This window comes from Lissotriton vulgaris, chromosome 12 (genome assembly GCF_964263255.1).
Source record: "Lissotriton vulgaris chromosome 12, aLisVul1.2, whole genome shotgun sequence".
Taxonomy (NCBI): domain Eukaryota; kingdom Metazoa; phylum Chordata; class Amphibia; order Caudata; family Salamandridae; genus Lissotriton; species Lissotriton vulgaris.
The window spans coordinates 339,505,843-339,577,931 of record NC_141700.1 but is presented as its reverse complement, the minus strand read 5'-3'; positions in this window follow the sequence as shown (position 1 = coordinate 339,577,931).

Here is a 72,089-nt window from a genome sequence, read left to right as displayed (position 1 = left end):
TGGCGCGAGCGATGGCGTGAAGAATAGAGGAAATGCGAGGCGCCACCCCCCTTAAGGGCGTGGCGCCGTTAGTGGCAGCCAAAGGGCCGACCATCAAGGAGTCGCTTCTGGGGCATCCGACCCGGAAGTGGAAGAAAGGGGGGACCAAAGGAAGCGTGTCATAGTAACGCCCCGGAAGCAGCCATAGGGCGCGAGGCTTAAAAGCCCGCGACCATCTTGGGGACCCCCTCTTTGTCTGCTGACCGGCCAGAAATCGGACGTAGCTGGAAGAAGTCACCGTAGAACCGTCGCGTGGATCGTGGTTTAGCGAGGGTCAATCCGACTCGTGAATAAGGTTAGCGGGCCTTGCAGTGTGATGCGTTGTTATTAGTAGTGTTAAGCATGCGATATGGCGTGCGAGTGGTTTTCCTGTAGTGCAAGCATGTGGGGCTAGGGTGTTTCGGTGATAGAGCATCAATATCCCTGTTTAGGCCGGGAATACCCAGTTCACTATGTTATTGGAGGCCTCGGGCACAGCGGTAATTACAGAGCGCACAGGAGCAGTGAGCTCCCGGGATCGAATTTTAGCATAAGGGATGGGAGGATACTCCGAATGCATGGAGCAATTAAGCGGTACTAACGCCTTTTTTCTTTAAGTGCAGAATGCCGCCGAAAAGGGCACAGAAGGGCAAAGAGCCCCCAGGCAAGAGAGATGATTACCTCGCTCTTATAGAACTTCTGGAGTTCACAAAAGAGAGAGGCGTGGATTGGCGCTAAAGACTATGCGAGAAGGAGCTAGAGCTGACGTGAACCCACAAGAGGAAAGAGGGAGAGGCAAGAGAACGCGGCGTGTGCCGGAAAAGCTTAAAGAGGCGGCCAAGGACAAACGGCCCAGGGTGGCCGAGCCACAACCGGCATCACCAGGTGAGGAGGAGATGCTAGAGACAATTGACTTGAGCTCGGTTACAGATAAGGACAAGGTCGCCCTTGAAGGACAGAATGTTACTGCTAAGACAGCACAAATAGGGGGGCTCTCGGCGCTAATGCGGAGGCGCCCTGCTCCCAGATTACTTTACCGCCAGTAGTAGCGCAACCGGGTAGGGGAGTATCGCAAGTCTGGGTACAATCCGGAGGAGTGGCGCAATTACCGGGGATGCAGTTATATGGTTCACATGGTCAGGCAATCGGTAATGGTCCAGTAAACACGATGATCCCCACCACGACATACCCGGCAAGTGGGGGGCCTGTAATGTTGAGCGCCTACCCGAGTTTAGGGTGTCCACCACAGGCACCAACAGCTAACACCGCCATTGACTGGTCTGTTTCACCTAATATCCAGACACAAGGGGCGGCTGGGGTGCAGTCGGCATGTCACCCAGTGTTAGCGTATAGCCCGTTAATGTTCGGTTCAACCTTAATGACATTGTCGCCATCTACGGGGATCACCTGGCATGTACCCGCGGATATAAAAGAAAAGATACTTAGGGGTGAATACTTGGATGTGTTCGATCTCATCAATGCGGGGGTGGCCTCAGGGAAAGCCAGGGGTGGGAAAGAAGGCGAATACAATCAGAAAAAGGCGTGGGTTGATTGGTCCATGAAGAATTGGATCACGGGATTTGCCATTTATGCTGCAGTCATGCTGGAAAAATACCCCGGGCTGGGCCCTCAAACGATGAGTTACATATCCTTGATACATGGGGCGGCAGCTGAGTTCCCAGGTCAGGGATGGTTGAAATACGATAACAAGTTCAGACAAATGAAGGCAGTCCACCCAGGGATAGCATGGGATCAACGAGAAATCAATCTATGGCACGCAGTCTTTTATTCTTCCCCTTCAACGTCTAAGACTAGTCCCCCTGCTCAGAGTCAGTCCTTTCGGAGCGACAGAGGGGTCGGTGATAAGAAACAGGCCTGCTGGCAGTTTAACAAAAATGAGTGTACCAGGGGGATCTCGTGTAGGTTCAAGCACTGCTGTTCGTATTGTGGGGGAACTTCTCACACAGAAGTCAGATGTTTCAAGAAAACAGGAAACACTAATGAACAGACTGCCCATACCACTGCAAAAGGGAAGCCACCTAAAACATCTGACAAGGCTCCCAACTCCCATTAAACGTCATGTCTTGACACACCTTCTTAGTAAGTATGATAAACTAGAGGAGGATCAGTTCCTGCTTAATGGCTTTACATTTGGTTTCCGCATCCCGTCCACAGCTTCCCCTACTAAGGTCCCGCCTCGTAATCAAAGTTCAGTGCTCAAGAATATGGAGGCAGGGCAAAACAAGATCATGAAAGAAGTCGCTTTGGGGCGGGTCGCGGGTCCTTTTAAAAATCTCCCTAATCCTGATCTGGTCTGCTCACCCCTGGGTTTAGTTCCAAAAAAAGAGGAGGGTAAATTCCGACTTATACATAATCTATCAAGCCCCCCAGGGTTATCGGTCAATGATAAGCTAGATCCAGAACTGTGCACGGTGCGCTATACAACCTTCGATTCACCAATTGGAAAACTACAGGCCTTGGGTGAAGGAGCCTTGATGGCCAAGGCCGATATTGAATCAGCGTTTAGGCTACTTCCAGTACACTCAGATGACACAAAGTTCTTGGGTTTCACTTTCAATGACAATTATTTCATAGACCTGTGCATGCCCATGGGATGCTCTAATTCTTGTGCAGTTTTTGAGACTTTTGCCAGGTTCCTAGAATGGGCGGTGGACCAATTTCTGACCTCAGACAGATCCCACGTTGTGGCGCACTACTTAGACGACTTTCTATTCATGGGCCCTAAGCGTTCTCTGTCATGCAGGAAGGCCCTACTGGGCTTCCAGCACCTGGCCGCAGTGCTGGGGGTACCATTGGCACTGGAAAAAACAGAAGGTCCCACTACATGTCTGACATTTTTGGGCATTGAAATCGATACCAAAGCAGTTGTGTGCAGGTCGCCAGGAACGAAAGTAGAGTCCTTCAAGGCCGCAATTGATAGCTGCTTAGAAGCAAAGAAGGTTACTTTACATCAGCTACAAGTCCTGTTAGGGCAACTGAATTTCGCTTTGAGGGTCATACCGATGGGCAGGGCTTTCTCCAGGGGTATAGCAAGGGCTATGTCTGGGCTTCGTGCAAAGCACCACAGAGTCAGACTCTCAGCTGACGTGAGGAAGGACGTTGATTTGGAAGTGTTTCTTGCAGGAATTCAATGGCACGGTTTTGTGGCGGGCAGCCAGCACCTCAAATACCGACCTCGAGCTGTTCACTGATGCAGCAGGGAGTATTGGTTTTGGAGCAATTCTGGGGCCTAAGTGGTGCATGCAGCATTGGCCAGAAGAATGGATACAACGAGGTTTGACCCGTAACGTCACTTTCCTAGAACTGTTCCCTATAGTAGTGGCGTTGCATTTGTGGGGGGATATGCTCGCAAACAGACACATTGTTTTCTGGTCAGATAGCATGTCGGTAGTTATGGTGATCAATAACCAGAGAGCAACCTGCACATGGGTGCTCCGTCTTCTAAAGGAGCTAATATTGCAATGTTTAAGTTACAATGTACATTTCACTGCGAGGCATGTCCCTGGGGTTGAGAACCAGGCGGCTGATGCGTTATCTCGTTTTAAGTTGACAGAGTTCCGTGCGCACTGGCCGCAAGCAGAGAAGACAATGACAACTTTCCCAGCGGAGCTATGGAAGTTTGGTGCCCCACAGCCTCCGAGTTGATAGCGGCATCCTTGGCCCCCAAGACTAAGTGTATGTATCAGAAGTCTTGGGAATGTTATAAGATATACTTAAGGGGTGCGGGCCTAGTAGATGTTTTTATACCTCAGAGTGTGTTAGGATTTATAGTACAGCAGAAGCAGTCAGGGAAATCACTGGCCTTTATGAAGAGACAACTATCAGCATTGGCATTTTATGCAGGGTTAAAAGGTGTTACAGACCCAACGAAAGACCAGAGAGTGAGAAGAGTCGTTAAGGGTTGGGAGCGTTTAACGCCAGGTGCGAAGGACTCCAGGAGGCCCATAGACGTAGGGAAGTTGGTAAAGATCTTAGAGACGTTACCGCTCGTTTGTTTTTCCCCGTACGAGACTCAATTATTTAGGGTGGCATACGTGTTAGCCTTTTGTGGAGCGCTACGGATCTCAGAGTTACTCCCGGCCTCTAAGAGAGATAGGGAGGGAGGTTTAAGGCTCACAGACATTATAGAGTCTGCCGATGTCCTGAGACTCAGAGTTCGAAAGTCGAAAACGGACCCTTTAGGAAAAGGGACTTGGCTACAACTTGGAAGAGTGAAGGGAGAGTCTTACTGCCCAGTTAGGCTGATGAGAGAGTACATGCAAGCCAGGCCTCGAATGGCCGACGATAGGGTGTTGGTTCACAAGAATGGTTTGCCCCTCACCGGGTTCCAGTTTACAAGGGTAGTAAAAATGACTTTAGCAAAGATCGGTGTTGACCCAACCGACTTCAATTCCCATTCTTTTCGTATCAGTGCAGCGACCACAGCCGCTGGCCTGGGGCTGCCTGAACAGACTATTAAGAGATTAGGACATTGGAAATCGACATGCTATGAACGTTATGTACGCCCACAATTAGTCTAACAGTTACTAATTTCCCCCCCTGCTTATGTGAAAAGACCGTGCTTACCGTTTCTTTCAACATTTACCCTAGGAACTACTCCACAGAGAACGCAAATATGTTGGTGCGGCCACTCCTTCATTCGCAGGGCGGGTGTGTTCTTCAAGGAGACACTCGAGAAAAGGGGGCACATGGCACAAGGATGGGATAATCACTGGGTGGGGATAGGCGGGCAGCGCTTAGCTGACGTCCCGAAGGATTTGAGGATGGCCTTGGCAAGAGGCATGCCTTACCCCGATGTACTCGTGTTGTACTGCGGAGGCAACGATATGATCCCGGCTGGGAGGAGAGGAGTGAAAGAGTCCTTGTTTACCACCCTAGCAGCGGTTAAGAATATTCTGCCTAAAGCTATATTAATATGGTCTGAAGTCATCCAGAGACAGGTATGGTCGCGGGCGCACCCTCGAAGGCAGTAAATAGATCGGTAAAAAGGCTAAACCAGTCAGTGGCAGAAATCCTGCAGAAATCTAGCATTAAAACTGTTCGCCACAAGCTACTACAAATGTCCAGGCCTGAGCTATATGCGAAGGATGGAGTGCACCTATCAGAGGCGGGCACCGAGATATTTATACAAACGGTTCTAGGAGCCATTTCTGAAGCTCTGGAGTGCGGGGGGGAGGACGAGTCCGCCAGTAAGCGCCTCGCCCTGTGGCGGGGTCCCGTACAAGAATATCACGGGAACTTCTTTGGGCAGTGCCAGTTTTACCTCTGAACAGGTTTCTAAATCATCATGGGCTCCGGGCTGGCGGGAGAGTTTGGGCTGACCTGCTGGTGGCCCTGGCTTCTCTAGCCATTCCCGGAAGCCGCTGGTTGCCACAAGTGGTGGCAGATTATTCACCTGCGGCTCTGTTGACCGGAAGGGGGTTGACTTAAGGAGAGCAGGCTATCTGGGTTGTGGCCTGCTGGCGCAACCCGAACTTAAAACAAATGCCCATTGGAGAATGGGCGGTAAAAGAGTATATGTATATAAGTGTGAGTTTCTTAATACTGTCATGTGTAAAATAATTTGACTTTCAGAATAAAGAACTGGAGGCAATGAAGTAATTGACCTAAGAACTTTTAATAAATATGCACACTGCGAAAAATCATACAAGCCTCCCGAGTTTAATTGTTGAAGGGGGCCTGTTAATGCATTGGGGTGAGAGTGCACTTTGTCTGACATATATGCGTTTCATCTTTTTCAAAAATACGTCATCTCAGATATCGAGTTCTGTTTTGATATCAGCTTACATAGGGTTGTCTATATAGGTTCATTTGGATTGACAATTGCGCTTAGTGGTGGTGCACTGACATATGTAGCCTTCCTGTATTCATTCATACAAGCCTTTTCCATTCTTTTCTTTTAAATATGCATGTCAATTCACGTAGGATTAATGTATACTCTATGTTTTTATTACCTCAGTGTGTCCAAAGTCAAGCTTCCCACATGTTCACACATCTCGCTGGATATCAAGGGTTTCACATTTGAGCAGAAGAAGGGCCATGTGCTGTTTGGTGGTTTCTCGTCCAATAAATAATTCTCTTCAGTTTCAGAGCTCTGCTGTTAGACTTTATTTGCCAACAGCCATAATCATTTGTTGCCTTAAAATAATTTATCATGGACTCTCCATTTTTGGGAAAACCCCGGTCTTCTTAAATGAGTTGATTTTGTTTCCTTGGAAATTTTCCCTTCAAAACCTCTAGAGAATTTGATGAGTCTCATTACATTATCACATCAAGTTGTCAGTAGATATACATCTGTTTTTTGGGGTAAGCTTTGGAACTCAATTGACTTGTACAGGAAGTGAAGGGCATACAACCTGGAGAGGAACAGTGTATCAACGCAGCCCTGTTTTTTCCCATTCTCTTGGAATGGTGTCAAGTTACTCCTAGACGCATTTGACCTAACATCTGTTTAGATAATGGTTTTGCATGTTATCATTAATTCCAAATAGGCTCTGACTTCACTAACAATCTACAACCTGGATCACAGCCTAGCTTTCCTGAAATAGCTCTGAAACATGTCTGCCAGGTTTCCCACGTCCATTTACCTTTCTAAAGGATAGTGAATAGTTCCATAAACCTGCCTGTTTTACGCCAGCTTTATCTCTGCCTAATGCTGAACATGCTCGACGCTATGCTTTCAGAATTCTTTTGGAGTATGTGTTGGGTACGTAAGCCCCTTTAGGCTGTTGATGGGCCGTTCTGATTCATATATATTTCTGGGCATATTTATGACATTTGTGGCACTGGACAGAGCAGGAAGTCACCTTGCTGCACTTCCCTGCGCCACATGGAGAGGGCAGAAATGTGCCGTATTTATCCAGAGCAGTGCATTGCTGTCCTTTTCGCTTGTGCCGCTTTGGCAGCCTACCACCAACGCAGGCACACATGTACCATGGTGCAAGGGTGCCTGTGTTGTAGTCAGGATTGTTTATATAAAAAATCCTCAGAGGCGTTTTCCTTTTCTTCTGCAGCACACATAGAAAGAGGAAAAAAACAGGAGACATAAAGATATTACCCTTCATAATGCCTCTCCTGGAAAGGTAAGAGTTTTTTGCACTCCCAGGTCTACGAGTCCTTGTAAAACTGGGAATATGTCAAAATATCCATGGCAGTGCGTGGAAACACCCACCGCAAGACCCATGAAATGCGTACCCAGGGCAGAAAAAGAGCAACACAGCAATTCCAGCTGCATTGCAGTACTCCAGACTTATGAGGCCGCTCAGAGCCACACAGAAAGAGGGTTTGCATGGCTTCATATATCAGAATTAAAGGTTTGCGTTGCACATGAACCACATTGCGTGTTACAAACGTGACGCAAGTCTACGATTAATGTGCCCCTTCATATCTCCTCTAGCAGACTCATTGTATGCAGGAATCTTGGACCTTTCTGCTATAATGCAAGGCTGCCTCTGCTCGGTTTTGGATTTAAATTTTGTACTTGCAATGGTTTTTTAAATCACGCAATAAAGTTATTCATTACTGATTCAAATTTTAGCCGAGAACAATATTCCCCACTGACATCCTGAAGGGAACATAATATTTTTTGCATCAGTTCCGTGCTTATTTTACTATTAAAACAGTGCAGCATAATGGAGGCTCTTGTACTTTTAAAGCAGTTTCTTTCAAGTATGATCATTATACTATTTCACTGTTAAGTTTCTATGTTTCATTGCAGCTTTTGATACATCGATGATAAATGGCAGATTGAAAGTGACCAATATATATATATCGGTGATGAATGTGACAGTTTGTCAAAATAATTTTTTACCTCATCAGAACAAGTACACATAAATTATTACATACCTGGAATTACCTTTGTTCTAGAGGATGACTTACAAGTTTTCTATTCGCATCACCTTTGTTAGCCATCTTACTAGGAAGAATTTCTAACATATACTAGGATCGGCGTGATGTATCTGTATTTACAGAAGGCACATGTATATACCGTTTTGAACAGACGCTCAACATGCAGTAAAAAAAGAGAAAACCCGCCATGACAGCAAATAAGTGGCTTATTTATGGCATTTCAACATTGTCTTGGGTAAAAACAAGAATTGTTAATTGGCGCGAGCGATGGCGTGAAGAATAGAGGAAATGTAACAGGTGTACTCATTTCCGGTTTTATTGATTGAGCATTACAGCCGCGCTGCTCCATTAATTAATTGTAATCATTAAAAAGATTGATTGAATAAATACGCCTATGAATCCAGATTTCGTATCATCGTTGCTGCTGATATCAGTTGCTATGCACTGGGAGAAATCTACAAACCCGAGGAATGTGGATATGAATGTGGAAAGAACACCTTAGCTTCAAGTTTAAAGTTTGCTCGCGCATGAAGTTGATTTGAAAAGAAAGTGCAATTCCAAGTGTGGTTTTTTGTTGCTCACCTTAAAGGTTGACATTACGAGTTGTTAGGCCCACGCAGGAAATGCTACGGGCCATTCTGAGAAGTTTCTGGGTTTAGGATTACCTGTTCGGAAAAAAACCAAACTCAGTAATCCGAGGCTCTCCGTTGCTATGGGGCTGATATGGGGCTGGCACCCACCCCTCTCCTGCTGCACAACCAAGGAAGAAGCAAACGCTTCACTTGGCTCTCCCATTTGCCTACTGCACTTTTGCTACAAGTTTGCTGAACAATGCTGAGAAAAGTGATTTGCCATTGAAATAGTCTGTAGATGAATTTGGTTTGTAAAGCAGAATTTCTGTGCATACGTAAGGAAAACTGGACCAACACCACCTCGGGACCGGACATCGCCATCGCCATCCCCCAAGGATACAAGATCTCCAGGAAGGACCGCCCCATCCACCCAAGAGGAGGAATCGCCATCATCCACAAATCCAGCCTCCGCCTGAGCACACTCCCTGACGAGTCCACAGAACTGATGGAACACCTTCACTTCAAGATACTGGCCAGCCCCACCGCCGCCCTCCGAGGAACCCTCATCTACCGACCCCCTGGACCCTGCGGACCCTTCGCCAACTCCATCACGGACATTATCTCCCCGCAGGCCATCGCATCCACCAACTACACCCTGCTGGAAGACCTCAACTTCCACCTCGACAATCAACTGGACCCCAACACCACATCCCTCCTGGACAACCTCCACAACATTGGACTCAGCCAGATCATGACCGAGCCCACGCACTCAGCAGGACACACCCTCGACCCCCTCTTCACTACAGGAAACTCCATCACCTTCAGCCACACCACCAAACTCCCATGGACCGACCATCGTTGCGTCCACTTCACCTTCAGAACACCCACCATCCACAGACACCAGCACCTGCTTCCACAAAGAAACTGGACCAAAATCACCGATGACCAGCTCACCTCCTCACTCAACAACTCCACCCCAACCATCGTGGAAAACGACGACCCCAACACCGCAGCCCGAACCCTGCATAGATGGATCTCGGACAGCACCAACACCATAGCCCCCCTCAAGAAAAACAATACCCGTGCCAAGAAAGCCAGATGGTTTACCACCGAACTTCGAGAGTCAAGGCGCACATGCCACCGCCTTGAAAAGGCCTGGAGAAACACCAAATCCACAGAAGCCCACAACAACTTCTGAGCCGCCACCAACGCCCACCATCAACTCATCAGAGAAACGAGGAAAAAAGCAATTGAAGACAGAATCTCCACCCACGCACACAACAGCAAGGAACTCTTCAGCATCATCAAGGAGTTCGCCCAACCCACCAGCGAGTCTACCGACATCCCTCCCTCACAAGACCTCTGCGACAAACTCAGCATCTTTTTCCACCACAAAATCAAGAGCATCTACGTCAACTTCGACGAAGACAACCAACACACTGAACCCTCACCAACCACCCGACACCCGGAAACCAGTGATTGATGACTGGACAGCCCTCACCACCGAAGACACACTGAAGACAATGAAGTCAATCCACTCAGGGGCCCCCACGGACCCCTGCCCCCACCACATCTTCAACAGAGCCGCCAACACCATCGCACCCATGCTCCGCCAAACCATCAACCGCTCCCTGGCGACCGCCTCGTTCCCCAACGACTGGAAACACGCCGAGGTCAACCCCCTCCTAAAAAAACCCTCAGCGGACCCCACCGACCTCAAAAACTACAGACCCATCTCCCTGCTCCCGTTCCCAGCGAAAGTCATCGAGAAAGCCATCAACAGCCAACTCGCCACATTCATTGAAGAACACAACATCCTCGACTCCTTCCAATCCGGCTTCAGAAAAAAACACAGTACGGAAACCGCCCTCCTCACCGCAACAGACGACATCTGCACCTTACTGGACAAAGGAGAAACAGTAGCCCTCATCCTCCTCGACCTATCAGCGGCGTTCGACACAGTCTCCCACCGCACCCTAATACGCAGACTCTACGATGCAGGAATCCAGGACAAGGCCCTCGACTGGATCTGCTCCTTCCTCTCCGGCAGGACGCAGCGGGTCAGACTCCCCCCTTTCCTCTCGGACCCCACACCGATCACCTGCGGAGTCCCCCAGGGCTCCTCCCTCAGCCCGACGCTCTTCAACGTCTACATGGCTCCACTTGCCCCCATCGTCAGAACCTACGGACTCAACATCGTGTCATATGCAGACGACACCCAGCTCATCCTCTCCCTATCCAACGAGCCCAACACCGCCAGACGCAACTTTCGAGAAGGCATGGAAGCCGTCGCCAAATGGATGAAAAACAGCTGCCTTCAACTAAACACCAACAAAACAGAAGTACTCATCATGGGCCCAAACCCCGACGCCTGGAGCGACACCTGGTGGCCCACCGCCCTCGGAAACCCGCTAAACCCCACAGACCATGCACGCAACCTGGGAATCATCCTGGACTCCGAGCTCAAAATGGACCGCCAGATCAACTCTGTCTCATCTTCCTGCTTCCACACCCTCCGCCTCCTTCGTAAGACCTTCAAATGGATCCCCCTCGAACACCGAAAGACAGTCACTCACGCCCTGGTCACCAGCAGACTCGACTATGGCAACGCACTCTACGCCGGAATAAACAAAAACCTCATCCGCAAGCTACAGAACATCCAGAACGCCGCCGCAAGACTGGTCCTCAACCTGCCAAAACACTGCCACATCTCCCAGCACCTGCGTACACTCCACTGGCTCCCCGTCGAGGCGAGAATCACCTTTAAGATGCTCACCCACGCACACAAGGCCCTCCACGGCACCGGACCAGCATACCTGAACAGCCGACTCAAATTCCGCGCACCCCAAAGGACCCTACGATCAGCCCAGCTTTCCTACGCCGTGGTCCCCTGCACCAGAAAGACCAGATCGGGAGGCCGCTCTTTCTCCTTCCTCAAGGCCAAAGCATGGAACGCCCTTCCGCTCCACCTCAGACAGACAACATCGCTCCCCATCTTCACAAGAAACCTCAAAACCTGGCTCTTCGACAGACCCCCTCCTTGATGGAATGGAACCTGCACCCCCCCCACCCCCCCCCACCCCCACCCCTAACGCCTTGAGACCCTTACGGGTGAGTAGTCGCGCTTTAACAAACTCCTGATTGATTGATTGATTGAATAACAATAAACCTTATTTTATGTTGCTCAGCACAAAGGCCCTGGTTATGAATGGCTCAGAGCGATAGCCTGAAGGAAAAACCACTTTGGAGAAATTCAGAGAAATCAGTTATTTCAGGGTTCAGGATTACAAGACCTGAAAATACCAGACGCAGTAATTCTCGGCTGGGAGATATTGCACCCTAGCTTCATGCATGGCTATGGGTCTTGCGGGCAGGTGATGTGACCGGCACTCACCTGCCCACCTGGCGCATAACAAGGGAAGCCTCAAACACTTCTGCTGTCTCTTCCATTTTCTCCCTAACGCCCCCTTCCACACTAAGGAGCTACAAGTATCTTCTGTACCCATTGATCACGTGTGCCAAGTAGGTAGTAAATGTTCATGTATTTGGGCCTGTTATTTTCTCCAAAAGAAGAAAAACATTTAAAATCGGACCCCACGGTCCCGAATCCGCACATGAAATAACTCATAATCTTCAGGGTTAGGTGTGGGGAAACTGGTTAGAATTGCAGACATAAGGCCCTTGGCATTACCACACCAAATTTTGGGAAACTCCTTATGAGGACCAAATGAGGGTGCTCATGACATACCCCATATCACTAGTTTGTTTCTCCAATCATGAGAGTATATTTTCAAATCAAGGTCTAATCAGGAGGGCGTAATCATAGTCGCAGATTTTTTTTAAGTGTGCAACAAACTGAAAATTTATGTCAGCGAAAAACTGGATGCTCTTGTGCTTTCCTGTCTTGAAATGATTATGCACATGAGAAAGAAAACCGGTCTCTAATCAGTGCTTAATTTAAACAGGCGCTTGCAAGGACACTCCACCAAAGTTCACATCCTGTCAAAGCAACCAACCTTTTTCAGTTTCAGGTATTTCTCAATGAATCTCAATCTTTGTTTTTAGTCGGAATGTTTTCTATAGAGGCTCATTTTAATAAGATTACGACACATGTACTCACAAGGTACCTAGACAAGCTACTAAATTAATCCACTTCAGACAACGCCAGGCTGGCCAATTTAGTAAAATATTTCACTGTGTGAGCACGGGGCATGGCCATGAAAGGGGCGGGGTTGCGTGTCGAGAAATACTTCTGTATGGCCCCTTCTATCCCCTTCACCCTCTATTGTCCCTCCCCCCCCCCGTCCCCCCCCCAAAAAAAAGACAACAAAAGAATGGTGATGTTCTGGTGTGTTTTCACACTTCTCAATTTATATAGGCTCCTCAGGGCCTCCACAAACAGCTGAAGAGCCAAACTATTATGCCATGGTTTCGAACTGTTTTCCCTCCCACATGTAATAACGGCGACTCACTGGCGACTCACCGTGTGCGTGTGACACACAATGACACCGTGTGAGTTGGCAAGTCTGCAATGTAGCTCCTAAGCAAGACTTTGATGAATCTAGACAGAAATATCCATGACAGAAGTAAAATTGGGGCAATAGCAAGTGGTTGCCTTAGCGGTCCTGTTCAGCCCAACTATCCTCTAATGTACAGTTTCAGTTGGGGGTACCAGTACCATTCTGACTTGCTGCCTGGCAACCAAGCTCACATTTCTATTCTCAGAGACCAATTAGGATAATTTGAAACTGTTGTTTCTTCATATCTGATTTTCGTCTTTTCAACCAATCCGAATAGGGTGCTCTCTTTACACCACTCTGCCAGACTGCTGGGCAGCAAGTCATAATATCTGTATAAACCATTTCCCTCCAATAATCATTTTGGTATCCACAGAGCTGAAGGCAAGTCTAACAGGGCGAGTTTCCATGTTCGGATGCAAAATCCCCCATTTTATTTGTGTGTGTCTGTAGAGTAAATGTTGACAATTTTAGCAACCCAAAACAGCCTTTTTCGGCTACAAAAGTTTCTTTATTTGTAGAGTTTTACTCATCTGGACTTTAAGAAGGCACCCGTAACAACAAATATTTGAACAGAAATAGAAACCATATACTGAGTTTTTCGTACTAACCAGTCAAGTAATCCTTAATGTTGGATTCAAAACAGGCTGTCCAATTATTAATTGTCAATTTATATAATGATTTATGAATGCTTGGAGAATGATGTATTCGCTATGAGATACTTTTTCCTACAGACACATTTTCCAGTGCACAAATAACGGTGATGAATTCATATCCCTCCGCTTGTTTTTGTAAGAAACAGTTTGGCAACGGGAGGCAGCATGTTGTACTCTTATTTCTGATGCATTACATCGGGTGCCAATGAGCACACCGCGTCATGGCCAATAGAACGCATCCACGATGACGTGCTCTGTTAGCTCGATGCCGCGTGCCTTGCTTTTACACTGTGCCTCGAGAGCTTCGCGAAGGGGGGCTTGGGGGAGGGCAGCCGACCACCGGGAGGTCCCCTTCCCCGGGCGGTTTGGGAGATCTGGGTGGGGTATTCCTTCTAGCAGGTTCTTTGGGCGTTTTTGGGCTGGTTTTAGTTGTTTTGTGCGCTCCCCTATAAATGGGCGGGGCTCCTCGCTCCGGGCACCATTTTAGGCTTGGTGACCTGGTGGCCGGTTGAGCTTAGAATTTTTGTGTGTTCATACTTTGGTAGTATTGTTCCTTTTCCTTAGCTAGTCTGAGCCGATATCATGTCTGGTGAGGATTATCGCGTGTTGGAAGCTATTCGCCTGCTCAGCGAGGCTGGGCGTTTGGACCTGGTCATTGGCGACCGGGGTCGGGCCGAGACCCCGCGACCACAGCGGGAGGCCTCTGCGGGGGTGTTGGCTGCGGTGGCAGCATGTTACTCCCCGAAACTTCGGAGACAGGATGGGGTAAGTGAGCGGGGTCGTTCTAGGACCCGTCGTGGGGGTTCTAGGGCCCGGAGGGGGAGTGACGCTAGTTCTTCTGACCCGGCCGTTTCTTTGGATTCTTCGTTGTTGGAGGGGGCTGGGGTTGGGGGTTTCCCTCTCGGGGAGGGGGAGGTTTCTGAGATCGGTCTGAGGGATAGAGCGGCCTCTGCTCCCATTTTGCGGGGCCGTCGTGTTTCCAGGCAACGTGGTTGCACGCGGCGTTCGGCTTCTGCCTCCGCAGGGTTGGGGTCTGACGTCACTCAGGCAGGGCGGGTGGAGGCCATTTTGGATGTGGTTTCTGTGGCGCAGCAACCGTTGCGGGGTGCCCCGGATCCGGACATTGAGGAGGTGGTCGCTCCCCTGAGCGTTATACGCCGCCATGTGGGGCAGGTCCCAGTGACGGTTGATGGTGGTGCGGTTGGTGAGCAGGTCGCGCGGCCTTTGGTGTCTTCTTCGGGTGTCGGGGGGCCTGAGGGCCGTGGCGTTCTGGTTTGCGCGGTGGGTAGGGAGCCGCAGAGTCCGTTATTGTTTTCCCCATCTGGGTCTGCGGTGGGGGGGGAGGCCATTTCTGGGGGTTGCAGCTCCTTGGGGGAGGGGGAGTGGGCTCAGATGGGTCTGGGAGAGGGTGCGGGCGGCATGATTTTTTGGCTTCGGGTGGGGAGCTGGGCAGCGCGGGCGGGTCTGTGGGTGATTCCTGCCAGTTTCGGGTGGTGGGGGATGTGGCGCAGCGAAGTGTGGGGGGGGTAGGAGCTTTTTATAGGCTGTCGGGGGATTTTCAAGGTCATAGTGGATTGGTGGGTTCGGGGCCTGCTTCCCGGGGTGCTGTTTCGGTCGGGGGGGTTCAGGATTGGGACCCTCAGGGGACGGCTTCGAGAGTTATTCAGGCTGTGTTGAATGCTAGTTCGGATGAGGAGGTCTGTCCGCCGTCTCCGCGTCTTTGCGATGCTTTAAAGAGGAAAAGTGTGGTTAGTTCTGGTGGTTTTAGGATGTCGAGTAGGGGGGGCGGGGTTACTGTTAGCGGTTTTTCTGCCCCTCATAGAGTTGGTTTTTGTGAGGGACCCGGCACACCAGTCCGGCCTTTTTCTTTGCAGGAAGAAGCTCGATCATCGGCAGCAGACTTGGCAGGGCGGCAGGCAGCCCGGGTACGCCGAGAAGAAGTGCGGGTGGAGCCTGGCGCGGCACGTCCCATACCTTCGAGGGATCCCGCCGTGGCCATCACAAGCAGGTTTAATACGACCTCGATGGTCCCACCGAGGGATTTCTACATGGGCGGTGCATCCGGGTCCAGTACGACCTTCCCGGCCTCGGCGGTGGATTCCAACGTTGCTCATGGGGGCAGGTTACGTACGACCTCTCCCGTGCCACGTAGTGTTTCGACTACTGGTTTTTCATATTCTGGAAGTCAACAGGTGGTCAGTGTTTCTGGTGGGGGGGTGTGTAGACGAGTTCAGTCGTCCTCCCCACCTAGGTCCAGAGTAAGGGCTGGTAAGGCCCATGGTCGATCAAATACGGTGGAGTCGAGACAGACTTCGGTGGTTGCCCCCCCCCCTCAGTTGGACGACTCTTTGATTTTGGATTATGATGAGGATAGCCCCGAAGAGGGCGAGGTTCGTGATGTGGTGTCTGGGGGGGGGCATGTTAATGTTTCTCATGACATGTTACAGGACCAAGTGGTGCGGAGTCGTGTGGAATCGTCACTGCCAAGAGTGCTCGGCCCCGTGGTGAGGGCTCCTCGAAGGCCAGATGTCGGTGCACGAACAACGTGGAGGACGGAAACCAGTCAACCGCCTCTTTTAAATCCAGGTGAGGATGCCGTGCGGCCCCATATGGTATCTGTTGGTGTTGGTGTCGACCTAATGTCGACGGAGAAAGGTTGTAAACTGTATAAAGGTCGTGTGGTACGGGATCAAGGTGTTGGTACTAATGGTGAGGAGGTTGGTACAAGTCACATGGTGGATAGTGGTACGTCCACTGTTGGTGTGGTCACTACGTCAAGGGTACTTCACAGTAAGGAACTAAAAATCAAAAAGTTGCCATACATGGGTGTGGCGAAGCCTTTGGGGGCTCATTTAATGTTCAGTACGAAAGAAAAAATATGGAATGGTGAGTATGTGGAACTGTTAAAGTTGCTCCACAGGGAAGTACGGGCTAAGGAAGGTTCTAAGGAGGAGGAGTTCGAGCTCGCTAAACGCCCTAAGGTGCCCCTGACTATAGAAAATTGGACGGCGGCCTTTTTAATCTTTGCCAGCGTCTACTGTGAGAAATTTCCTGAGCGTTGTGTGTCCCTGTTTAAATACATGGACGTCATTCGTAAGGCTCAGCTAACCCGGAGTGATTATGCGTGGGCCCAATATGATGAGGAGTTCAGGGCCAGGATGGCTTGGGACCCTGAGGCGAAATGGGGGGAGCTGGACTCTGACCTTTGGCAGCAAACTATGGGTTCGTCTGCCTCTGGAAGGACCATTTTTACAGCCAGTGGTCTCCCTATATTGTATCGTCCCTTTCAGTCCCGTCCCACCCGGGGAGGGGTGGGGGCCGTCTCTTCCGCCCAGGCGCCCATTGGCACATGCTGGGATTTTAATACCGGGACCTGTACCAGACAGTTTTGTAAGTTCCGCCATGAATGCTCCCAATGTGGCCGGAAGAGTCATCCGTTGTCCCGCTGCTGGGGGCCCAGGGCCCCTGGGCCCCAGGGTGCCCCACAAAGTTCGGGAACTTTCGTGCCACCCCAACAACCCCCAGCTCCCAGGGGAGGGAAATCTTCATCTGGGGCTGGGCCCAAAGGCTCGTACTCCGGTTGACGTAACCAGATTGGCCGCGGCTTTGCGGGACTATGAGCCTGCGGAGCTGCGGTCGACCTTGTTGCTGGGTTTTCAGGTGGGTTTTCGTTTGGGGTATGAGGGGCCGCGTTTGAGACGTTGGTCAAAGAATTTAAAGTCAGCGAGTGAACACCCGGACATTGTTCAGTTGAAATTGGACAAGGAAGTGAGTGAAGGTCGGATGGCGGGCCCATTTGATGACTGGCCTTTGGCGAACCTCATCATATCCCTGATTGGTGTAGTCCCCAAGAAGGAGCCTGGTCAGTTCCGGCTCATTCAACACCTGTCCTGGCCGGACGGTGAATCAGTAAATGATTTCATTGACCCGGAAGCTGCATCAGTGTCTTATTCCTCTGTGGATGTGGCCATGCGGCTGGTTGTCTCGGCGGGCCCTAACGCCCTGATGGCAAAATGCGACATTAAGTCCGCATTTCGGCTCCTTCCAGTCCATCCTGAGGACTGGTGTCTTCTGGGCATCCATTTCCTCGGGAAGTGGTACGTGGACAAGGCGTTGCCAATGGGCTGTTCTATGTCCTGTGCTTTGTTCGAAACGTTCAGCACCTTTCTTCAATGGTGGTTTACTTCACAGAGTGGCCATGATCTTGTCACTCATTATTTGGATGACTTCTTTTTTGTAGGTGCTGCCAGTTCCTTAGCCTGCCATGCGGCTCTCACATCTTTTCAATCACTTATGAGTTATTTGGGTGTGCCATTGGCTCCGGAGAAGACCATGGGTCCTTGCGCGACCATGTCTTTTTTGGGGATCGAGCTTGACTCTCATTTGATGCAGGCTCGCCTTCCATTGGAAAAGAAACTGAACATGCTCGAGCTGGTTGGAACTATGTTGGGGAAAGAGAAGGTGTTTGTGAGAGAGATACAAGTTCTGCTGGGTCACCTGAACTTCGCCTGTAGGGTGGTTCGGGCGGGTAGGACTTTCTGTAGGCGATTAGGCAGAGCCTTGTCTGGTCATTCCCTTCCACATCATAGAGTGAGACTGTCTGCGGGGGTGAAAGAGGACTTACGTATGTGGGTTTTCTTTTTACATTCCTTCAATGGTGTGCCTTTGTGTTGGGAGGTGGATTGGTGTTGGGAGGTACAGATCTTCTCTGATGCCGCTGGTAGTGAGGGTTTTGGTCTTTACTGGCAAGGACGGTGGTGTGCTCAACAGTGGCCCATCCAATGGAAGAATGGTGGTAGAAGTATTGCCTTTCTGGAACTCTTTCCTGTGGTTGTGGCGGTCACACTGTGGGGAGCGGAGTTGGCCCACAAAAAGGTCCTTTTTCGGATCGACAACATGGCTGTGGTTCAGGTGATTAACAAACAGTCGGCCAGAGATCCCCAGATTTTGAAACTTCTGAGAGTGTTTGTGTTGGGTTGCCTGAAACATGATATTGGTTTTCGGGCCCTTCACGTGCCTGGCGTGGACAATGACATTGCGGATGCTTTGTCTCGTTCACAGTGGGAGAGATTCCGTGGGCTTGCTTTGGAGGCAGACGAGGAGCCGACTCCCATGCCGGAACACCTTTGGACGATAGGCAACACCGGGTCCTTCACTTGGTTTTAGGTTCCCTGGCCCCTTCCACGAGGACGGCGTATGAATTAGCCTGGAAGGAATTTTTGGAGTCAGGCGCTTGTCGGAGGGACCTGGATTGGCAAAGGTCGGAAGATGTGGTACAGTTTATTTTGGTATTGATGGATAAGAAGTTGTCTAGGGTTACTATAGCTGGGAAACTGGCTGGAGTTTCTTTCATGGGTAAGCTTTTGTGGGGTTACTCGCCGTCGGCTGGGGAGCTGGGTAGGAGAATGTTGGAGGGGTGGTCTAGAGAGAGTGGTGCTATTCGCACTATGCGATCCCCTTTGTCGTGGCAAAAACTGTTCCAGGTTATCTCTGTCCTGCCGGTGGTGTGTACTGACCGAGTGGAAGCGTGTTTGTTTGCCACGTTGATGGTGTGGATGTTTTTTGGTGCTTTTCGTGTGTCTGAATTGCTTGGCAACAGATCCTCTCCTGGCCTTGTGTGGGGGGATGTTACGATCACGGAACGGGGGGTTCATATTTGGCTCTCACACTCCAAAACGGATCAGAGAAGTGTGGGTAAAGGTGTCTGGTTAGAATCGGTTTCCCCTCAGGAAACGTGCCCTTTACATTGGGGACTATGTTGGCAGGCATTGTCGGGTGGGTTGGTGGAGTTTCGAGTTTTTCAACATGCCAATGGGTCTAGTGTGACGAATTATCAACTGCGCATGGTACTGCGAAAAGCGCTGCGACATATTGGTTTAGATGGCTCTTCATACGGTACTCATTCCTTTCGGATTGGGGCGGCCACAGAGGCCTTCCACAGGGGATGGTCGAGGGAGGACATCATGGGTTTGGGGCGCTGGACTTCTAACTGTTTTCGGCGCTATGTTCGTAATGAGCCTACTGGAGCGCTGGCGTCCGCCTCTGTTTTGCCTGTCTGACTCTGTTTTCTTTTTCAGGTTCTGTGGCTGGTCCTCGGGCTGCCTACGTTACCGTTTGGATCGTGGGCCATTCGTTCATTAAAAGAGCTCAAGTCCAAGCCCGACAGAGTTATTTTGGTTCCTCGTTGGGGTTCAATGACAGTTTGTTTAATGTGATTTGGAAGGGGAAGGGGGGAATGTTGTGGAAGGAACTTATACCTCCCTTGAATTCTTGGTTGGTGGGGGGGGTTTGCCCGGATGTCTTGGTGATTCATTTGGGTGAGAATGACATGGGTTCTGTCAAAGGGGTTGTCCTGCTCCGGGCGATTAAGAAGGACTTGGCCTTGCTACACAGTCAGTGGTCGGGTTGTCATGTCATTTGGACGGAGATGGTTCCTCGACGGGTTTGGAGGTATGCGGTGAAGCCGAAGGCGGTGGACAAATCCCGGCGGAAGGTGAATTTGGAGGTTTCCCGATTTTGTAGAGACCTGGGTTTCGGTCGCATCGTCCATAGTGACATTAAATATGATGCGGTGGAATTTTTCCGGGGGGATGGGGTGCACTTGTCTCGTATGGGTATGGACCTGTATCTTTTGGAATTGCGGGAGGTTCTATCTCGATGTTTGACGGTTCGTCAGTTGGTTGGTGAGTAAATGGTAGTCGGTTCTGTGTTCTGGTGTCCCCCTCCCCCCCCTTTTTTCCTGGGTCTCCCCCGTACTCCCACCCCTCCCTGTTTTAGGCGTTGGGGGGGCAGAAAGGTGGGGCTCTCTCCGTATAAGTCTTTCACCCCACGGCTTTCTGGGTGGCGGTTTTGCTATGAGATCGTCAGTGTTGGGCCAAGTTGGACCCGTTAGTTGTATCGGTTATTGTTTGGGGATTGTTCAGTTTGATTGACGTGGGGTTCGGAGAATATGGATCGGGGGATATGTTATGTTGGTTTATAGTCAGAAATGTAAGGTTATATTTATTAGGTGATGTTATAATGTTATAATGTTATTGGGTTTTGTATGGTTTTGTGTTTGGGTATGTACGGGTGGGGGTGGGGTGTGATGGAGGGTGTGGGGTGGGGGCGGGGTTTTGGGTTTTGAAATAAAAACGAACAAAACTTGGGTTGTGGTTTAGATTGTGAGGCGGTTGCCGAGTTTGTGTATTTTGTAAATGTGCACCTGTTCCAATAAAGCGGCCTTTTTCACACTTAAAGGGTTTTTTGAGTCTGCTCACTCTCCCCCCACCCCTCTCTCCCAAGGGGGGCTTGGGGGAGGGCAGCCGACCACCGGGAGGTCCCCTTCCCCGGGCGGTTTGGGAGATCTGGGTGGGGTATTCCTTCTAGCAGGTTCTTTGGGCGTTTTTGGGCTGGTTTTAGTTGTTTTGTGCGCTCCCCTATAAATGGGCGGGGCTCCTCGCTCCGGGCACCATTTTAGGCTTGGTGACCTGGTGGCCGGTTGAGCTTAGAATTTTTGTCCCTCCCTCCCTTCCCCTTTTTTAAGGGTTTTTTATTTATTATTTATTTATTTATTTTCGTCTGGCTGCGGTTTGAAACATGTGTTCATGGGGTTTTACGCTGTTCTTTGTCGCTTGGGACAGGTGCGTGGCGGTTTTGCTATGAGATCGTCAGTGTTGGGCCAAGTTGGACCCGTTAGTTGTATCGGTTATTGTTTGGGGATTGTTCAGTTTGATTGACGTGGGGTTCGGAGAATATGGATCGGGGGATATGTTATGTTGGTTTATAGTCAGAAATGTAAGGTTATATTTATTAGGTGATGTTATAATGTTATAATGTTATTGGGTTTTGTATGGTTTTGTGTTTGGGTATGTACGGGTGGGGGTGGGGTGTGATGGAGGGTGTGGGGTGGGGGCGGGGTTTTGGGTTTTGAAATAAAAACGAACAAAACTTGGGTTGTGGTTTAGATTGTGAGGCGGTTGCCGAGTTTGTGTATTTTGTAAATGTGCACCTGTTCCAATAAAGCGGCCTTTTTCACACTTAAAGGGTTTTTTGAGTCTGCTCACTCTCCCCCCACCCCTCTCTCCCAACCTTCTCGGGACAGACGGCAGACGAATGAGCCGAATGAAAATCACCCGCCACATTCAATTACCAGATATTACTCTCCTCGAACCTGTCAACTGTTTCACGAAATTGCGGCTTTAAACTTTCATACAGTGTTCATTGTGTGTTAAGGACCCTGGCAGCTGGTATCCCTTTAATAAGCAATCATTGGAGATCCCTTCAAAAGAAATGTTTAGATATGCAGAGCAACAATTGGAAGAACTCCAGCGGTTGTGTTGCAAAGCTGATTAATGTATGTGTCACAATTACAGCTCTGACTTGGGACCAGGAAGCCTGCTGGTTTGATTATGATTTAGTTTGAATGGTGGTTTGGCTTGGCTGAAGGTTCTTATGAGAATACTTTGTTCAAAGGCAAAGTAGCACAACATTAGTCTTTCAGAATGGGATTCCATGCTACCCTACACAATACGGTTTAGTTTTATATAATACACTTTACTTGACTAAGCTGTGCTGCACTGGACCCTACTATACCACCTAAAACAATATTATAAACTACACGCTGGCTTTTCAGCACAGGGTTATTATTTTGTAGACCCTATTTCTACTGAAAAAGTGTCATGAATACTCATTCAGCCTGCTAGAATTTAGATTTCTATTTTAAAAGTGAATAATCTCTAGTCTACAAGCATAGACATCATTTTTTACGTTTTCTGTGGATTCCACAGATGCCTGATGCATCGCATTTTAAGTCAAATTTGTTTTTAAACGTTTGTGTATTGTTAGTTCTGACCACAATGTTTCTTGCTGTGCCTCTGAATTTTCTGTGACTAAAAGCTATCCGACCGCCCACTCTAAATGTGGCAGTTACTTGGATTGCTTATCTCCAATGGCCTGCACTCCATGGGGCCAACAGAGAAAGATTTATGTTGACGGAGTAAATTGTACTCTGTCGAAGTCAAACTGGCATCCTTCCAGGCTAAAAATCTGGCAAGCGGACCGAGAGTTTAATGGACAGGGCACTCCATCATGTTGCAACAGAGTTCCCTGCCCACCAAGCTCTAAATAGGGCCATACTTGTTATAGGAGGAATTTTCAGATCCACCAATGCAGTTGGGAGGCACCAAAGCAATTAAAATTGCCTACATATATGTTTCTTATCAAAGAATGACAACCTAACTGTAAATTCAGATACAGCTAGAGACAAACAGGAAAAGGTGTGTCTGAAACTGCAGTGGAGATATGGGGCCTGATGCACAAAAGCAGATGATCACAGCACAAAAATGGCTTTGCCTTGTGATAATTTCCTTCCTTTGTGGTGTGCTGGATTTACAAAGCCTTCTTAGTGCAAAGAGGCAGTTTTCCCAAATTTGCAAACCTCGTACCTTAGTAATATACATTGGGCAGTAATGAGTTTGCATCTCCTTGAGGTATGTGGGGAATGCTTGTTTGGAGGCCTTCATGGGACACCACAGAAGGTCTACATTATATTTGATTGCATTCTGTAACTCTTAGGAAAGTTCTTGAAATGAAGAAATAAATCAGCCACTCTGACTGGCATTCTTGGGAGCATGCAACAATCCTGCGAAACACCAGATGCGCCTGGAAATACCCAAATTCCCATTAAAAAAGCAGAAGCGGTCCCACAGGGACTCCATCGACTTGGTAAATGCAGCCTCCTTTGAGGGGTGGAACGGCACCAAGGGTTTGTCAGCTCAATTACAGTAACAAAGCTGTGATTCATCTAATTTCTTTTCTACGGCAGGGAGGGCCCTTTCCTGGCTTCTCCTCCTTCCAATTCACAGTGTGTCAAAAATTTAAAATAGTGAGTCAGAAAGACATTTTTTACCATATTTTGCCTTGTGGTGTTGCAGTCACAAAGGTTGACATTTTGCAAATTGTAGGTTTTAATATATAGCATATTGGGCAACTTGGTTTACCGCATTAACCACTTATTTAACAGACGGAATGGTGTACTTAATTATGCACATTTCCTAATATTCACGGTAGTGGTCTGAAATAAGGCATTGCCTATTTGGAGTGAATATTCATTTATGTACATAAATGTTGGAAGCACTGCAACATTCATATTAATTTTTAAATGTGTTTTGAACTTATGCCTCTTCTATGCATGTATTATTCATTAATGTTGTTATTACGATTAGTTATTTATCCTATATTTTTAGTCACATGAGTCTTAATTTGTCCATATCACATAGCCACGATAGGAAAACAAGTGCAGACACTATCGTTATTTAATTTATAACTTCCTTACATGTTGCTTTTTAAGACATACGAGAACATAGATTGACTTATCCTTGGGAAAAGGAGAGGGTCAGTCCCCTGTGTCTGTTATTACTCCCATGTCACTATAATCTGGTTTATGCAAAGATAAAAGGCCAGCAAATGGCTGGACTCCGGCGCTGGTAGCTTTTGAAAGGAGCTATCACAATTGAGCCCTGAAAGGTAGTTACAATGTCCTACACACTCTCTCGCTCTCTCTAGCTCCATTGGTTGCAGTCTGGTCAAACCAATTCTTGTAGGTTGTCAAATTCAACATTAACATGAAAAACCAAGATGAAGTCTCAACAAAATCTTAGAGCACTCAAGGATGGACAAGTTACATTAAAGGTCCACAGTTGCAGAATGTCTATATCATTTGAGTGAGCAACTGTGTCTGCAACTTAACTCAACTTTCTTCCTTTCACATGGGAGTGTTGTAAGAATTTTTCAAGCAAATTCCAGAGAAAGGCTTCTTTGTCAGTTAGATGCTCAAGTCTTCAGTGGAAGCCATGTAACTTTCTTATGCTGCAAGGGTCTGAAAGGAGCAAACCACGCCTGCTGTTGGAGATGGATTTTGGGAGAGAATATACTGAATAGAATCAGGTTGTTTTGTCCATTTAAAGTCAAAGGATATCATGCAACTCTCACAGTGTTGGAGAACGGATCTAGAGTGATTGTCCTGGCTTCGAGATCAAAAAGCTCCTCATGGTTGTTAAAATTGTTCTTGATGTGCACTGTTTGATGCGCATAGTGAGGTCCGTTTTTTTTCCCCTGTGACTTTGTGGTCATCACTCAGATGTCCGCAGCAGTCGAACCGTATTTGCTTTGGTCAGTATATAGGTTGTGGTTCTCTCTTTTTAGTCCTCCAGTTTGTCCGTTGAAGCCCTTGTTAACAAGTTAGGGGCCACATGTATAACGCATTTTTGTTGTCAGAAACGGCTGATCAGGCCATTTCCGACTGCAAAAAAAGGTTTAACAAATGTACAATGCACAAATTGCGATTCAGTAACACATTACCAAATTACAATTTATGTTTGCAATTCAGTATTTGGAGGGGGCGTGTTTGGTAGTTTCAAGGTCTCATCCATCATAAATCCTGTTGTGTTCCTTTCTGATGTAAGGCTTTCCAGCCAATCTTAGACAACATTGGGTGTCATGATTTGGTAAATCTACCCTTCTGCAGTAATTAGAATTCATACAGGAAACACCACCATTTGTTTCAGACATTTGCCATGCAAGGCTTTCTTCATCAAATCACAGCATGTTTGTAGCAAGCTCACCTGGTCACCCTGCATTTTACTTCTTTTTCTAGAAAATATTTCTGCTGCTGTACTCTGCTGCATGTTTAGTCACTGCTACAGTGTGTGTGTGTGCAAACCTTTACCCAACCGGGGCATTTAACATTCCTGTGAGACCATATTAGATGTTGCAGAAATTGCAGGTGTACATAAATGTTATATATGGTATGTCTACTGTAGTGTATTTTCACACCACCCATATTTATGACAAAAAACCATGTGGCTGCTAGGAGCACCAATGTGCTCTGGTTGAACTCCTGTCTAAGGGCATTGCAATGGAATTGGTAATGGAAAGTGACTTTTTCCTGTATGGAAAACAGTGGTTATACATTAATAGGTTACCCCTAAAGTGTTCCTTTTAGGTCCACAGACAGGATGCCCAATACATGCAAATGATACAAAAAAGTGATGGGCGGAATTCCAGAAGGAATATCAGCCACTGGTAATTACTTAAGGCCGTATACCAGTCCATTAATATTTTGCAAACCGTGCCACCTTAATTTGAGCACAGCCATATGTAAATCATTCTCTACCCTGCTACATTAAGAGCAATCCTGCCTGGAATGCCAGCAAAGAACTCCCTGAGACGGTCTTGATGCCTGGTTCAGTTTCTTACACCAATGCAGTCCTCTGGTGAGCGGTATGGTAGTAAAACAGAGAGTTGTTGCAGTGGCATGACACTTCAAGAACCTGAACACAAGCAACCCAAGACTGGCATTACCCTAAATGCAGCTCTTCGGCCAACTGTAGGATGCTTCCTGTTGCTTAGGGAGCATGGGATCCATGTTTCAGCATGCCCATATCAGTTAAGGCATCACGCTTTAGTTTACAAAAAAGTGATGGGTGGAAAGCAACAATTAATCTCAGCCACTGGTTAATTACTAGGCAATACCCATCCCGGAACCCTACTTTTTCCCTACTAACCTTCACATCACCGTCCCTAACAACTATTTATTAACCTTACAGCACTCTGTGCATCATCTCCTTGTGTTTGTTTTGTGTGTTTGAGTTTCATCTTTTTGCCTTCATGGCCCCTTCTTTTCGATTGATACTGGTTGTAAAGAACTCTTGTTGGGCCATTGGCTCTGCTAACCAGACCCAGGGACAGTGCTCTGTATAAAAAGTATATGATAATTAGGTGTAATTAGTATTGGTATGACAACCTACCCGTAAGCCCTAAGTATATGGTATGCATGTAAGTTTAGAGGCCCAGCAGGTTTAATGCACTTAAGTGTGCACTGCTGTGTTGCCTGTTGTCATTTTAAAGGCAGCCCTGTTTTGCAGGCTGCTTATAATAGTAAGGGTTAGACTTGACCTTTTTTGGCGTATTTCCACTGAGTTTTTGCTTTCTGCCCTCCCAGTTTTGACTCTGTTTTTACTGGCGCAGTATTTCTGCACACTTTTCTCACTGCTGATAAGTGGTAAAGTGCAAGTGCTTCTGTGGTAAATTGTGTTATGGATTGGTCTTTCCAGGATTGGATATTTGATTTACTTATTCATCCCCAGTAAAGTGCACGGAGTGTGCCAGGGCCTGCAAATCAAATGCTGCTAATGGGCCTGCATTACTGATTGTGCCACCCGCGTGAGTAGCCCTATAAAGGTAACTCAGACCTGCCATTGCAGAGTCTGCGTGCAGTTTGTAACTGCCATGTTGACTTGGCGAGTGCACCCACTTGCCAGGCCCTAAACCTTCCCTTTTCTACATGTCAGTCACCCCTAAGGTCGGCCCAGGGTACCTCTGTGGGCAGGGTCCTTTGTATGTGATAGGTGGGACATGCCCTGGTTTGTGTGGCATGTCCTGATAGTGAATTACAGCCCATTTTGTTTTTCACTATTGCAAGGCTACTTGTTTCCCACTGGACAGAATGGGAAGTTTGTTTATAACATTTTACAAACATAACTGGCCCTGGAAACTAGGTGTAAAAATAAAGATTAGTATGTCTGAACTCAGAATCTAAAGATACAACTTTTAGTGAAGATGATTTTTACCTTCTGTGATTGAAATTACCACTTTTAGAAAGTATGTTTTTTCCTGCTCAGTCATCCTTTGTGCCTATTCTGAAATGTGGATTGCCTGTCTGGGTTTTGGATGACAGAAGGCTGGGGAGCAGGAGTGGCTCCGGATAGTCTAGGTAGGGTCCGGATAGGGCTGAGTAGACCTGGGCTGCAATGGGGGAAGGGGGAGGAGATTTCCTTGCACCTCAAAGGGCCTGGCCTCCCTCTGACAATGCCGTCTCCACCTCGTGCCGGGAAATCACACCAGAGAAGGCAGCACTGGCTCCTGCTGGGCACAGGCACTCTCTGCCTAAGAGATCAAAGGATTTTGGCATATAAATATTGGGGTCCAGACCCCTGTACTTTAGAACTCTTTTGGCTCTAGAAGACTGTCAAGAAGAAGAGCTGGAGAAGGTGTGAGGAGGGACTACCACTTTGCTGTGTGCTTTGCTGTGTGGGCCTGCAGTGGCTGCTTCTGTCTTGGGCAGTGAAAGGACTGTACTGTACGTTGTGCAATCTACTTTAGTGAGTTTCTCCAAGGGCTTGATGTCGAGCTGGCCCCCCTGTTCAAGAAGTCTCATGAACAGCAAAGACTTCAAGCTCTTCTGCCCTCAGCACTGGGGACTGTGTCTTTTGTGCTGCAACAGAAGAAAAGCAACTCAACGACGACTACGAAGCCGCTGCCGACTCCATGTGCTGAAGGCACAGCAGAGGGCACCACTGCAATGCTGCACCGTGACCCTGGTCTCAACGACAATGGCATTTGATGCTGCCACAGAGCTGCTGCTTGCACTGCAACCTGAGGGCACCACACGCTGCACCACTGCACTTCGCATCGCAGCACACGATGCCTGCCGACACCAGAGCTCCTGACTTTATTAGATAGGAGAACGACCTGCAATGCGTGTGACTTCGAAGGTCCTGATGACTCCTGCATCAACCTCCGAAACCGACGTCTATAGATGCTGTGTTTATTGGAAGCACAACAAGAGTTCATAGACTCCCTGCATTTCTAAAAGGTACTGTTTGCGGGTCTTCCCGACACCGTTGCTGGTTTGCCACGCCGCGGTCAGCCAGAACTGTTTGGGTTTGTTTGCTAACGCCGCCGCAATAGCCCCGGTCGGAGCTATCAACATCAAGGAACTATTTTTAAAGCATATTTTGATGAGTGAAGATTTTGAAGTACTGTATTGTGGATTTTTATCATTTTTGGTCTTGTCTTAAGTATATAAAAATATTGGATATTTTTTTAAACTGGTGTGGTGTCCTTTTATAGTGCTTACAATGTATTACTGCTGGTTATGTGCAAATGCTTTACACATGGCCTCTAAGATAAGCCTGACTGCTCATGCCAAGCTACCAAGGGGTTGAGCAGGGGTTATTTTAGGAGTGCAAATTCCTTAGCCTGTCTAGGAAGAAGGGTCCCTATTTGGATAAAGGTGCAAACCCTTGCCAACTGGAGACCCCCATCTCTAACAGTAAGTTATATGCACATTTGTCTCACTAAGTGTCGTAGTTGTAGAGTATCTTGTACTATAACCAGGGGAGACATTAAAAAAGATGATTTATATCTCTTGGCGAGGGAAAAACTGGCAATATAATTTTTTGTCATTATAGCACATTGACTCCATAGGCTAACATAGGAATACTTTAATAAAGTAAAACTATTGATAGAAGCAAGCTAAAAATATGCTTCAAAGTATTAAAATGATAGCTAGAATAAATCGAAAAAACTTGCCATGGTAAGACTTCTTTATAACTATCACAAAAATGAAGTTAAATAACTTGTATTTCTGATGGGCTAATATCCAGTCTTTCAGAGGCATTCCCTGATTGTCCATCCTTGACAGTCTGAGCCAAACTGCTCTGATGAGGTGTGAAGTGGCCTGCATAGAGACAAAGGTTATTTGATGGGTGGAGATCTGAAGCTGCTGAGAAAAACGCAGGATGGGGGTGGAGTAGTCAAACTGGTCTTCAAAGAAAGATTAACAGTTAGAACAGGACACAGGCTCACTCCCACATCTTCATCTCAAGCCAGACAGACAGGAGCACCAGTAATTGAATTAGCAGAGGGGCTGGAAGGGGAGTGTTAGGGAAACTTAACCATGCAAGTGGTTATTCTTAGCCAGATCATAACCTCCAGGAGAGAGTTTCTCCATTTTAGGTTTTAAAAGAATAGTGCTTTCTGGGACAAGAATTTGCCACACTTTCAGTCAATCAATCAGGGGTTTGTAAAGTGCACTACTCACCCGTAAGGGTCTCAAGGCACTGGGGGGTGGGGATGCAGCTCCATTGAGGTCATTCAATGAGCCAGGTCTTTCCCTAATTGGTACAGTGTCGAGGGAGATCGTTCCAGGTCTTGGCTGTGAGGTATGAAAAGGATCTTCCTCCACTCTTTTTCTGTGGAAGCATGAGACTGTTGCTTAGTAGAGGTCGGCTGAGCGGAGGTTTCTCTTGGGGGTGTGGAAGGAGAGGTGGTTGTTGAGGTATTGAGGTCTGATGTTGTGGAGGGTCTTGTAGGGTTGCATGAGCAGCTTCAACGTTATTCTTCTTTCAACGGGGATCAAGTGAAGGTTGTGGAGGTGTTGGGTGATGTGAGGTTGTGCTGCGGGATATCGAAGATTAGTCTGGCTGCCGCATTCAGGACAGTCTGGAGTTTAGTGGAGTTTTTTTGTTTATTGCAGCATAGAGGGCGTTGTCGTAGTCCAGTCTGCAGGTGATGAGGGCGTGACTGACTGTTTTGCTGGAGTCGGGGGTATCCATTTGAATGTTTTATGTAGTATACAGAGCGTGTTGAAGCAAGCGGAGGAGACAGCGTTGATCTAGTGATTCGTTTTGATTGAAGTTGTCATACCTGATGGTGGCACGATGCACCCCATTGGTCAGGGTTGCCCCCCTGCTTATCTCTCAATAGCACAAAGATAAATATGGGAGTCTGTCCAGCAACTCAGATTCCTGCCCGAAAGAAACAAGAAGGAGAAGGACTGCCCACTGTACCCCTGGCATGCACCAAGAGGACTGTACTCTGAAGGACTACACCTGCAGCACACTTTGGGCTTCAGAAAAAAGAAGGATTTAAACTCCAAATGTTTAAGGAGTGGACTCTCTGAAAGTAATAGGTTAAAAGAGCTCCACCTGCATTACCTCCACCCAGAAGAACCCATCTGGACACCAGAACCTTTAAGGATTTGGCGGAGTGCATTGTGGGGGATGTAACCCAACATCCCAAGGAGCAACTCTGAGTTTCTGGAAACTTGGGTTGGTTTTGTAGACACTTTGGGATCCCCAAAGACCTTGTGGATTCTCTAAAGACCTTGTGGAATCATCTCCAGAAGTTTCAGATCATTTGGATAATTTTTGCCAAAAAGCACCATATGTTTTTCGACTCACCATCGAGAGTCAAGCTGCCATCGTCAAACCTCGACCCAGTTCGGATCTCAGGTTCGTCCTGCTATAAGGCATGGAGCACAAACATTCCAGGATTTCAGTTAGGCCTCACCCTGAACCAAATCACCGTCGTCAACCTGGAACCAGGGCTGACGAGGTGCCTCGCTCGATGTCGAGAGAAAAAGTTACAGAAAAGCAACTAAGGGCCTCAATACAATGTCACTTGGAAACTACACCACTCGACTCCTTATCGGATACTGTTCTGACTCATTCGCGGTCAGCGGTTGCGCCCGACCCATTATAATGCTCCCAAACACAGTTTGGAAGGACTCCCATTAACTTCAATGGGAGCCTGTGTTCCGATCAGCAGCACCATGGGGTAAATGGGTGGATGCAGAACACCTTGCACCACGTCGCAGCCACCCCATGTTGCCTGCCACACTGTGCATGGTTTTACAGGGGGGCTCCCCTGGGTACCCCCTCGACCTCAAAATAGAGGACTCAGGATGAAGGTGGGCTTGCTAGGGACATTCAAAGTCAGATTTCAACAGCGTTTTTGTGTCAGACAGACCAAGTCAGAAAGGTTTTTGGAATATGACATAGTAATCGGTCAGTCTGAAATGCTGTCCATTGAGCTGTGCGAATCGGGTCAGATCGACTCAGGTTCTCCAAATGCCTGTTGCAACCGATTTGGAATGACAAACGGTTCCCCTTCGAACCGTGAGCAAGGTAATCGGTCGGTCCTAATTGTTTCCAACCGAGTCGGGCAGATGGGTCTAGGGGAATCCGACTGTCCGTAAGAGACTTTCAGATAGACATCGTAATCAGGCCTTAAGTCCGAAGGTAAAAACGTGACCGGGGCCTACTGCCCATTCATTTTTAGGCACTAGAAAGAATTTAATCTTGAAAAATTCATATCTCCTGTTCCCTATGTTGGATTTTTGTTGTTTTAGTAACTTTTTAACCATAACAATATTTCCTATTTTTATAAATTGGTGTTGGATTTCTATTGTGTGTTGTACCTTACTTATTCAATGTATTGATGCCTGTAAATAATTTACACACTTGTCTCCTAAATTAAGCCTGCCTGCTTGCAGTCAGTTACAAAAGGTTGAGCAAAGGACTATTTTATTGAGACCATGACTGAAACTTAAATTGTGATTTTGGCATTATAACTAAAGGTAGGTACCTACTTACCCCTACTATTAACCCACATTCCAACATTTGGTGCGCAGTAGTGGGATCACATACTTTTGTTTGACCACACCATACAGTAATTAAGTGAATATATTTAAAACTCCATTAAATTGAGGTAGTACAAAAATTGATTTCTGAATAAAAATAATTTGGACTAAACTTTTATAATTTATTTTCGATTTTTCTAAATTGTTCTATCTCTGATTTGCAAACTTTTTTTTGTGACCCAAAACTAGGGCTAAAGTGGAGCTTGATCTGGGTAACCTACCCAAACTCACTGTCATTGAGCTTAGGGGATTGTGTAGAGATAGGGAGTTACCAGCTGCTAATAATATTTGGAAAGCAGCTTTAGTAAAATCCCTAGTAAACTGGGCAGGGACCCAACTTGTAGAGGTCACCGCTGATACAGTGGACGCTCCAGAAGTGATTGAAGAGGAGAAGGATTATAACTTGTCCATTGCTTCTGGCACTATATCCAGACATTCAGCTCATAGGGGAGGGGAGGCTCCTCCACAGAGTGCCCAGAGATGTCCCTTAGAAAAAGGGAGCAGGAAGCTCAACTAGCTTACATATCTGCAGAGAAGGAGAAAGTGGACCTAGCTAAGAAGAAGTTGGCAAAGCAGAAGAAAAAGAAAGATGGCAGCGAAGAGGAAGATGCCCAAGGGTGGTGCATTTGATCCCAGGATTCCCAAGGGATAGTTCCCAAGAAAGTAGAGGGGGACGACACTGAAAATGGCTGACTGCATTTGAAAGAGCCCTTAGGATGAGAAGGGCCCTCTCCAAATACCGGGGTTCACTCCTGTGGGAATTTATCCCAGTAGCTGGGAGGGATAGGCTCCTTACCCTAGAGGGGGTATGGGGCATAATATTATTCCCACATGAGAAAATATCTAGTCAGGAAATTTTGCCTCACCCCAGAGCAGTATAGGGTGAAGTTCAAGGACACCCAGAAAGTAAACACACAACCCTGGGAGAACTTTGTTGACATCTCAGTGAAGGCACTAGAGGGCTGGTTTCAAGGTAATCAGGTTGGTACTTTAAAGTGGCTGAACAATTTTATATCTTAAAGAGTACATCCTGAATGATTATGTACAAGAGAAGTTACACCAGTACATAATGACTCTAAGTAGTCTAGTCCCAGGGACTGGCAAAGCAGCTGATGAGTGGTTGAGAACCAGGATTTTCAATCAACACCAGAGGGGTGATCAGAAGAAAGAGGGAATGCTCCCCCCAGGGTAAAACCCAGGAATACAATGATAAAAATCCTTTAAAGATCCACAAACACCTGTGCAGGGGGAGGGACCCTGACCCAATCCACTTTCAAGGGGAAGGATATTGGGGGAAGCTCTTTGACCCTGCAAAGGCAGGAAAGTTCCTTGACCTTATGAAGGTAGGGAAGGGTTATAAGTGTTTTCAGCCAGGACACAAGAGAGGCGATGTCTGCACAAAGAAGCCCCTCACTGGTGGGCAGTCCCAGGGGATTGGCAGTGTAGGTGTGTGGATGCAGATTGTCCCAGGGAATGGAAAGGGTATCACAGATGCAACTTTCGCATCCTTGGGTGGGGTAACTTTCAAACCTGGCTGCCTTGCCTTCCAGTATGGAAATGTACAGTCAGAGGCCTAAAATCAATTGAACTGAGGTTGAGGCTCTGAGAGATACAGGAGCCAGTGTGACCATGGTCACAGAGAAACCGGTTACTCCAGAGCAGATCATACCTGGGGTGTATAACTAGGTAACATATGCAGACAGCAGAGCCAAACTACATCCGATGAAACAACGCAGCCATGAGAGAAATGGCCAACATTGTCCAGCCGTGAGGGGAATGGCCAAACCTGCCTTCACTTGCCTCCATCCTGCGGATACGGAACGGCCAACGCGGAACTTTATTCCCCAGCAACCCCGGGACTGATGCCTGCTCTGATACTGCGTCCCACACACGGAGGCGTGACAAGATCTCTACCGGCGTCCTGCAGTGCGGGAAGTGCGCGGGTGTGCCTGGGCAAAGGCTGGGCGAATGGCGGGCCCATCTGCGTCCGTCTGCAGCCGATTGAGGCTGGGCATGGCCGCCCCCCTTGGTCCTTGCTGAAGAAAAAAGCATAATTAGTCTCTTTATGATGCTTGGCTTAAGTTCAGTGTCCTAACAACCCTCTCTATATCCTACTGTACCAGTGAGCCCTCACGTTTTGCTTACATTTTCAACTGGGGGGAAGTGGTATATGTCTTAGGCAAGTGCAGGTGCCCTACGGCTATCTATGAACATAATTAGTGATCCTATAATATCTACATCAACAAAGTAAGCAGAAAACAAGTAGAAAAAATGAGCAAGGGAATTTGGGCTGAAAAGAAACAAATGGCACTCCCGAAACCAAAACCTAAAACCCAACCCACCTCAATTGACAGGACGGTAGACAGTGCAATAGGAGTGGTGGCAACAGAAATAGAGGGGACTGAGAGACGGCTATCACTAACCCCAAACCTAGACCTTCCCTTGATAGATTTGAATACCTCACAAGCTTCGGGACCCTTGGTTAGCGATACGCCCAGGGTCCACACATCTACAGATGAAGTGTCCAATGCTGAACTAGATATGGGGGTCACACCTACGCAACATGTTAAAAAAGGGAAACCTAACGCACCAGCCAAAACAGGGGTTAAAAGAAAGAAGGTTGCAGAAGAAGTTATGGATAAAAGAGATACTGGAAATGGAGGATCATCCAGTAATACTGAAATGGCCAATGAACATCCTGCACGGGTTACAAATCTAGTGGTGGACTTACAAATTCAAGTAAGGGCTATTGTAAATAATGAGCCTAAAATGTTGGTAGAAAGGGTTGATAAGCTGGCTATGTTACTTGAGGCCCGGGCAGGTAATAGGGGGATACAAAACGGGAGGGAAGGTACTGACAGTGGTCAAGAAGCCCAGGCTGAACCCAGTATCAACAAGGATGCCCCTCCCCTGCACAGAATGGCTCCACTACCATCACCGCTCCAAATCGACAGTGCACTACAAATTCTCGCAGGGTTACTCTAACACCTTCACAACCACATAACAGTGGGCAATGGCAAGGAAGTAGACAGCAGGAGGTGGTAGGACTTAATAAAAGTACAGAAACAAACAAAGTGAACCTTACCCCCTGGTCATCAATCTACCACCTGCCTCAACCCCTTTGTGTTGTTGTTTTGGCAGGTATTCCTGAGCTTGGGAGGGGGCAAAGCGAATCCCACCAGGAACTAAAAAATAAATGCATGTTCTGGTTAGCCAATAACAAGCAATTCCAATATGAGGATGCAGGAGAGATCCTAACAACTCACAGATTCGGCTGGGTGGGTTGGAAGGTTAGGCAGGAAGACTGCATAGTGATACAATTTAGAAACCCACTAGTCTCCCGAGCAATCCTAAGTAGGGATGACTGGAGACAGGAGGGGGCCAAAAGAGCCCTTCCGCTGGGTTACTTCTACCCTCCAGGGAGACCCCAACAAACCAGAAGGCAAAATGGTTGGGAGGGGAGACCTCTAAATCAGAACTATCAAATTGCCATCTTAGATTACTATCGGTCTAGGCAGCTACTCTCCCAAGGGGTATGGGCCGAAGGAACACTATCACCAGGGAGAGTTACAGGTGAAAACTATCCAATTAGGGGAGGTCATAGACCAGTATATGACATCAGGAGAGGGTGAGACCTGCGGGAGGTTGAGCAGGACATTAAGGGACAAAACTGATGGATGTAACATGTTCATAACTAACAGCAAGTCTTGTATCTCGACCAATGAGCCTATCCAGAAGTTCGATCTGTGTACTGGTGGGACTCCGCACCCGCCCTCCCCCCGTACTTCCTGTCATGGATAGTCGGCAGGATCCATCAAGGCAGCAAGTTTTATCTTGGAACATAGCAATACGAGATCTGTATGTTCCAAGAGACATGGGTAAGAGGGGAACATCCCTAAATTAGGCTACGCTACTTGTAGCATAGCTGTGACATCAGGGGGAAAGGGGAGGCCCTCGGGGGGACTTTATATCTGGGTGGGTGCAAATTTGTGTTGCACAATTAAACAGTTAGAAACATCCTCAAATGACATTCTGAGTGTCCTCCTTAACTTTCCATCAAGGATCACAGTTGCTCTAATAATTGTCTACTCAAGACCAGTTAGCCGTAGTAAAGAGTCAAAGACACTTGATGAGCTTACAACTTTCCTTGCTCCTACCCCAGATAACTCACTGGTAATTTTAGGAGGGGACTTCAATTGCTAGTATGAACCCTTAGATGGTATGAGCAAATATAACCCTTGTGAAGAAGATCAACATTGGGCTGTTCCAGAGACTACTAGTCCGCTAATAAGAGTCTGGGCCCCTTTGGTGCTCCAGATGAGTTCTCTTGTATTAAAACATTCACTGAGGGCATGTAATGGTAGAACAAAGTCTGATACAGCAGGCAAACACACTTTTAATAGAATTGGACAAGGCTCCTTAATAGATTATATTTTGATTGAACACAAATCTTGGCACAGGGTAGCAGACTTCAAGATCGAGTCATGTCACGACAGTAATCACAATGCCTTAGTGTTAGAGTTGTTCACACTAAGCTCCTGGAGTGCTACTGGTTTGGTTGCACCAGCTGATGGTAGATTGACCCTTAACAACTGTAGGAAGAGAGTCCGATGGGCGGACATAAGTCAATCCCAAGAAAAGATAGGCGCCCAGTACCAAACCGTTATTCCGATTCCTATGAATTCAATGCAATCTTTTTCAGCTGACAGCACCTCAACTGAACCTTTGAAGGTCGCCCTAAACCATGCTAGGCTAACGACCACCATGGCTGACTTTTTTTTCAGACAAAACAGGTGATGGACAGAATGTGGATCAATGTCACACATTCACCCCAGTTCAAAGATCCGGGCCCAAATCCATCGTTTGTTTTGCACTTCACACCACCCTGGGTTAGACAATGGCGATATGCAAATCAGCTCCGACCCTGTGCCCCATGGGAACAGTCCAGTCCGTACTACAAAAGCCATGTCCTTCCCAGAACGGAATCAAGCATCCGAGGACCGGACCGGTTTCGAGGTAACACCTCTCATCAGCCCGGCTAGCTTGACTCCAGTGGTGTGGAGTGCCTGGGACCCACGTCTGAGCATCCCCAGCGCACCAGGGTGGTGTGGAGTGCAAAAAAACGATGGATTTGGGCCCAGATCTTTGGACTGGGATGAGTGTGTGACATTGATCCACATTCGGTCCATCACCTGTTGTGTTTGCATATTCCGCCCTAAGTGCGCTGGGGATGCCCAGACGTGGGTCCCAGGCACTCCACACCACTGGAGTCAAGCTAGCAGGGCTGATGAGAGGTGTTACCTCGAAACCGGTACGGTCCTCGGATGCTTGATTCCGTTCTGGGAAGGACATGGCTTTTGTAGTTCGGACTGGACTGTTCCCACGGGGCACAGGGTCAGAGCTGATTTGCATATCGCCATTGTCTAACCCAGGGTGGTGTGGAGTGCAAAAAAACGATGGATTTGGGCCCAGATCTTTGGACTGGGATGAGTGTGTGACATTGATCCACATTCGGTCCATCACCTGTTGTGTTTGCATATTCCGCCCTAAGTGCGCTGGGGATGCCCAGACGTGGGTCCCAGGCACTCCACACCACTGGAGTCAAGCTAGCCGGGCTGATGAGAGGTGTTACCTCAAAACCGGTCCGGTCCTCGGATGCTTGATTCCGTTCTGGGAAGGACATGGCTTTTGTAGTTCGGACTGGACTGTTCCCATGGGGCACAGGGTCAGAGCTGATTTGCATATCGCCATTGTCTAACCCAGGGTGGTGTGGAGTGCAACAAAAACGATGGATTTGGGCCCAGATCTATGGACTGGGATGAGTGTGTGACATTGATCCACATTCGGTCCATCACCTGTTGTGTTTGCATATTCCGCCCTAAGTGCGCTGGTGATGCCCAGACGTGGGTCCCAGGCACTCCACACCACTGGAGTCAAGCTAGCCGGGCTGATGAGAGGTGTTACCTCGAAACCGGTCCGGTCCTCGGATGCTTGATTCCGTTCTGGGAAGGACATGGCTTTTGTAGTTCGGACTGGACTGTTCCCATGGGGCACAGGGTCAGAGCTGATTTGCATATCGCCATTGTCTAACCCAGGGTGGTGTGGAGTGCAAAAAAACGATGGATTTGGGCCCAGATCTTTGGACTGGGATGAGTGTGTGACATTGATCCACATTCGGTCCATCACCTGTTGTGTTTGACTTTTTTTTCAGATCAAGAAAATTAGAACTAACAAGAAACCTGCTATCCTTGTTATAATGAAAGATGTCAAAAGGCCAAACTAGCTCCGATCTCTGCCATCAAGTCAATGACAGCCCTCTGGTTAAAATCAATAGAGCGGCTCATCAAGCTAGAATTGATGAGTCAAAAAAAGGGTGGGAAAGCGAAAAGTGGGAAACCTTGAGTAGCTCCTTGGGCACTCGTAATATGAAGACATTCTGGAATATGATAAACAAGGGTAGTTCTGAAGGAAAATCGGCGATAGAGCCAAAGTTAGGGGCAGATGTGTGGAAGGACCATTTTGAGTCCCTTTACTTGAGGGTAGAGATAGAGGACGACGCAGTGGATAATGAACGCTACCCACCATAGGCCGAATGTTCGAATGCACTCATGATCACCCCTAGAGCAGTAGATGCTACCCCAACGATAACACTCAAAGAGGTAACTGGTGCTTTAAGCAAAATAGCACCAGGTAAGGCACCAGGGTTACATAAGATACCTGGGGACTTGTTTCGCAGTGAACCTACCATTTGGGCACCATATTTCTGGATTTTATTTAATGCCATCCTGCAAGGCATGACAATTCCAGCTAGTTGGGCCGATGCAGAAATAATACCAGTTACAAAAAGGGATCCCTGTTGCACCCCACAAATTACAGGCCCATATTCCTTATTGATATTAGCCAAAACATTTTTGTACGTGTGCTTTTGTCCCGCCTGCAGAGTTGGATGGAGGAGCATAAAGTTCTTAGCCCGTTTCCAGCAGGGTTCAGAGAAAAAATGTCCACAATGGACCAGATATTCAGGCTACATTTACTACACTGGAAGACCGTGTGTATGGAGGGTGGCAGCCTCTATCTAATATTTGTAGACCTGAAAGCTGCATTAGATCTAGTGCCAAGAGACAAGTTGCGGGCAGTCCTGCTAGAGATGGGGGTCCTGGTATACTTGTGCAAAATCATGAGGCGGTTACGTGAAGGAAACTACGCCCAAATAAGATTTGGCAAACACGTGGAACTCACCACACCCATCCCTGTAGGCAGAGGTGTCCGCCAGGGATGTGTCCTTGCCCCTACCCTTTTTTGTCTTTTTATAAATGGGCTAGTTGACTTTTTAAATACAGAGAAGGATTTAGACGTACCTATGTTGGCAACACGTAAAATCCCAGCCTTGATGTTTGCAGACAATACCTTGTTATTATCAAAATCTCCTATGGGTATACAGAGGGTACTAAATACATTTGACACCTTTTGTAAGGAAAGGGGGCTTGTGATTACCCTACAAAAAATTAAATTTATGGTGTTTAACTCCCCCAAAAGTACCAGACTAAACCTATGTTTGGATGACCACCCCTAAAGAGGGTATCTATCTTGCATTATCTCGGCATTACGATCACAGAACAAATGGACTGGGGGGCACGAATAAAAAAAACAAGCCTGAAGCTAGCACAAACAACAGGGGACCTAACCAAGGTATTTTTCGAAACTCTAGCCATAAGCGCAGAAATGTGGGGTCACTGTCTTTCTGACAGTCTTACACCATCAGACACCACCTTTGTTAGGCAATTATTTGGTCTCTCCCGTAGCTCCCCACTACGACTAGATTTGGGGGTTAGACAATTGGCGAAGAAGTTTTCCTCAGACCTCTCTTATTCTGGTGATGCGTGTGGGTCACTCTAGATCTGGTTGAGTATAGGGAACATTAAGAGAGGTGATGAGTATATCTGGGGCGGGTAGATTACCATGACTTGCCCATATCCGGAACACTTTCATGACCATGGGACGGGGTAATCTGTGGGATAGTCCAGAAATCACATGTCCCACAGTGTCAAGGAAAGAGCTAAAGAACTGTTACTGGGAGTACAAATTAGCCCAACTACAGGGGAACCCTTCAATAGGTAAGATTACTCTAGCTTTCTTGGAAATTAAAGTGCAGTATAGATTACAGCCGGTACTCAATAACATCAAGCCAGTTACTGCAAGGAAGCTCTGTTTACAAGTCAGGCATGGGGTACTGCCAATGTGTGTTTTTACGAACAAATGGGTGGCCTTACAAACTCTGGGTTGCCCAGCCTGTAATAGTGCAGAAGAATCAGAATGCCACATGTTTTTTTTCTGCCCTGGATATAAGAAAACGAGAAAACAATGGTTGATCCAGATATGCAGAAATTTGGGAGCCAAGCAATGCTCAGATGCTTTTAGGATACTGAAAAATGATGCAAGCCTCCCTATGGCATTTTCGGTGGCAGGCTTCTTATTTTCCATGTGGCGCACCCCTAGAGTATTCCAAAACTGACCCCCATAGATGACGATTAAATCCTTGTACACTCCTTTCTAATTGAAGGTACTTTATAAGAACTGTATGTGTATTTTAGAAACTATTTTAATGATATAGTTTCATCTTGATGTATAGTATACTAGTGTGTAGGATTATTGGGAAGTAGAACTGTGGTCTAAGGGTCTATAACAATATTAACAGTCTCCTTATTAACTGATGTAAGCTTCCCTTGAATGGTTGACCTGAAAGATAGAGTACGGGCCTATTAAATTCTGCATGGCAAATTGTACATTTATATATTTCACACACACTTTAATGTAACCAGTGTTGGTGTTTATAGCCTCCTTATTGACTGATACAAGCATTTCATACAAAGAATATATAGATTATTTTTTTGAAAACTGTATATATGAACTGCACACGCACTTTAATGTAGTGAGTGAATTTTGGAATGATTGTAATATAGACCCCTGCAGGTTACATTTCTGTGTTTATTATACAATGCCATACAATGAATGTATATTTTATATTTGTTTTATCATGAAAACAAATGAAATGTAAGTTAATGTATAAATACTTTTATGGCGAAACTGTCCAAAATAAAGTTTCATTGAGGAAGGGTGAGGTTACCTATCTGGTAGAATGTAATCCTCCCAGGAATCCCCTCAGGGTTCTGCAATGCAATAGGTTGAAACCCCACCAAGACATGGTAGACATAACCATGGTGATAGTCACAGAGGAAGCAGGAGTGGAAAGGACTGAGCCATTGCCTGATCTCCTCTCTACCAATGTGCACAATGGGTCAGTGGAGGGAGTTGTACTCTCTCCCAAATTGACAGACCAGCTGCACAGAGACTGCAAGCAGGTGATGGAGCAGTTTGCCGGTCTGTTTTCTTTCACCTCAGGTATCATCAACTGGTGCATACATGACATGGACATTGGTGACAGCCAACCTGTCAAAAATCAGCTGTGCAGGTTTTCTGACCATGTCAGAACCAGCATCAAGGCTGAAGTTTTTACGATGCTGGAATTGGGAATAATTGAGCCCTCTGATAGTCTATGGGAAGCCCTGTGGAGCTGGTAACCAAACCTCATCCCCAAGGGGAAAGAAGGAGTTAAAGTTCTGTGTGCACTATGGAATACGAATGCAGTCATTAAGACTGATGCTCAACCTATACCTAGAGCTGATGAGCTAATGTTAGGGGCCGCAAAGTTCCTGAGAAAATTTGATTTAACCTCAGGCCACTGGAAGATTTCCCTTAGTGAAGGAGCCAAGGAGAGGTCAGCATTCTCCACGCCAGAGGGTCATTAGTGTTTCAAGGTAATGACTTTTGGCTTAAGGAAAGGATCTGCCACCTTCCAAAAATTGGTGAACAGGGTCCTGTCTGGGTTGGAGCAGTACAGTGCAGCTTATCAGGATGATCTAGCTATGTACAGTTCCACCTGGAAGGAACACCTGGACTATCTGAAGGGAGTGACTATCAAAGCCATTAATTGCCAGATAGGGCAGAGTTCATGGTGTACCTGGGCCAGCTGATAGGTGGAGGCCAAGTACAAACTGTCCAGCCCAACATCCAAACCATTTAGGATTGAGTAGCTCCTACAACCAACTAACAAGTCAAGACATTCCTTGGTCTGACTGTGTACTATAGAATATTTGTTCAAAACTATGGCACCAATGTGACTCCCCTGAAAGAACTCACTTCTAAAAAGCATCCCAAGAAAGTCTTTAGAACCACAGAGTATCTAAAGGCCATTGACATTCTGAAAGAGGCTATGTGATCAGCAGCAGTGCAACAGACCCCTGAATACACATAGTAATGTGTAGTTCAGACAAATACTTCAGATCAAGTGATTGGGGCAGTGCTGGCACAATTGAATGAGGAGTGCCCCATGTCAGACAATTGCCTTCGTTAGCAGGCAACTTCTCCCCACAGAACATAGATGGAGAGCCATTGAGAGGGAAGCCTTTGCTGTGGTCAGGTCCATGAAGAAGTTGAGACCATACCTGTTTGGTGTTCACTTCTGTGTTCAAACTGACCACAGACCTCTCATACGGCTCACGAGTGGGGGAGAATCCTAAACTATTGAGGTGGTCCATTTCCCTATAGGGGATGGACTGCACAGTGGAACACTGACATGCAATTGCCCTTGCCAATGCAGATGGCCTTTCCAGGTTTTTCCACTTAACTGATGAGGACTATCAGGGTTTAGGTTAGTTACCCATTACCTTTCATCTTGGGGGGGGGGGGGGGGGGTATGTGAGAAAGTCATCCCTTTTGTCCTGATCACCCCTGTTTTTTGACTGATACTGGTGGTAACTGACTCTGATTGTGCCCTGGAATGTGCTAAACAGACCCAGTGCCAGTGCTCTGTGTAAAAGGTATATGGTAATAAGGTGTAATTACAATTTGTATGACAACCTACCTGTAAGCCCCTAGTATATGGTAGAGTATGTAGGTTAAGAGGCCCAACATATTTAATACACCTAGCTGTGCACTGCTGTTTTGCACGCTGTCATTTTAAAGGCAGCCCTGTCTTGGTGGCTGCTTCTAAAAGTAAATTATGTGCAAATTCGACTTTGGAATTAAAGAGTCTTAAATGACTTATTTTTTACATATAAGTCACCTCTGAAGTCTCCTATGGGTGCCTCAGGGGTAGGGTGCCTTGTAACTATAAGCAGGGAAATTATGAAGATGTTTTATGTGACGTGGTGAGGGAAAAACTGCACATTTAATTTTTCCCCATTGAAGTACATTGACTCTATAGGCTAACATTGGAATACTTTAATTAAGTATAACTATTAGTAGAAGCGAGCTAAAAATATACTTCAAACTATTAAAATGATAGAATAAATCCAACAACTTTCCTTTAGCTCGAAAAGAATGTGGTGTGCCCATTTCTGTGAGAGATGAAATGAAATCTGAATTAGAGAAACTTAAGGCTGAGGGTATAATTGAGGAGGTGGAAGGAACCCGGTGGTTGGCGCCAGTTGTAGCCGCCAGGAAGTCCAAGGGAAGTCTTTGTTTATGCATTGTTTTGAGGGAGCTCAATAAGAAGGTCATTGTGGACAAATATCCCCTTCCAAAAATCTCAGACATGCTGTTGCTTTTACAAGAGGTCAAGGTGTTTTCCACCGTTGACCTAAAGTCAGCGTACCATCAAATAAAGTTGGATGATGAGTCTAAAGACACCAGCTTTCATTACACCTTTTGGCACATACAAGTTCATGAGATTACCCTTTGGTTTAGTGTCAGCAGCTTAGGTTTTTCAAACAGCTTTAGAAAGGGTTTTGAAAGGACTATTGGGAGTTAAAATATACCAAGATGAAGTACTTATTTATGGGAGGAATGAGCAAGAAAACAACGCCAGACTTGGAGAAGTTCTAGAGAGATTTCATAATAACAATCTTACTGTCAGATTAGACAAATGCAAGTTAAAGAGACCCTCAATTGATTACCTAGGTCACACCATTTCAGGGCAAGGTGTTAAACCCAAAAGTGAATTAGTTGGTACCATACAAAATCTAGCCTCTCCCACTAACAAAGACGAGCTCATTAAGTTACTCTGCATGGCTGAGTATTACAGCTAATTCTTAAAGAGCTTTGCGGAGGAGTGTGTAAATATGCGTAAGCTTCTATGCAAAGGTGTAGATTTTATCTGGTCTGATGTTTGGGAAACTGAGTTTCAAGAAGTTAGAGAAATGCTTAAAAGGACTCCCAAGTTGAAGAGTTTTGACCCTTCAAAAGAAGTCAGTTCTCATCACAGCTAGTATGAAAGGTCGGGAGCTGTTCTACAGCACAAAGATGGTGAAACTGAAAGTGTGATCGTTTTCTTTCACGAAGTCTTAGAGGGGCTGGACTTCGGTATTCAGTCATAGAAAGAGAGGCCCTTGCTGTACACTGGGCCATAAAGAAACTCAAGAGCCTCTTGTGGGGTTTGAAATTTGTTGTGCGGACCGACCACAAACCTTTATGCAGGTTTTTAATAAAAAAGGGATTGATGCGATTTCAGGAAGAATTTCAAAGTGGGTGGTGGCGCTACAGGGATATGATTTTGAAGTTGGATATATACCTGGAACGAAGAATAGCAGAGCTGATGCTCTTCCTAGGCTTGTATCACACAATTAATGTATTTCTAGTCCTTTTTTTTTAATATATTTTTTATTTTTCACTTCACGCACACTTTAAACATTATACATTTTTCATCATTAATTAAATTTCCATTAATTCATGTCAATCACAGATATACAGTATCCAATACATTTCGTTATCTTAGTTATAATTAAATAAAAAATAAAAAAAAGAGAAAAACACCATACCGCTGACAATTTCAACTTCAATTCAACCTATTCCCTCCTTCCATCTCCTTATAGGGTCCCATATTCTCAAGCCCATCGTTTTCCCTCTCCTTCCTTTTCGGGCATATATATTCTTCTCCATGTTATATGAGGCTAATAAGTTAGCCAACCAGCACTGCATTGTCGGTGGGTTCTTATCCAGCCAGGCCCTAGCTATTGTTAATCTGTATACCGCCATTGCCACAAACATGAACTCTCGCTGTACACCATCATTATCCATGCCAACCCCTAATAAAATCCAAGACGGAGTAAGCTTAATTTGGATCCTTAATGCTCTACCCAGAAACCCCTCAATGTCTCTGAGCAACGTATGGAGTTGCGGACAGGTGGCAAATATATGTTTACTATCAGCTTCAGTGGCATTACACCTAGGACAGGTAGTTCCTGTGGTACCTCCCCATTGTGCTATCCTGGCTGGAGTAAAGTAGAGTGAAAATATGATTTTGTAGTGCTGAGATTGAAGGGGGATGCACACAATATCGTTCGTCCTAAATCTAATGATTCCTGGAACCACCCCCCCATTTCCACACCTGTTTTCTCCGCCCATCGATTACTATATTTTTCTAAATCATCAGTTTTCTCCTTTACCAGGCTTGCATAAAAAGAGCGAATCGTTCGATCCCCTGCTATTCTTATTTTTTCCAAAATTTCATTCTTGTTAAATCCTGCTGGTCCTCCTTGTTTATTGACTAGAAAACTCCTGATCTGGAGATACTTAAAAAAGTCTCTATTGCTCATATCATATTTATTTCTAAGGTCCGTAAACTGTACCATCCCCTCCAAATTCAATAACTCTCCAATTTGTACAATACCTCTTTCCGCCCAATCCAGCATAATTTGATCTCCAAATATTTCCAGAGGGAATGACATGTTTTTATACAATCTAACATACCGATTATATCTCCCCAATTTGTACTTTTTCAGAAAAACATTCCATACTTTAACAGCAGCCAAAATTATCTTAAACTTCGTTCTTTTGAAATATCCATAGTCTATGCAATTTAAAAAACAATTTCCGACATCCAAGCCTACTACCACTGTATATACTTTTGTGGAGAAATTATTAACTCTTGGATCACAATCATTTCCGCCTATTAACCCCTGCATATATTGCAAAGCAGCTGCCATATAGTCGAGTCTAAAATCTGGGGCGCCCCACCCACCCCTCTCTCTAGGTAGGGACATAAATCTGTAGGCCCTGCGTGTCTTACCCTGTGCCCAGATGAACCTATTACAAATAGCCTCCAGAGTTTTGAACCAGCTGGCCTCAAAAAATAAAGGGATTGATCTAAAAAAATAAAGAAACTTGGGAGGGATCATCATCTTGATTACATTGGTGCAACCCACCAGCGACAAATGCAGATTGTTCATCCTCTCCAAATCCGCTTTTACTTGCGTCACTAAGGGGGTCATATTGTTTCCCACCACCCGAAACAAATTTGCTGATATTGCCACCCCCAAGTATATTGCTGAATCAACAACCCTATCATCATTACAGTTCAAGTAACTATTCTCAACGATCTGTGTTTTGGACCTATTCAAGCTGTATCCGGAAACCTGTCCAAAACAATGAGCCTCTGCTTCCATCGCCCTAATTGCAACTATGAGATTGGGTGTCAAAATGGCCACACCATCCGTGTATGCCAGTGTTTTTACCCTACAGCCATTTATGTTCATTGCCGGTATCCCTGGATTTCTTTCTAATCTGCGCAGATAGGGGTCCAAATATAGCGCGAATAGTAGGGGAGATGATGGACAACCCTGCCTGGTCCCTCTGATGATTCTAACAGCTGTCGAATGTCCCCTATTAACTCTAATCTTCACCTGTGGATTTTTATACAGAGTCTGTATAGCTCTTATGAAGCCTTCTCCTATGCCGCTCTAACTCATGACCGACCATAAGTACCCCCAGGAGACCATATCAAACGCTTTCTCTGCGTCTAAAAACAGCACTGCCAGAGGGTCTCCTTGGGTACTTGCTGCGTCAAACATAGTTATTACCTGTCTGACATGCTGTGTTGTCCCTTTTCCCGGGATGAACCCATGCTGGGAAGGGCAAACCAGACTTTCTACAACCCTTGATAGTCTTTTAGCAAGCATTTTGGAGTATATCTTCACATCCGAATTCATCAGAGTGATCCTGGAGCGGTCACCGGTTTCCCTTTCTTTGCAATTACTATGATGTCGGCCCCTCCCCAGGATTCAGGTACAGATTCCCCCTTCTGTGCCAATAGCATGATATTAAACATATCCCCCATAAGGATTGTTTGAAATGTCTTAAATAATTCCAGTGGAATCTGATTCGGACCTGCAGCCTTCGCCGAAGGTAGGCTGCCTAGCGCCGAAACAAACTCCTCTAGCTGAAATGCAGCTTCTAGTTGAGCCTTGTCATCCAGAGAAAGCTTTGAAGGGAGTACCTCACTCAGATATCCTTCTATGTCCACCACACCCCTGTGTTATCTGCAGCATAGAGATCTGAATAAAAATGTCTGAATATTCCCTTATCTGATCTGGTTCTTGAACAGTATTTCCTCGTGCATCTATGATCTCCTTAATATCTGCTGCCGCTCCTCTCTGCCTAGTACGAACAGCTAAGATATAGCCCACCCGTTCGCTAAGCTCATACACGCTCTCCCTTTTGGCCAAATACTTTTCAGTTGTTTTCTTGGCGATCCCTTCCAATGCTTCTGCCCTGAGTGCTATACCCTTAAGCAGTGTCTGATCTAACGGGGAATGCTGTCTGATAGCAAATGGTAACTCTTCTTCAACTCTCAGGATGCTTTTACGCATCTCTTCTACCTTCAGCTTCTCCCTCCTCTGCCTTGAAAAGACAAAACTCATTGTCTCCCCTCTGATCCCGGCCTTAAACGTATCCCACACTACCCCTGGGGATGCTGTCTCCCTGTTTATATCCCAAAAGCTCTTGATCCAGCTTGCCATGGCAGCTCTATATTCCTGGTCCTGCAGCAATGCCCTTTCAAACGTCCATTGTATCTCTTTCCTTTGAACTTGCCCCAATTTAACTTTTAATACTAACGGGCTGTGATCCGATATAATGCGTGGGTGCCTTTCTAATTTTGACCCTGTTACCAAACTATTTCAAATTTTAAAAAAATCCAGTCTAACCAGTACCTGGTGGGGAGCTGAAAAAAAAGTACTACCATCTAAGTTCGGGTGCCATTTTACCCATGGATCCACCAAAGCATTATTTAACACCATCTCTGACAGTGCTCTATAGATTTTTTCTTCCTACCTAGATATTGGCTCCCAGGTTGCAAAAATGAACTAACTGGGTCGTGCAAATTAAAATCACCACAGCATATGATTGGTTCAGGCCATTGTGCCAATTCCACATCCAAGTACTGAAAGACATCCGGGTCATCCTCTGTGGACCCATAGACTGAAACCAACGTAATTGTCTCCCCTTTAAAAACTAATTCCAGCAGTACCCACCTCCCCCATTGGTCTTCTTTTTTCTTTTTCACCACTGTGTCTTTATTTCTACCCAACACTACCACCCCTCTAGTTTTTGTCCCTTGGTTAGTTTTTGCTAAAACTACAAACCCCAGCTGCTCCATAAGATATGCCTTGTTACCTTCTATGTGCGTCTCTTGTAAACAAACCAGGTCCAACTGCAGAGTGTTAAAGAAGTGCTGCCACTCTATGTATTTTACTTATTTTGTTCAGCCCGCATACATTTATTGAGGCTATTCTACACGCCATCGGGGTTGCTTCTGTAACCAACAAGTACCCCTACTAATCCGCTAGGTAGAGAATATGACTGTTGATACCATGCATTTCCTTCTGTATCTTGTACATATGTTACTATATTTCCTATCCAAGTGTGCTGTGCCAAACTCAAATCACCATACCTTCATGACCCCTTTCTTCCCCCCCTCTGCCCTCCCCCACCCTTCCCCCTCTTTTACCTCCCCCACCCCCCTACCCCCCGCCCCCTTACAGGCAAATAGGTTGTGAGACCTATGTGTGGCTGCATCAAATTGTGCAAGTCGCTTCCCTCCTCTGCTTTTCTCTATCCTATGCTGTGTTGTGTTACCCCATTTTTATATCTACATAAATTAAAGTATTTTGAACATACATCAGACCTTAGAGATTCGTAGACCCAGCCCCTTACCCGCCTTTCTGTTTCTTAATCTCATCCAAAAACTGCTGGGCTTTAATCTCCGATGAAAACATCCAAACTTTCCCTTTTACCACTACCTTAAGTCTTGAAGGGTAAAGGAGATATGCTTCTGCTCCGAGGGCCTGAAAGGGTGTTATCATTTGCCTCAGTTTCCATCTGCGCTCAACAGTGGTGTGGCAGAAGTCGGGCTAGTGAAAAACGTAGTGCCCTCAAATGAACGCCTACTATCTGGTCTTGCCTTGTCTATAATCTCTTGCCTCAGCAAAAACTCCCTATATTGACAAGGATTGCCCTAGGTAGTACACCCTGACCCCCTGAAGCCTGCCCTTTCCTTAGTACAAAGGGGAACCAATGTGCCCTCTGCACCTCTCTTTCACACTGCCACTGGGATTCTGGAAAGGCCCCCTTTAACAGGTCTATCACAAACTGCCTAACGTCCTGCCCTTCTGCCCCTTCTGCCACACCCAAAATTCTGACATTGTTCCGTCTCTGTCTATTCTCAAAGTCTTCCATCTTCTAACGCATATCCTCCGCCATCTTCTCATGTTCCGTTTTGAATGATTGCCAGCTCCCAACATCATCCTCCAGTTTCCCTGTGCGTTCCTCAACCTCAGTTACTCTGTCCACCACTTCTTTATACAGTTTGTTTATTTTCCTAAGAGAGCCTTGAATTTTCTTTGTGGCTTGTCTTGCTCTACGGCTATCCGATCTTGCTTCTGCTTGCATCTGTTTAAGAGTACTGAATACAATTTGAAAAGAGTCTCTTCGTGGTGGAACCAAAGAAGGGGGAGCCCCGGCCGCACCATTATCCTGGTAGACCTGTGACGTAGCCGAATAATCCCACACTAGTCTTTCAGGGTGGGAAGGAGACCCAGAGGTGCGTCTCCTTGATCTTGAGACTTTTTTCCTTTGTGTGGACTCTTTATCAGAGGTGCTGGACCCTGAATCCTCCTACTCCTCCTCCTCCTCTGAGCTTCCTGTAATTATTGATTCCGTGTCTGAGTCCTCCTTCACTGAAAAAAAGCACTCTCCCTCTACTGAGCCTCCATCCCCCTTTTCTGTTACATGTGTAGTCCTGCTTCTTCCCTGACTGATCTTATCAGCTAAACTATCCCTGCTGCCCCAGGTACTGACTGCTTGCCTTTGGGAGTTCATCTCTGCCTCCATCAATAACAAGGCCCCGAGCATATCTGCGTTCCCCAAGTCTATGTCTGTAAGAGCCTCGTTATTTCCTCCTACTGCAACTTGCGTCGTGTTAGATGTCAATCCTGCTGTATGAGCCTTTGGAACCACCTTCACTATCGAGCCTTGGCCGTGAACAGCCTGTTGCCGGGACACCTGCGCCGCTACTGAGCCTCATCCAAGATCAGAGTGTTGCCTGGCAACCGACTTCTCCGCGTTCACCGACGCTTCCGCAGCGTCCTCAAGGACGCTCTCTCCAGCCTTCAGCTGCTCCTGTGTACCATCGGGCTGCCCGGAGCCCTTCGTAGAAAAGACTTCAGCCAAGGTAGTCTTCCGCATCCCTGGGTCTTTATTTCTTGAAGCGTCCGCTCCTTTCAGTGTTTTATCCGTTTTTGCCGCTTTGTCCGCTTTCAAACTCCGAGGTTCTGTGAGATTAACCGGGGCATTTCCAGCGGTCTCAACTATCTTCCCACGAAGCTCTGTCTTTTTTTTTACCGGGAGGGCCGGGACCTTTCGAATGGCCCCCGGAGCCTTCCCAGCCTTTCCAGTACTCATATTCATGCTCGGTGTAACCGCCGTTGCTGTTACCTTTACTATCGCTAAATCCGACATCTCTTTCGGCTTGTCTTGTTTTGGAGGTCGGGGAGGCATCTTGCAAACCAAATCTTGATTCTTATTACCGCCTACCGCACCTGCCAACCTTAGAAGTTTTCCCTTCAGCCAGCCCCAACTTGGTCTGATCCTAGAAAACTGATTTTTAAAATATATATACTCCTTTAGTCCTTGCTGCCACCAATACTCAACAGCCATCTGGGGTCCACAGCACCTTAGTCATTCCTTAGTCCAGCACAAGCAGGAGAGGGAAAAAGTGTGACTGCTCAGTACAATTCACCAGTGGCCATCTTGCCCCGGCCATCCAATGTATTTCTAGTCCTGAAGAAGACAAACTTAATGAATGGGTTTATAGCATTGTGAATGAAGGGATGCATGAAAACAGATGGCATGAGGCGTGTGCTTCGGACAAAGAATGTCCTGAGCTGGCATCCTTGCTCAAGGATGGATGGGATAGCAAGGTCAAGGGAGATTGTGCAAAGTATTGGCATGTGAAGGATGAACTGTCTGAATGTGAAGTTCTTATATTTTGAAGAACCAGATTGATTCCTCCCGTCATTCTTCCTCAAGAGCTTCTAGATTTAGCTCATCAAGGATGTCAAGGGATGTCTAAAACAAAAGAAAGGCTCAGACTTAACTATTGGTGGCCTGGTATGGACTTACAAGTTGAATGCCTTATGAGGGATTGTGTACCCTGTTGCTTTAGTGAAAAGTGTCTTAAACCTAGAGTGCACCCTATGGTCATAAGGGAGCGTCCTAAAGGGCCGTGGCAAGAGTTAGCATTCAACATTTTGGGTCCAATACAAGGGAATGGATGTGAAAGGAATGCATTTGTGCCAATTTATATGTATTCCAAATGGCCAGAAGTTAAAGTTCCCAGAAGTATTGACACAAAATTGGTGATATTGTTTCTCAGGGATGCGTTTGGATGGGAAGGCTTGCCTGGAGCCATCTGACAGACAATGGAACTCAATTGGTCTCCAAGGACAAGGAAGAATGTTTACTGAGGTGTTCCATCAGACACAAGCGGTGTTCCTTATATCATCCTGAGACAAATGGTATGGTGGAATGCTTTAACCGTGTTTTAAAGTAAACCATTACCATGGCTAAACAAAATTGTTCAGACTGGAAAGAGGAAAATATTAAAAAAGTATAAATTTACAGGGGTTCACCTCATGCGACTACTGGATGTAGCCCTTTTGAGTTGTTCAAGGGAAGGTGTGCCAACACGTTAATTGCACCTTATTGGGTTAATGAAGATGAATCTAGAAAGGGTTTGCCCAGTTCTGATGGTAAGCGGATGCTCAAGAAGCATGAAAAGATTGATGCACAGAAGTTGTTTTTTGACTACAGAAATGCTGTCAAAGTTACTCCAGTGAAAGTGGGTGATTATGTCATGATCCGAGCACCTTTTGGTAAAAAAGTGTCCAGCTTGTTTCAAAAATCACCTAAAGTAATCTTAATATTAATGAGCGCCATAAAAACTGAAGATTCGCGTATTTGGAATCTTAATAGAGTGGTTGTCATCAAGAATACTAAGCTAGTAGCTAATGAGGGTGATAGTAAGTCTTCAAACTTTTCCTAATCATATTCTATAAGGTAAGCTCCCGGAAAAGAAAGTAAGAATGTGGAAAGTCAAAGAGAGAGAAGGTTTACTAGACAACTATCAAAGTTTAAAGATTATGTTATGGTTTAATCATTGTGTCATGTGCCTTATCTGTTGCTATTGCTTCTTTTTCCTCTTCACTCATTTGATTTGTTGTATAAAGAGGGAAGGTGTGTAGTATTACAATATAGTTTAATTTGCCCTCTTATATCATTGTAAGCTTTACTTGTTGTTTATATGTTTGAGTAGCACCATGATGATAGAACCTGGTGCGAGGAGGCTGGGAGTTAAGATAGTCTGTAGTACCTGACAGAGCCTACTGGATGGATGGGACCATTTGTTACTGCAATACATATTTATTTTAATTCAACACTGGAGCAATATCTTTTTATTTTAAACTTGATTTTTACAGCTGTTTCTTATGTTTTAACATTTCTGTGTCTCTCTGCTTGGTGTGGATTGACTGTAAATGTGCTAGGATCTGGGTAATGTCTTGACCCAGGGGATGAGGTGAGACCGCAACAGGCTGGCCTGCATCTGGAGCATAGGGAGGCTGAGTAACCCCTGGAGGTAAAGAGGTCTGGGCTGCTGCCATAAAACAATGGCTCCATCTCCTGCTGAGTGATTGAGGATCCAGACCCCCACTAATCAAAGGAAGAAGGTGTCACTGGCAGGGAGACACCCAGAACTGGTTTGGACAGGGGTCGGTGCCCCCTGAACACAAAGACTTCAAAGAAATTTAGGGGTATAACTATGAGAGCTGATGCCCCTGATCATTGGAATGGACTGATCAAGACTACAAAGGATTGAAACTACTTCTTGGTCAAGAGGAACCTCTGCCAAGGAAGAAACAGCTGAACAGACTGAAGGAAAGGACTGACCCTTGCTGTGTGTTCTGGGGCTGGCCTGCAGTCTGCTGCTTTAACCAGGGAGAGGCTAAAAGGACTTTGTTGTGTGCTGTGTACCCCTGATTGAAAGGACTTTGCTGTGTGTTGTGTCCTGAAGTAACTTATCCCTAAGAGCCCAGTGTACTGTGCAGCCTGAGACATTCGTGAGGATCGTCCTGTGATCGTGCACACCGGGAATCCAAGTGAGTCTCCGCGATGTTGTGTGCATATGCTTTGTGCAGCCTGAGTCCTTCGTGAGGATTGCCTCCTAATCATGTGCACCCTGAACTCAAGGAAGTCTCAGCAACGCTGGGTCCATGTGCTTTGTGCAGCCTGAGACCTTCGTGAGGATTGCCCTCAGATCGTGTGCATGTGGAACTCAAGGAAGTCTCAGCGACACTGGGTCTGTGTGCTTCGTGCAGCCTGTGACTTTTGTGAGGATTGCCCTGTGACCGTGCACCCCCAGATCTCAAGTGAGTCCCAGCATTACTGTGTGCGTGTGCTTTGTGCAGCCTGAAACCTTCGTGATGATCGTCACTGTGATTGCGCGCACCCGGAATCCAAGTGAGTTTCAGCAACCCTGTGTGCATGTGCTTTGTGCAGCCTGAGACCTTAGTGAGGATTGCCCTCTGATCTGTGCACCCGGAACTCAAGGAAGTCTCAGCGACACTGGGTCCGTGTGCTTCGTGCAGCCTGTGACATTTGTGAGGATTGCCCTGTAACCGTGCACCCCCGTAGCTCAAGTGAGTATCAACAGCGCTGTGTGCGTATGCCCTGTTGCAGTCTGAGATCTTCGTCATTGCCATTGGCCCATACCGGCATCCCCAGAGGAGCTGTGCTGCCAATCGAGCCTGCCTTTTGCCAAGGAGGGACCTCAAACCATCTCCGTCATCGGGGGCAGAGTCCCACTGCCCAAATCAATGAAGTCGAATCGGATGCCCAAGTCGAGTAGAGGAGAGCGAGGTAGCACCCCCCAGGTAACTCTCAGCAAGAGTGCGCGTGTCGCCGCCTGGGGTGTGGTGGGGGCTCGGAGAGAAACGCTCTTGGCCTTTCCCATTGACGCTACGCGAGCCTCCGCCCAAGCTCACATCGCAGCCTGTACTTGCCGAGGAGTGGCAGTATCAGGGCCGGAGAGCGGAGCTACACTTTGTGTTACACCATACCCATGTTGGGGGCATATTTTGGAAGGAGTTGACCGCAAGTCACCAAGAGTAGCCTGGAGACCGTCCCAAGTTCCGTGATCGGTGCTGGAGTACATCATTTTGGTATTACAAACTGCCTGTGTGTTGGATTACGCATTACATCATTTTGGTGTTACGAACTGCCTGATTTGTGCATCACGCATTGCATTATTTCTGCACAACGAACTACCTGTTTGTTGCATTACGCATTGCATTATTTCTGCACAATGAACTACCTGATTGTTGCATTACGCATTGCATTATTTCTGCATAATGAACTACCTGATTGCTGCATTACGCATTGCATTATGTTCCATGACAAACAGCCTGATTGTTGCAGTACGCATGAAATTATTTTGCATAATGACCTACATGATTGTTACACTATGAATTGCCTTATTTGTCATTATGAACTGTCTGATTGTTGCATAACGAACTGCATTAGGTTTATATTGTGAAGTGCCTCATTCTTGCATTATGAACTGCAAAGCATTGCATTAGGACTGCATTGGATCGTCTAGAATTGCTCATTAATACTGCAAGGAGAGGTGAAATATTACAAATACCCATGTGTTCGATTTTTATTGTGTGGTTTCATCGTATATCTTTTTATATAAAAATACTTGTTTTTTATGAAACTAGTGTGGAGTCCATTTGTGGTGTCGGTAGGTAGACAAAATATTGATTTTTTAATATCGACCTACCATAATATCGATGTTTTAATATTGAAGGGACAGAAAATAGAAGGTAAGTAATATAGATTTTTTTTAATATCGATGTAAGTAATATCGATGTTACTAATATCGATGTTAGTAATATCGATGTAACTAATATTGATTTGTATGTGATTTTTATGTATATTATTATGTATTTAATGTGTATTTTTTTATGTAATTTAAGTAAATGTTGTATTTTAGTACTGTAGCGGGTTGTGGGTTTATAGTGGAATAGGATGGGAAGTAATTTAATTATACTAAATTAACTATTAATTTTTTAGGAATTAATAATTAATTTTAATTAATTTGTAATTAATTTTTATTAGTTTGTAATTCATTTTAATTAATTGATTAATTGATCATTTTGTTCTGTAGCGGGATGTGGGTTTATAGGGGAATAGGGTGGGAAGTAATTTAATTATACTAAATTAAATATTATTTTTTTAGGAATTATAAATACATTTTAATTAAGTGGTTATTAATTTTTATAAATTAGTATTTTATTTTAATTAATTGATCGTGCTACTGGTTCCGTAACGCATAAATTTCTGCAATTCAAGGATCACCCCTCGTTTGAGCATTTTATGGATGAAATTGAGCCAAAACTGGCCAAATCTGTTTACCTCCAATTTAGATATGGGGTTTTACAGATAAATGCTAATACTTGCCGGTGGGGAGGGGGAAACAAAGATCCAAATTGTAAATTATTTAAATCATGTGACCTAATACTAAAAGAAGACGAGGCACATATCCTCTTTTCTGCCCGTCATATGTATTTCTGAGTAAGAAATGGATCATACCCCTTTGTAAAACCTTGGGCACACGATCATTCAAAGAGGCAGAGCGTATACTTAGATCTTCAACTACTAAGTTAATAATATTTGGTTTGAGCAGGTATCTCCATGGTGTTTGTATAACTAGAAAGAAACTTGGAATGCTAATGTAGGATAAAATAGTTTTTTATTGCTGGCAGTTTTTGTACTAATGTTTGAGTAGCGAATCACCTCATAGCTCTTGCAATGATGGTACTGGACCTGTACCTTATGCACTTTGCACTTATTGCACTTTGCTCATTATGAATGTTTGTCAATGTTTCACTAGTTTTAACCAAATTTTTAAATGATGATTATGTTGTATGTATTGTATGTGTGTGTTGGCTTTATGACAAAGTGTCGAATAAAAGCTTTTACAACAACAACAATTGATTAATTAATAATTATGTTCTGTAGCGGGTTATGGGTTTATAAGGGAATAGGGTGGGAAGTAATTTAAGTGTAATTAAGTAATAATTTATTTTCATTCATTGTTTTTGCTAATTATAATATTGGTAATTAATTATTAATTGGTAATTAATTTTTAATAGTTGGCAATTAATTTTAATTAATTGAATAATTGATAATTATGTTAAGTGTATTATTTTATTATTGGCGTTTGTTGTGTGTTAATAGTGGAATAGTGTGTAAAGTAATTGATATGTAAATAAGTAGTTATTACAATTATAGTTGGGTATTGATAATGAATTTTTGGGATATTAATTAATAATCGGTAATATTTTTTTTAATAATTATTTATTGGTATTTATAAATAGTTTAGATTAATTTAATGAATATTTTTTTCAATATTTTAAAATATAAATGTATTTATAAGTATGTTATTTTTAACTTCTACGCTATCCAACACTTTCCCTACTGTTGCACTCTCTGGAGTGGGAATAGTAATTTTTATCCCTACGCTATATAACACTTTCCCTACTGTTGCACTCTCTGGAGTTGGAATAGTAATTTTTACCCCTACGCTATCCAACGCTTTTCCTACTGTTGCACTCTCTGGAGTGGGGATAGTAATTTTTACACCTACGCTATCTAACGCTTTCCCTACTTTTGCACTCCCTGGAGTGGGAATAGTAATTTTTAATACTACGCTATCCAACACATCCCCTACTGTGGCACTCTCTGGAGTTGGAATAGTAATTTTTACCCCTACCCTATCCAACACTTTCTCTTCTGTTGCACTCTCTGGAGTGGGAATAGTAATTTTTACCCCTACTCTATCCAACACTTTCCCTACTGTTGCACTCTCTGGAGTGGGAATAGTGTTTTTTACCCCTAAGCTATCCAACACTTTCCCTACTGTTGCACTCTCTGGAGTTGGAAATGTAATTGTTAGCCCTATGCTATCAAACCCTTTCCCTACTGTTGCACTCTCTGGAGTTGGAATAGTAATGTTTACCCCTACTCTATCCAACACTTTTCTCACTGTTGCACTCTCTGAAGCTGGAAAAGTAATTTTTACCCCTACGCTAGCCAACATTTTCCTTACTGTTGTTTTTTTTGGGGTTGTAATAGTATTTTATTCCCTCTGTTACTATGGGGCCCATTAGGATGGCGGGCGGATTGCCCCTGCCAGGCTGGCGGTAGCCACCGCCAAGCTCCCGGGGGCAATCCGCCCGCCATCCGCACCTAAATTCCCCCTGCCATATTAGGATGGAGGGGGGGGACCGCGGTGGGCGGAAACACCGTCCACCGCTTTTCCGCCCGGTCGCATGCCGAGATATCAATCAGCCCAGAACACCTTGGAAATGCTTCACTGGCTCTGTGTTGATCACATAGAGTATTTCACACTGAAGGTCCAGGGATTTGCAACCCTTACTGGAATCTTACACACTAGGTAGATCTCTGAGGCAGACACATTTGTGACCCCTGCAGGTTAAGAAAATTCACAGGATAAGGTGTGGAGGGCGTTCTTTCTCCTATCTTGCCACTAAACTATGGAACTCCCTGGTGATTAGGATGTGCCTGATGGATAATGAACTAACCTACAGGAAGTCCTTGAAAACCTGGCTGTTTGGAAATTAGTCAGTTCTTTTGGTCGGGAATTACTAGATGGCGCTCATGTTCAGTTGGATGCTAGCGCTGGGACGCCCACGGGTAGCCATGTGCTTAGCAAATCCAATAGAATAGAATAGAATTGTTTATAGCTTTAACATGGTCTTATATTGTAGGTGAATTATTATTAAAATTAGGTTACATTTATATCACCAAGAAACACATTCATAATACAAGAGTAATTTAAAATAAACCTGTAAATCAAAGGTGGAATGTTACATTTTTAAAGTGACTTCCACGTAGGAGTAGACTTTCCTTTCTGTAGTGTATTTCAACTTTTTCTTTTCAAATGGTAAAAGTGGAAAACATGGAGCGGTCACTCTGCTTCACTGTAGAAGTAGTAGAAATCCACCTCTCTGCTCAAAACGAGATATGACTCATCATTACTCAGATATCGGCTGGTTGTGTTTCCTGTTCCTATGATAGTATAATCATAATAATATTAAGAATACCAACAATAATACAAATCAAAATAATGCAATAATAGTCATGGTCTATGGAGGTATTCAGAGGAAAATGATGAAACTAATTAGTATAGAAATATGGGTTTCCTTTTATCAACAAGTGCTCTCTGTATTAGATTGCAGCCAGGCAACCAATTTTAGCAGAAACCCTATTTTTTCGATAATACTACGGTGATCCCTGTTGGATGAGTGAAAAAAGCGCGAAAACAGTTTTGGAGAGTTTATATTTACAATTCTTGCTCCATCCCAATTTTCATTATGGAAAGTATTTTTTTGGGGGTAGATCAGATTTCCTATTCTCACCCCAACCCACCTATGACTGGGGAAAGTGCCTAAGTTGGGGGAATGCAATTTCACTATTTTCACTCAAATCCATTCACCACTGGGAAAAATGTGTACAGTTTAAGGCATGCAAATGTACTATTCTCATTCACCCCAAGTAACATTGGTGGATATTTTTGGAGTGTAGATTTACTTTGTGGAAAATATGTGACATGACCGAAAATAATGGAAAATTATGTGTATTCCACTAAATGCTGGTGTAGCATTTTGCAATATTATTTAGCACAAAATGCATCCTTGCATCCATTATGGAAATAAGGCTCAATTTTGTGCTAAAAGTAACACAAAATGGCGTTCATTCTGTGAGCAACAGCCACTCCAGTTCTGTTTTTTGTGTTGTTCCAGTGCTCCTGCAATCAAATCTCAATTACACAATCTGACCTTACGGCAGAACCACACTCATTTTGTGTAGCAGGGGTACTGCAACATGCCAGAACTTCCATGAGATTACACCAGCATAAGCAAAATTCAGACTTTCCCCCAGGCCTGCTACAACCTATTATCACTCCAACCCATTCTCCATTGGGGAAAGTGTATTTCGTGGTGGAATACCAAATGTACTATTCTCAGAACAACTCACCTAACATCGAGCAAAGGATATATATATATATATTTGTAGAGTGCAGAGTTATCATTGTCCCACCACCCCTTCTAACATTGGGTAACGTGTTTTTTTTTAATGCAGAATTAGCATCTCACTCCAACCCAGCAACAATAGGGTAAAGTGGTTGATTTTTTGCAAATGCAGAGTTAATATTTTATCTCCAATTCAGCTACCAACGGTAACCATTTTAGGTAATGCAGATTGACTATTCAAGCTCTGCTCAAATTACAATTGGGGAAAGTGTTTAATTTTATCAAGCACAGATACACTATCCTGACTCCAGCCCAACAACTATTGGGGAAACGATTGCATTTTAAAAATGTTAATTTAGCACTAAAACTTAACCCCCGCCCATCGTAAAAATGATTTTAATTGAAATAAAATCAATATACCTCAATTTAATAATTAGGTTATTAATGTATCCATATATTAATTTTACATGAATAATATGTTGATAATTAAGCACAATAAATACATATTCAATCATTCAAGTTTCATTGTTTTTTCTAAAACATAAATTACTTATTTCCACAGAAATATTCACATCTAATTTCAATAAAAGACAACAAGCATGATATTTGATTGAACAATGCATCCCAATAAATCACAACACATTATCATTACTATTTAAAAAAATGTATTGACATGTGCTGCTTTTATATACAGGAACAAATATTAAAAGCATACATATTTCTCAATGGAGGCATTTTATACAAATAAATTTCATAAATGTGCAGTGCCCAGTATTATTTTATTAATTGTCCCATATTGTTTTTATCTACCCTCTGGTGGGTAAGATTATATCCACCAGAGGGTAGATAGAAACAATATGGGATGATTGTTCCTGTATATAAAAACTTACACTATTGCACTTTGATTACACTTTTGCACTTGAAAAGTATTTTTTGCACAATTTTGCACTTAGTCACTTTTCTGGGACTTGCATGCTAATGTCTTGAACTACAAATACCACTGGGTAGTGCAAACAGAAAATGATGACATTGGCACTAAAAATAAATATGATACAGGAAATTGTAGAAGCCAACCTGTGATCAAGGCCTGAGGTGAGACTGAAACGCGTTGGGATTTGCCATACGTGCTGGGGCAGTCAGGTCAGCTTCTGTGTTGTAAGTTTGGGGGGTGATGTGTCAAGTGAGGTTCGAGAAAAAGGGGTGTCCCATAATGTGTTTTCTCCATGTTAATTTCCACAGGAAACTTTAGACATGACTACAGCCTGAACTGCGTAACAGAATTACACCAAATTTGGCATAAAGGTAGTTTTTGGTTCAGAAAGCACTCTTTTTGTTAAATGGTGCAAATATGTCAGTATTTGCTGAGCAATTTTGACATTTCTCAGTTATCCATATTTCTCAAGTATGCAATCTAATTGGCTGCAACAGTTACAACCAGGAAGTGTTGGCAGCCAGCTTGTGACTCAGTTGACCCGAGTCACAAGAAAAAAGGTAAAAAATTGCGTAAAAAAACAAGACAAGGGGGCAGGGTAGGAACACCCTGACCCCATAGGCCTGCTCATAGGTTGCCACAGGGAACCCCAGGGCACCAATTTTTTTTATTTTTAAATAATTCAGCAGTAGTCGCGTTGGGTCCACAAATCCTGCTTAAATATTTTTTTAAATCAAGCTTGGTCTCACGTGCTTTTTTTTTCTTTAAGCCCCCGGTGGGCCAGGTCCTGGAGGCAGGTACAAATAATGATGCGGGGCCCACGTAAGCCCCCGCAGCCCTGTCAGACCGCCATCTCCCCAGGGCTATGATCATTTAATGTGGGGGGCCACGCGGGCCTGCCCGCAGCCCCTGGGATCGCCACATCACAGGGGCTTTTTATTAAAATAAAATGTGGGTGAGGCTTCTGCCCCCACACACAGCCCAGGTTACTGAAACCTCCCCAGGGCTATATTCATGAGGTGCAGGAGGGCCACATGGACCCCTCCAGCCCCGTAGACCACCACCTCCCCGGAGCTTCAGTTTAAAAAAAAGGTGTGTGGGGCTCCTGTCCCCCCATGCAGCCCCAGGGACCACCACCTCCCCGGGGGTATATTCATTAAATGAAAGGGACCACGCACCCCTCGCAGCTCAGGACCGTACCTCCCAGGGGCTATCCTAAAAAATTAACTGTGGGGAGGCTTGAGGCCCCCCACACTGCCCCAGGGAACAACACCTCCCAGGGGCACAAATTAATTACATACGGGGTTCGTTGCAGACCCCTGGACCCGGGGACAACCACCTCCCCAGGGCTAGAAAGAAGATGCAAGGGGGGCTGTGCGCCCCCTGCTTAGGAGACCTCCATGGCCCTGGGTACCGCCACCCACAGGGTAGGCTCCAGCAATCTCCCAGGATGCCCACCCCCAGGACATTGCAGTTTGGTATGGAATGGCAGGAGCACTGCTCCCACCATGCCATAGCAAACACTGCTTCGCTTCGAGGAAGCAAGAGCGTGGAAAATGCTCTCGCTTCCATGAAGCAAAGCAGAATTGCTATTGGGCAGAGGGAGCTGCATGTTATCAGCTCCCTCTGTCCATAAGCAATCCCGGCTCCTACAAAAGACGGGGAGCTGGAAGGGACTGCAGGGACTGCAGAGGCCTTAGGGGTCCCCCTGTGGTCTCCAACAAAAGGCCAAGCCCTGGGGATGGGGTCCCTGGGACCAAAAATGACCCATGAGAGGGGAGCACTCAGCCCCCTCACTTTTTTATGTTAAAAAAATGACCTGGCCCCGGGGGATGGAACCTCTGGGACGAAATCAGCCTTGGGAGTGGGGCTGCGTGGCCCCACTCCTTTAAAAATAAAATACAATGGCCAAGCCTCTGGGGCCGAAAATGGCCTGGGGAGGGAGACCCCCTCCCTTAAAAAAAAAAATTGGGAAATCGGCCGGGCCTCAGCGGTTAGGGTCCCCAGGGCCCCTCCCCTTTAAAAAACAAAATACACATAAAGGCCCAGCCCCGGAGGATTGGGTCCTAGGGGAATATATCAGCCTCTGAAAATGCACCTCCACGCACACTACTGAGTTGGGGGGTGAAGTCCATTTTACTGCAGAGGGGCCTTGGTGGCCAAGAAGCGCCCCTGTTACCTCCTGTAAGTCCTACACAACAGAATTCCTGAGAGCTAGTCAGAAGCCCAGAACCCTTTCTCTACCACTCTGGAAATATGAGTGCTAGTTAAAAAAACCTTAGAAATTCTCTGAAAAAAACCACGGGTTTCAGGGACGTTATAGTTAGAAATTAGCATTAAAAAAACCTTATATATTTACGGAAAAAACAAAGGTTAGAGGGATGTTATATTTAGTCTGACATTTCACTTGTACAAAACCAGAGAAATGCAGCCGTTATAGTTAGCTGAGGTATCTATAACTTGCGCCCCTGCAATGCACTGCTTATGACCTCATATATTACATCACTCATTGATGTAAGCAAGCCTCAGGTAGGCCTACCAGTGTAAGGGGTTCGCCCTTCTCTGCACAGAGTCCTCAGACCATAGGAAGAAGTTGGCACAGAAACTGGAAAAAACAAAAGCAAAGTTTATTAAACTTTATAGTTGGTACTACAATCCACACAACACCCTCCAGTATTGTATAGAGTAGCACACCGAACTAAAGCACATGGCCCTTTTTATACACAATGAGGGGGCTCAAAAGAAGGTGGTACAAAATTCAAGAACAGTTTTATGTACATATAAGGACATATTGGAAAGCACAATCGATGAGTGGGCGGAGTTAACAGTCTTCAGAAACTAGTAAACACATTCCTATCTGGAACTAATTAGTAACAGCTTCAGACCGTACTGGGCATGTCTGGGCATGCTGGAAGTGGGGGATGCTAAATATAGCCTGTTGCCGGGCAAACTTCAGGCGCAGTTAACAAGGAGGTAGGACAAATCACATGATGAGCACGTGGCAATGTATGGCATACAAAATGGCCGCTACGAATACAAAATGGAGTCGGTTTATTTGATACGATAATGGTCAAATACAGCATGTCTTCTGCTAATGCTTAACCTAATCGCCGTTGATTTACAACATCATGACATGGTCAGTGACATCACTCATGACATCTCAAATGATAATATATTGATCCCCATTTGCTCATAATGTCCTTGAGTCCTTTTCCTCTTTCCTTTCTAATAACTACCATTTGTTACATAGATTGGGCAAAGCTTCCTCCTAAGCCATTCCTGTGACCTGGTATTCAGTTTGATCCACTAAGATGGAGGGAACATTCAGCAAATACATACATCTATTTGAAATATCAGTAATCCCTTATATTGGCACCTTAATAAACTACCCCGACATCATAAATTATTTTTTGTACCATTTTGAGACATAATTCGTAAAACATGGAATTCGTCATTTTCCCAAGCCACCCAAATTACTCTATATTAAGATATATTTGACTGTTTGAACTGCTCATGCATAGCTTCCCCTTAATCTGGCTAACAAAAAAAATTAAACCACTGAGCCTATAGATTGATCCTCACCTTTTAATTTCCTCAAAAATTGAACAGAAACCTCAAGAGTCACGCTCAACTCTTGAAAATGCCTAAACGTTTTTGCTACCAAAAAATGCTTGCCTAGTTTTGCATGTCTTGGTATTATCTGATATCAACTATGGGAATTACATGTAATGCACATTCCTATATCCACTTTAGCTCCATTGAAAGCTATTTTAAATTCATCTTCCAAATGTATTTCTAGACCTACAAATGTCAGCTATATTTCTCCCACTGCAGTGACACAAGCTGTTGTCACCCCCTCTCTTTCTTCCATTCCTTCTTTTTACCTACTTTCCCTGTCACCTAATTTTCCCCATTTACTATAACTCTTCTGCTCATCTCTCTCAGTGCCCATCGAGGTCTCTTCAAGCTTCCCTTCACTACATCTTTCTGGCCTCTCATGCCTTCTCCTTTTTTCTTAGAGCTTCCTTGTCCTCTAACTTCTGTTAGTTTATTTTCTGCTCATGCTGGCGTTGTGTCCAAGTTGACCCATTGTATTTTGCTATTGGAACACCTGTATTAAACTGAAGATGACGATTATTTCAATATTTCTTGTTTATCTAGAATGCTGATTTTGCGCTGGTTAAGGGCTGCTTCTCATATCAGCTGTTTTGCTTCTTTTTATAGCTGGCTGACTGATATTCCTCTACGAAAATGTTAAATAAACACATCAATAAATTGTTCGGTATTCTATTTGTGTCCACTGCTGTTTTTGTTACAACAGGTCTTTTTGTGGGACAGCAGATTGTATTTCAATTTTTGTGCACAACTGATAAAAAACTTTAAACTAGCATATTGTAAAACTCTGAGATGCACACTTTTGATTTTCTTGATAATTATTGTGGCCCCAAGCTTAAGTCCTTTTGAAAAGCTTTCTCAAATTGCTGATAATTCATCAATTTTTCAATAAAATCTTTCACACTTTATGTCTTCAGTGGAATTTCGTAGATTCCTTGAGAAAGTATGTTCCCTGATGCCATCTGCCTCAGCACCAGCAGCACAGACACTTCAGACAGACAGACCAGACCCCACTGCACAGGATACGATAACCCTTGATAGCAATCGTGGAAACTCGGTGTTTGTACACGTGCAACAGGATTTTCTATCAAGATTCGTCTGGCCATGGAGAGGCTTATTGTACCAGATGTTATACCTCTCACCTTATGCTTTACTCGAGGAGAGTACCCCCCCCCCCCCCGGCTCTCTCCCTCACTCCGGGTTCCGAGAAGAGAATTAACATCGGCAGCGCTTCTTTTGGGTTGCTTAAATAAAAGCGCATCTAAGGTGAAGAATTTTTTTAAACCGGCAACTTGAAAGAAAATAATCGGCATACCATCTGCTTTGTTTTCTCCGTTCGCTCCGAGCCCTGTTCGGTTTCGGCGTTTGGGGAGGCGCTTCTGCTCTGAGCACACCTGTGACCTGTGTAGACTCAACGGCCGGAGCATTCTACCCTATACGGAGCTCGCATGGATACACATCGTGGAAAACTCTGTTCTAGCGCATAACCGGTCGATGCTCCACAGACTCTGTCAAAGCAGAATTGCGGTGATAATTTAGTAAATTAAACAGCGTATGTTATTCTATCACCTGGGGAGGAGATTTGGATAAACATTCAGACCGTGGCTCTTGGAATGGAGGCTCCCTGCCCCCTGTTCCTTGCTCGTTTTAGTCGCTCATAGACTAACCTGGACTAAATAGCAGAAGAGCTTGGCTATACTAAAGATTTGTGGCACTCATGGCTGTCTGTTCTGATAAGGGGGTCCTACCTTGCATCCAATAGCTGCGTTCCTGAGCCTGCTGGGGCATTTCATTGAGCCCGCTTGTCTCCCTGCTTGTCCTGCTACCTCCCACTACCACAGCCGGTCTCCCCTGCCGCCCCCGCTACTTTCCACCAGAGCGCGGGCACAGTGGGGGGGGGAGACCGTGAGAGCGAGGGACTACCAGGACCGGGAGCCCTTGCGGCCGGAAGCCGCCAACGTGAAATCCGTGCCAGGAAGCGCATAAATTAAAGGACATCTCCCCGTGTCGCCGCGTCGCGACATAGCGCTTGGGTAGCACCGGGAGAAGCTCGGGACAAGGGCGGGAACGTCTGTGGCCGTCCTGGGCTGGTAGAGGCCGGGCTGGGCCACCTCCCGAATATCTTACATCTTGTCACGCTTATTGATTGATCCAACACTAGGGATTGTCTACCCGGGGTAGTCAGAGCTATCCTTTAGAGGACTCAGGACGTTTTACTCAAGGTCAGAACTAAGACTATTTTACTGCTAGGAGTCATTTGAAAACATTTGCCACTTTATGCCATTTTGAACTGTAAGCAAGCGTTACACCTTAGGGGTATGGGGAAGCGGAAGTCTATGGAAGGGGGGGGGGAGTGGACTTTGATAATCCCACCAAACATAGGAAAGAAAGGAAAGCTAAAAAAGTGACTAGTCAAGCTGCTGCTACATGTGTAATTGACTGAATTAGCATTCTTGTTGATGATTGTGAGGCGATTATTGTGGCCAGCCAAGATTCTACTAAGGGTGTGGATCATAGAGAGCAGAGTAGAGCTGCATCAGGGCCTGCAACTGAGGTTAATGAACCGCCTGTAATTCCAGCTATGTTTCGGGCTCAACGAAGAGTGATGGAGGGAAGCAAAGATGGTAGCAGCCTGGCTATCTTAACGGTCGAGGCTCTTGTTCTTGTGGGTCATGACAAATCTCCTATTGCTGCTACAGGGAATTGTTCTTCTGCCTCTGCCCCTCCAATACCTTGCTCTAATAGATTTTTGGTTCTGGCCGTTGTACACGATGAGCCCCCTGTCATACAAGTGCCGCAAACTTCTGGGTTTTGCGTTACTTCCGTGACACATTCTTTATCCAGTTCGGCTACGGACCTTGATATTATTAGGGGAATATTAGCATTAGATGAAGTTAGTACTCTAACTAACTTGGTCACCCTTTTGCAAGACGAAATTGAGATGATGAAATCATTGATTGTAAACCTAACTACTATGGTTGGCAGTGTGCTCGAGGGGGGGTCACATACTTTATCCAACAATACTACAACAAATGCTAACTCCTTACCCTTGAGACCTCGCATAGTAAATAAGGCGCACCAAGTAAAAGTAGGGGCTAATGGCAGAGGTTTCATTTCGGTACCTGCCATAGCAGATAGGGAAAGCTGCCACTCAGTCCCCAAAGTATCTCATGACAGGTCATTAACTGTAGTAAGTAGGTCAAAGGGCACCAACCTAAAACAAGGACAGAAACTTGACACCATTAATGTAGGAGGAAGTAATTCTACACTTAGGGCATCTGCCAGAATGGTAGTACCAGATAATAACGATCCCAGAAGGAGGGGGAACGTGTACCCGAACAATGATTATTGCCAAATAAAATGTATATGACTAACATCCCCAAATTAGGTACAGGGACTAGCGGTAATAGTGAGAACGCTGATTCCCTAACTAACAAGGCAATTCACTGGCTACATCACGTTAGAGGATGTCGCTCAGTGATTAGGGAAGATATTTTAAAGGCAATAAGGTTAAGTTCCCCACACGAAGAATATGACTCTATTGAGCTAACATTGAATTCAGTATTCCTTGTTGAAAATGTATTTGCTCTGGAGTTTAGAACTAGCCCGCCAGCACATTCACGAATCCAGCTGAGGAGGTCGTGATCTTTACTTCAGGTCCGTCCTCTTCACACACAGAGTCACGAGGGAGGGAGTCATGGCTCCGGGCTTGATAATAAAGATTGATTATTAGAGCTAATTGGAGTCCATCTGGGCCCACTGGGTTGGTTAGATATTTACAATGTTTACTCTAGGGGTAATAAGGGAGGGAGGTTATAGTGGCTTTGGATTCCCTCCTAGACACTAACTCTGTAAACAATAATATAGTTGTAGCTGGTGACTTAAACCTAACCTTTGAGCCCCTGGTTACCTATGATCAGTATCCTGGGGTTAAAGAAGGCAGGCAATAGTGTGTCCCGAAATTGGACTTGAAACCTGTAATTCGATGGTCTGAGGATGTCATATGTATAAATGCGATCTGCAGTGAAAGGAGATTAAGAGCACTAAATGGGAGAACTGCAAGTGATAAGATAGGGGCTAATACTTTTGATAATAGGCGCTACAGCAGCAGGATTGACTATGTCCTTTGTAGTATGAAACTGTGGAAACTGGTAGGTGATATGGAGGTTAAGGGGCGAAAAGAAAGTGACCATAATCCGCTGTGCGTGGTGCAAAAATTGTGGAAATTAGAACAAGCAGAATTGGATATGGTTATGGATTGTTCACCTATAAGTGTCTCTTCAAATGATCTGCGCAGGCTTAAATGGGTGCACGTTACTGCCAACCAACAGGTCTTGGACAATATTGGTGAAGAGGCTGATAAAACCATACTGGCCCTCGAGCAAATGAATATATTTGTTACTGTTTTAGATGAAGTAACCAAACTTCATGACAGCCTCTTCTTGGGCATTAGGGATAATTTTCTAAAACCAGTTAAGAAGAATATTGGTGCAACCCCTAAACCGCTTAAGTGGTACAACACCGAATGTAGGAACGCTAGGCTTGCCCTAGGCATTGCTATCAAGGGGAGGCATATGGAGACCATTCGTATTGCCAGAAAGGAGTACAAGAGGTGTATACTAAAAGCTAAGAACTGTGGGATGATCTTCATTGGCAAGACCTAAAGGAAGTCAGTGACAGAAAAGATTTTAGGCACTTCTGGAATATTATCAAGTGGGGAAGGGGAGTGAATCCGACCCTCTGGAAAATAATGTCTCGCAGGAGGACTGGGTGAATTTTTTTACACCTCAATATGCTCAAAACCAGCTGGATAACATGATGGATGACTTTAAGCCAGTTTTTCATAAGGGTAATTTTTTTAACATTGATGAAGTCTTAATGGCTCTTATTACAGTGGCCAGCGGTAGAGCACCGGGGCTAGATGAGGTCCCTGCAGATGTTTTTCTTTACGACAAAGAACGCTGGGGCAAGTATATCATGCTTCTTGCTAATGCTGTGGTCCAGGGAGCTCCAGTCCCTGTATCATGGCAGGGCGCTGTGATAATCCCAGTATTTAAGAAAGGCGACAAATCGCAGCCTGGAAATTATAGGCCAATAAGCCTTATCGATACTATCCAAAAGGTGGTCGGGAGGATGGTTGTGAATAGGGTACTTGATTGGGCCCAGGAGAATAGTGCTCTGTCGCCCTTTCAAGCAGGGTTTCGAAAGTTTACCAGCACGGTACATCAGGTCTTTTGGTTCACTTTACTGCAATGGAAGGCTGTGTTACTGGGCAAAGGCAGTCTGTACGCGGCATTTGTCGATTTACGTGCTGCCTTTGACCTAGTACCCAGGTCTCTGTTATGGGTAGTTCTAAAAAACCTGGGCTTACCTGTAGAACTGCTAACACTCTTGATGAGGCTGCATGAAGCAAACTTTGCAAAGATACAGTGGGGAGACCAGGGAATGGTTACCTCTGACTTCCCGGTGCAGCGTGGTGTTCGCCAAGGCTGTTCGATGGCCCCACGCTTTTTACGCTGTATATAAATGGTGTTGTTGCTCGCAGCTATCTGCAAACACGGATGCTCCCTCTTTGGCCGGCATTAAGACACCAATTTTAATGTTTGCAGATGATACTCTGATTTTATCAAAGACCTCGAGCGGTTTGCAGCATGCCCTATCTATTTTTGAAAAATGTTGTGTGGACCATGGCTTGGAAGTTAATGTGGCTAAAACTAAGCTCATGGTTTGTAATCCTCATCGTAGTTTTAAAAGTAAACTTATCATGAATGGCCATCCATTAGAGGTAGTCAATGCCTTTACGTATCTAGGGATTCATGTGGCAAAGGACATTAGATGGGCGCAACACATAGACATAGCGGTACTAAGACATAGGCAACTTGCAGGAGCCCTAAATTTGGAGCATAAAAGATCTTTAACCAAGCCAATAAAGTCTGCACTCCAGGTTTATGAGGCTAAGGCTCTCAGCTCAGCGCTTTACGGCGCTGAGCTGTGGGGGTTTGAGAAACTGAAGCCACTGATAATCTCGGAAAACAAGTTTTTCCAAAGAATTACTGGACTTCCCGCGAGTACCCCTTGCTGCCACTTAGGTATGACCTTGGTAGGAAGGCTATTGCGGATTTAGCAAGGCTCCGTCCAATTTTATATTGGCGTAGGCTCTGGACTACTCCAGAGCTCCTACACGATGCAGTAGGATTCCTGGACATTATCAAATCCGATGTTTTCCACAAAGTCAGCTGGCTGAATGAACTCCGAGACACATTAGCTGGCCTAGGTATGCAAATGCTGTGGGAAAATCCGGAGACAGCGTTATTCCCATCAAAAAAAGGATTAAAGGAAATTTATTGGGAGAAGGTGGCCTACCGAAATTGGAGTGGTACTGGCTCCTCGGCTATGGCTGGAGGTTTTTTAGAGGCAAAGCTTAATCCCAGCTTAGAGTCTTATTGGAATGCTGTTACCAAACCAGGGGACAGGAAGCTTTTCTTCCAACTTAGAGCAGGTTCCCTACCCCTTAGGTCTTTGACTGTCAGGTGGGGTAGTCTGACTATTAGCAACTGCCCTGCATGCGGAGATCATAAGGAAACTATTTGCCACTTTTTATTTGCTTGCCCGGCCTATGCAACTCCAAGACGAGCCTGGTTAACTCCACTGTGTAAGACCTTAGGCACTACTAGTAGTACTGAAGCTTTCAGAATCATACGCACTAGCACTTTATTGCCCATCTCAATAGCAACTGCCAAATATTTAGGATGGGCATGGATGGTTAGACAGAAGCTTTGGCATTGATCGCTTAATGTGTCTTTGTCGCAAAGGAACATTTATTATGTTAGACAATATATAAAATTAGTATTTGTAACCCATAGGTCATTTGTATATAGCAATCGAGATGAATTTTTTAATGGTTGTTTATGGACTGTGTTTTTACTTATCTATTTGTAATGTATATTTTAATTAACTTTTTAATTGATTGTAAATCACTGAAATAGATGGAATTTCTACGCTTTTATGAGCTAAATTTGAATTGAATTGTTATTAATGTTCGTGGAAACAAAATAGTGCTATTTGGATGCACTGCTTTCAATATGTGTCATTTTATGTTCAAACCTATCAATCAGATTGCTGCTGTTAGTCATTAAAACCAGAAGCAATAATATGATTTCCTGTGTTTTACCCTCGGTGCCCGTTGACCGAAACTCCAAATAATAGCGCCTGCGGGGTCTAAGTGATAGATAAACCTGTGAAGAAGAGCTGTGTCTTTCAGTCCAGTGAGCCTGTCTGCCCTTTAACTATTTTAAATGCATTTATTCTGAAGAATTCTTGTGTACCAAACAGGGTCCCCCAGAGTGTTTTGCAGCCACAGTGTCATAAGCAATTTAGCGAAAAAGGAGTCGAACATAATTGAGGGGACAAACAACAGGGAAAAAGAAATCAAGAATTATTGCAGCTGTAGAAGTCAATTGAATTTCTTTGAAAGATCTAGCCGTGTCAGTTACTATATTATGGCATGGGGAGATACAATGTCAGAGATTACGGGTTACAAAATGAACAGAATAAAGTTATATCAACAGGCTACATATTGTAACAAATTCAGTCCTTCCTCTGTAAAAGTTAATAAAAATCAGCAGGTACGACATTTTCTCTAGCAAGACATTTCACAACAATATCAAATGAATCTATCAATAGTTCATTGTAGCATTGCATCATGGTACTTTATCATTCCACAACATAACATATTGCCAATATGAGCCTCAACGCTCCTTTATTTCAATGTATTAGAAACATTGTTTTTATGTACTTATATATTTGACAGTTTTGTAAAATAGATTTCATTGTTTCAATGTAAACTTAGACCATTTAAGGTGATGATTAATCGAAAACAGTACAAAGTTATTAGTTGGGGGTGCATAAAGCGGGAAAGGGTATAATCTTTAAAGTCTCTGTTTATAGGCATCGGTAACTGTTTGTTGACCAAACATAATGTTTACAATATAACATACGCATTGTTTTGCCTTTTGATCAGCCCCCTGGCTCATGATTGAATGATTCTGTTGCCTGTTTCAGTCGCCTGATTTGACACCTCTCTGCCTCATTAGTTTGGTTGTTCTGTTCAGGAGCATTTTGATCTTAGTATTCTGATTGGTTAAGCTGTATCCTCCCACTACTGTTTCCTGACTCTCTTGCATTCTCTCTTGAATCCCCACCTCCATTGCTCTTC